Source organism: Falco biarmicus, chromosome W (assembly GCF_023638135.1).
Source record: "Falco biarmicus isolate bFalBia1 chromosome W, bFalBia1.pri, whole genome shotgun sequence".
NCBI lineage: Eukaryota > Metazoa > Chordata > Aves > Falconiformes > Falconidae > Falco > Falco biarmicus.
The window spans coordinates 20,379,903-20,451,991 of record NC_079310.1 but is presented as its reverse complement, the minus strand read 5'-3'; the positions used below and the strand labels follow the sequence as shown (position 1 = coordinate 20,451,991).

The 72,089-nt window shown below is 41.5% G+C and overlaps 2 protein-coding genes across 2 annotated transcripts; one reads left to right on the top strand and one right to left on the bottom strand.

Annotated features, from left to right (window-relative positions):
* Nucleotides 1-2,259: 2,259 nt before the first annotated feature.
* Nucleotides 2,260-13,950, bottom strand: LOC130141980 (hsp90 co-chaperone Cdc37-like 1). Its single transcript, XM_056323361.1, has 7 exons — nt 11,458-13,950; nt 10,603-10,696; nt 9,174-9,289; nt 8,742-8,864; nt 7,661-7,816; nt 6,750-6,864; nt 2,260-5,235 (listed from the first exon to the last, which is right to left on the bottom strand). Exons 1-6 carry the CDS (start codon nt 11,803-11,805, stop codon nt 6,766-6,768), a joined length of 936 nt encoding a protein of 311 aa, XP_056179336.1. The 5' UTR covers nt 11,806-13,950; the 3' UTR covers nt 2,260-5,235; nt 6,750-6,765.
* A 24,725-nt stretch (nt 13,951-38,675) lies between these two features.
* LOC130141981 (hsp90 co-chaperone Cdc37-like 1) lies at nt 38,676-48,352 on the top strand. The gene is made up of 7 exons (XM_056323362.1): nt 38,676-39,154; nt 39,916-40,009; nt 41,323-41,438; nt 41,748-41,870; nt 42,796-42,951; nt 43,748-43,862; nt 45,377-48,352. Exons 1-6 carry the CDS (start codon nt 38,807-38,809, stop codon nt 43,844-43,846), a joined length of 936 nt encoding a protein of 311 aa, XP_056179337.1. The 5' UTR covers nt 38,676-38,806; the 3' UTR covers nt 43,847-43,862; nt 45,377-48,352.
* Nucleotides 48,353-72,089: the final 23,737 nt, after the last annotated feature.

Genomic DNA, 72,089 nt, shown 5'->3' with positions numbered 1-72,089 from the left:
AAGCCCGTGGGTCAAGCTAAAGACAGGAAGATCACTCACCAGTTACCATCATGGGCAAAACAGACTCAACTTGGGGAAGATTAATTTAATTTCTTGAAAATGAAAAATAGAGTAGGATGGTGAGAAACAAAGACAAAACTGAAAACACCTCCTTCCCCACCCTTCTTGCCAAGGTCAACTTCACTCCTTCATTCCCGACTCTTCTGTCTCCTCCTCCCCATTTTAAGAACTACTCCAGTGTGATTACATTCCATGGGGTGCAATCTTTCAGGAATGGATTGCTCCAGTGTGGGTCCCCCACAGGCTTCAGTTCCTGCCAGAAAAACTGCTCCTGCGTGGTCTTCTCTCCATGGGCTGCAGTTCCTGCCAGGAGCCTACTCCAGCATGGGCTCTCCACAGGCTGCAGCTTCCTTCAGGGCACACCCATAGCTCTGGTGTGGGGGTCCTCCAAGGGTTGCAGTGTGGATATCTGCTCTGAGGTGGTCCTCCATAGGCTGCAAGGGAGCAACCTACTTCACCATAGTCTTCTCCAGAGGCCGCAGGGGAATCTCTGCTCCGGCGCCTGGAGCACCTCCTCCTCTGACCTTGATGTCTTCAGGGTTGTTTCTCTCACATTTTTATCACTCCTCTCTCACAACTGCTGTGCAGCATTTTTTACCCTTTCTTAAATAAGCTTTCACAGAGGTGCCACCAGCTGCACTGATTGGCTTATCTTTGGACAACAGTGTGTCTGTTTTGGAGCTGGCTAGAATCAGCTCTGTCTGACATGAGGGCAGCCCCTGGTCTCTTCTCACAAAGGCCACTCCTGCAGCACTGTGCCCCCCCCCCCCCCAACTTTGCTATGCAAAACCCAATACACCAATACTCACCTGAACTTTAGACTTGCAAGGAACATCAAGGACAAAAAGAAGAAGCTCTGCTGCAGAAAATATCATAGCAACATTGTATCAACAACGTAGCAAAAATCAATGGGAGACCTTATAGGAGGAGAAGGTTGTAGAGCAGGGGTCCTCAAACTTTTTAAACAGGGGGCCAGCACGCAGATTAAGTGGCAGGAAGTCATCTGCGGCTACTTGGTTCCCCCACCCAGCCCCCGGTGTGTGTGTGTGTGGGTGTGTGTCTGTAAATACCGGGGGCCAGATTGAGGACCCTGGGGGGCCGTATCCAGACCACGGGCTGTAGTTTGAGGACCTCTGTTGTAGAGGATTGAAGATGGGTTAATTAGCATTGATAATATACAGCTGTGGGCTGGCTTCAGGGGCTGCAGGTTGGCTGATGTAGATAAGGTGCAGCTGTGGCTGGATCTGTTAAGTGGTTGGGCAGCCAAGGAAGAGAGAGGAGGAAGAAGGAGAAAGAAGGGAGAGTACCCTGGATGAGGAGAGACTAGGAGAAGGCAGCAGAGGGACTGGCATGAAGAGTATGTTGGTATGTGATGGTAAAAGACCTTGTTGCAGCTAGCTAGTTTGGAGAGTGCTGTGACAGAAGGTGATTTTATTTAAAATAGAAACTGAAACAAAATAAGTGTCAGTCATAGTTTCACACTCAAAAGCAGCACAGTAAGCATCTAAGAAGTCTGTCCAGCAGTCAGGCACATGTCAAGGTCCTGAGTGCAGTAGTAGGCCTTAATGGCCCTGACTAGCCTCAACTGAGGTTTTCACCCATGGGCCCAGGAGATCCATTTAAACTCAGCCATGAGCTATGTTGTAGAAGTGCCTGTCTCCAGCTCAGCCACAGCCATGACTGTGCCAGGAAATGGCTGCCTGTTGAACTGGATCCTGAGCTGCAGACTCACTTCCTGGCTTGACCTCGGACCTGCCCTATCATCATGAAATTGCCTGATGATGTAGACTTTTGGTTGATCCTGGCTACCCTTCTCGAGTCTGCTTTGGTTGGGTATTGTGGGACTGGGCCCTGGCTGGCAAGGCCTCTACCCTGCTGGTCTTGTTGTCATGTCTAGCTCCTTGCTTCCCATCCCTTAGGGAGAAGCAAGTCCTCCTTGCTCCTGACAGCACCAGGTCTATGCATGTTCAAGCCATCCATCCAGCAGTCAGGCAGCAAGATGCCAGATGTTAGGTGATGACATGGAGGACAAGGGATGCCAGCTGTCAAGTCTTTCTAATGTATCCTGGGTTATTCTTAGGTTAGTGATCACGTGCAAGTTTTGGATATGCTTTTTTGTACCCTTTTGGAGCTGACAGTGATCAGTGTCTCCACCCTATCCCACCCCTGTGACTGTTACAGGTGAGCAAACAACCCATACTGGATCTGGATACCGGGGTTTATTTGAGAAACAATGAAATTAGAGCTTTTTACCCTACTTGGTGATCTTACAAACACATTCACTTCCCCCCCCCCCAGCAGTACATTCACTATGTCTGTACTTCCTATCAGGAAGATCACTAGATCACTGCTGGTCCAGGAGGGTTGAGCAGATGAAAGTCATGTTGGTTTTGTGCTGTGCAGCTTGCTCCCAGTTACCAGTCTCAGGCATTATTGGCCAAGATTCCTGCATGTCCCCCTGCATTTGTCTCCACACATCTCCCTGATCTTCCCCCACTTCCAGGATCTTTCCTCCAGCCAAGATCTTCACTTTCTTTTTGCCAGGCCTCCTTCTTCTTTTTGGTAACCCAAGCCCCCAGTTTTCCCAATTTAAATAGTCCATGTGCAGAAGCACAACACGTGATCAGGCTCCTAATTGGTGGTTCTGTTTCTGAGTTGGAGGAATCAAGATGTGACACACTTCTTTAGTCCAAGTATTAGTTATCAAAATTTACAAACAGTCTGTACTGGTTGCAGCTAGCAAGTCACAGGCTTGTGCTTGAGAGTACTAAAGTTCAATTTTGGATGTTTACCCACACATAATTATCTGCAGCCTGTCAGCATTCACAATTTAAGCTCACAATTCTTTCTGCCTACCACAGCGAGTCATCAGGAATTGTTCACTGTTCTTTGTTTCCAGACCTGGATGTCTTCTGTAATGGCTGGTGGATGTGCTGAGGTCTTGATGACCTGCTAATCTGGGTGCCATTAACGTATACAATTGAGAGCCTTTGTTCTGCTGTGTGTTCCTTCTGGTGTCTCCACACACAAAGGTTCCCATTCCTTCTCTATTCACACTAATCTTAGCCTTTCTATAAAAACTCTCTATGCTGCTGCTACAACAGCAGCAAAAGGCTGACCAAGGAAAAACTGGGACCGTTGCTGAATAGGGCAGACGATTTAGTGACAGTGGACACAGATAAGGTTGAGGCACTCAGTACCTTCTTTGTGTCCATCTTCACTAGCAAGGTCTCCCATGCCTCTGTGCTTAGTGAAAGGGTTCAAGAGGGAGAATTACCAGAAGCGGATGAGGATCAAGTCAGGGATTACGTGCGTGAACTCTACCCATACAAGTCCATGAGACCTGACAGGTTGCCTCCAAGGGTGCTGAGAGAGCTGGCTGATGTCCTTGTAAGGCCATTCCATACCATCTTTGAAAAGTCATAGTTGTCTCATTGGAAAGGAGGAAGTTCCTGATGACTAGATGAAGGCAAATATTGCATCCATCTTCAAAAATGGCCAAAAGGCCAATCTAGGGAACAACAGACTGGTCAGCCTCACTTCAGTCCCTGAGAAAATAATGAAACAAGTCCTCTTGGACAACAGTTCTGGGCATATGGAGGAGAGGGCTACTAGAAACCGTCATTAAGGATTTACCAAAGATAAATCGTGCTTGACTGACTTGGTTGCCTACTTTGATTAAAATAGTTATGGTTGTGGACATTTACCTCAACTTTATCAAGGTTTTTGACACTGTCTCCCATCCTATGCTTGTATCCAACTGTTATGGTCTGGATGGGGGCGAAGGGGGGTGCAACTAGATTGGTGAAAAAGTAGCTGGATGATCAAGCTCAAAGGATAGCGGTTGCTGTGTCATATTCTACCCGGAGGCCAGTGACAAGTGTGGAGTACTACAGGGGTCTATCCTGGAACCTGTCCTGTTGAACACCATTTTCAATGACCTGGAGGTGGCAACAGAGTGCACTCTTCTCAAGTTTGCAAATTATGCTCTTAAGGACAGGGCTGCCATTCAGAGAAACCTAGACAGGCTGGAGAAATGGGCCCATCAGAACCTCATATAACTCAACAAGAACAAGCACCTAGTCTTGTACCTGGGAAGGAAGAACCCCTTGCAAAGATACTGGCTGAGGACTGCCTGGCTGGGGAGCAGTTCTGCTGAAAAGGACCTGGGTGCTCTTGATAGGCAGCAAGCTGAACATGAGCCAGCAGTGTGTCCTGGCAGCAAAGGCGGCCAACATAATTCTGGGCTGTATTAACAGTAGTGTAGCCATTAGATCAAGGAAAGTGATTATCCCCCTTTACTTAGCATTCATTAGACATGGAATACTGTGACCAGTTTTGGGTCACGTACAATACAGGAAAGACATTGATCAACTGAAGCACATCTAATGGAGGGCCACTGAGATCATCAGGGGCCTGGACCACATGCTCTATTAGGAGAGACTGAGAAAACTGGCCTTTTTCAGCCTGAAGGCTTTGGAGGGGACCTGACAGCAGCCTTCCAGTACCTACAAGGAGGTTATTAAGAAGGCAGAGCCAGGCTCTTCACACTAGTGCATGGTGGGAGGACAGGAGACAATGGGCATAAGTGGAAATAAGAGAGGCCCTGACTGGATAGGAGAAACTTTTTCTCTATGAGGATGGTCAAGCATGGGATCAACGCGCCCAGAAAGGTTGTGCAGTCCCCATCTTTGGAGGTTTTCAAAACCAGACTGGATAAATATATTTAGTTATCTGCAGTTTGCAGCTGAGACAGCTACTATCTTTGCAGGTGTAGGGAAAAGACTCAAGATATTTGTTATCACAAGGAGCTAGTGGCCTTGGACAAAAGTCTGGCAACATGTTTAGTGCTAGTTTGCTCTGTATAAGAAAGGGACATAAAACCAGCGTGTGATGGAAAAAAAGTGAGGAAGCCCCTGTCAGTTTGAGCCTTGATACAGACAGGACTATGCAGCATGCTGTACACCAGATGAGAGATCCATCTGATGCCATCACCTTGGGCTCCTGGTATCAGAAGGGACGTAAGACATTCTAATTCAATTACTATCATCGGTTCCATATAGCTTCTGGTTTTTGAGTCAATAAACAACCTCTTTTTCTCACATCCTGGATGTGGTATGTTGTTTCCTTGAATCCTCATTGTCTGCCCAATAGCTAGACAGAACAGCAGATAACCTGAGGATAAAACACAAGTGTTCCAGACATTAGTACTAGGGCCAAGAAAGGAGCTTCCATCAGCTGATCTATTGCTTATTTTTTACTAATACTTATCCCACTGTATACTACAACAGACTTAGACTTTACTATATCATAATTAGAGCCTACAAGAAAAAAATAGCTAGTGTTGCATAACAGCTAGTTTATCTGTGTCAGCAACTGCTGGTAAGATCTATGAGAACTATTTATACCAACTCATTTACTTGGGTTAGTCAAACTATTATTCTAAAATGCATTCCAAACCCTGTGTGCGATCAGAGCAATGCAGCAGAGGGCCAAGTAAACAATAGATCTGGCTCAAGGAGCATACAAATAATAGACTCCTGTAAAAACATGTGACAAATATTTATACTGATATTTGAGGTACAGACTCTCCCTTGAAATAGCTCAGCTACAGAGTACATGTTTATGGACAGAGCTGCTATAGAAAGAGCAAGTTTGAAAAGTTTCATAGAAATTTTGGATTGCAGAGGCTCTGACACCAGGCTTGTTCTGGGAATAGCATTTGAACCCAAGATCCTAAACCACAAGGCTTTTAAAGATCGTCCTATTTCTCAGTACTTAAGTTGATAATTTCAGAAATCATTCACTTAATAAAAAGTTTTAGTTTAGCAGTGTATGAAATACCTGCCAAAACCAGACTTACAAGTGCTTGGCTCTTGACTGTGATCAAGCTTTGTTGAAAGCAGAATCTCATCCCACCCACTGTACCTGAAAGTCTCCTTTTGTTCTCTTCAACTAATAATTTTCACTCCATTATAGAACTAGCTTTAAAAAATTAGTTTTAAAAATTTAGTTAATTTAAACTAAAGTCTTAAAACCAAAAGTTTCTCAGTGACCATACAACCCAAAGATCATATGTAAGCAATTGTTAGTTATATGGGGGGGAGGGGAACAACACACAAGACTTTTTTTATGAAAGCAAAATGTAACATTTAAATCCTCTTAGAAGAGGTAGAGAGCCAGTGTTTTAATTGATGCCATTCAGATCTGCAGTACTGATGTCATACCAATTTATTGCTAATGATAAAACCAGATTTAAGAGCTATGCCAGCAATATAGCAGTATAACTGTGATCTTCAATATTCATAGAATAAGACATACCCATATCTAATAACAATAGCAGATTCCACCAGAAATCCATCACTTATTGTAAACATTGTATTTGTGCAAGTTCTTTTTCAAACTTTAATTCCCAAAATCATGAAAGGCAAATTTAGTAGCATAAAACACATTCAGTTTCATGTTTGGCAATGAGAACCCCATTCTTCATAGACAACCAAAAACCTAGCAGCACATTTTCAAACATTATTACAACTGTTTCTGGATTACCCTCCGTCCAAATCCCTCCCCACTCAAAGCACCAAAAATAAAGTGCGATGCCCATAAAAATGTCTTAAGAAAATAGCCACGTTCTTTTATTTGCAATAATGATAATAAAAATAATAATAATAATAAAAAGAGCACTTTGCCTCAGTCTTAACAGTGCTATACTGTGTCCATCATTTTGGGTTCTTCATCTTTCAGTAGCATTGAGTTTAAATTGGAAACACTTCTGTTTATGCAACCTTGTCGATCATTTGCATTCTGCAACAAATGAAGAATTCAAAGCTTAATCTCAATGCATACATACACTTACAGATAACTAAATCAAGCTCTTTATTTTGCTTGTCTTAAGATAAGTTTGTAATAAAATAAAATTTCTTAAAAAACAACAACCCAGACAGTATTGTCATAATGTGAGTGTCAAGAAGCTTCTTTAAATTTAGCTAGCATACTATCACCTTATTTACTTAGGGTTCAGTTACCAGATCTTATCAAACAGGTACCTTGACCAAAATTATTTCAAAGTACTTTAAATTGTGTCTCCTTCCCCAACATCCAGCTTTTAAACCCTTTTAAATTTTAATCTTCAGCCCAAGATGTGATCATCACCAGCACTGAAACCAAAGGCCCCGGTGTTCCAAAATAAAGATAAAACCAAGGGCAGAATATCGTAACACAGTGTAAATTTTCCTTAGACTTGACTACCTGTAGGTTTCCATTAATAGGATTAGTCATTTTCAGTTGAAAGCTCATTTCGCCTCCTGTGATGCAAAGTATATTTAATTCTAGCGCCTGAACAGGTTAATGATGCAGTTTTCCATTTAGCACAATTATTCAAGGGCACTGAACTAACATATGCCTTTTAATGCTATAAATTGTGAGAGCTTTGAGAAACAATCTCTCTTGCATATTGCTAATAGTGCATGTTAGAAATGACAGTGCTTCACGTATGGAGAGGCCTATTCCTAGATCTCAAAAAGTACATCTTCTCAAGAGTGTAGCAAAAATCTATTCCTAAAAGAGTTGTTATATTCATTTTTGGAAATAAAAAGCCTACCTGTGACAAAGACTCCAGTCCTACAATACCAGTATAGACACTGGGATTCTGTACTGACGTAGGTATAAAGGCTTGAGACTGTGAACAGATTCTCACTCTTGATTTGAATGCTTCAAGCTCAGTTTTAAAAGCTTCCAAATAGCCTTCTTCCCCTGCCTGTAAAAAGAAGAGTGAAATATTTTTCATCTCAGCCAGATTTACTTCTAGTTGTAAGCATACATACTGCTAAAGAGAAGTCTTGCAGTAATGCATATTATACTCATTAAAGGATAATGGTTTGTACAAGTCAATAACAATATTACCACCAGTCAGCTTAAAAAGAAGATTCAGGTATGCTGTTTTTTGTTTGTTTGCTTTGTTTCAAAGAGAGACTTTAGCATTTGATGGGTATAGCAACTGAGTTATTCATCTGAGAACATGTAAGAACAAAACAAATATAATTTTAATCCTTCCTTTATGCCACCTCAGAAGCCAATACCCTTAAGAGAAAAGGTACTAATGGCAGCACTCAATTCAAAAGCAAAGCATGATTCAAAGTGGGTGTCAACTGAAGTCCTTAAAGCAGCATTAAGATCAGCATGATTTGATTCTTCAGTCTTGGATAACTTAATATAGAACCTGCATCAAACCACAGCTTCAGTCTTCTCACATCTTTCTCTCCCTCTCAGCATTCCAGAGCTAACTATGACTGACTGAAGAGAAACAGACTCCAAATTGGGCCCTGCCATAAACTGTATAGAGAGGAATTATGATAAACGAAATAGGACACTTGGTTCTTAGACACATTCATGTTTGCGCTGTAATTTAGGTGGCACTTCACTTTTCCACACTCCTGTAGTTCCCATGCTATGTTCTGCTTTCCCTCTGGCCTAACAAAAATCCATGGAACTTCCATTCTCAAGATCAGAATTATGCAAAATGTTCATCCTAGAATGAACTGCCAACAAAACACCACTTCCCCATAAGCTTGATTCAGTTGGTAACATATTTAACCTCCAACTGTCAGGAAGAAAGCTCCTTCAGAACACTGATCCCTTGCAAGGGTATCAAGAGTTTCAGTGTTATACAAGTTCTGACTTACTTTGGCTTTTTGGAAAAATAGACGAAAACAGCCTCTTGGATCCACATTGCAACTTCTGGCCATTTCTATAATAAACTGCATCACAACTGCTTGGTGTGCTATTTGTTCCATCAGAGCTCTTTTCTGAAAAGAGAAATTACATAATTACAGAAAGTATCTTTAAAAGTATAACTCTATCTAGAAATCAGCAACATCTTTGCATTTGATTCCTAAAGAGGAAAGAACTGATACTGACAGAAGCAAAGGGACTGTTAATTAGCTGAGACTAGATCTAATGTAGTAATGTGTTTTGGAGGCTTCCTTCAATAAGATAACATAGACATGAGAAGACAGGGAGAAGATTAATTAAATGGCTCATCAATTTGGACAGCTTTTCTGTAGTGTAAGTGGGAAATTGCATACTTTTAAGCGGTTTAAAGGTCTTCCTAGTACCTGTTCAGCTTCTAGATGAAAACACCATAAGATGAGATATTTAGCTGTTTCTTCACATACAAGATATGGATGGTCAGACAAAAATCTTTGACTGTCATCCCATCTGCCCAGCATACCTGATTAAAAAAAAACCCAACAACATGAATTAACACATTCAATACGGAGAAGTGATTTAATGCAGTGAAGATGTTATTCAAATTTACATACCACTACAATCTCCTTCACACTTCATTGTTACCTTAGAAGAACACCATGCAAATAAAACTGAACTCTATATTTTTTGGTTATTAAAACACCTCCCAGTGCTAAAAGAACATTACCAATAAGGTATGCTCAGACTAAAGATACTGAAATATAGTTAGCTGCTACTGTTAAGATCTTATTTTTATTGTATCTCTGGCAGCGTTAAAAACAGGTTAACTGTAAATGGTTTTCACACACTGTAACCAAGTAGTATCTATACCTATTTATTAAGAATTTGATAGTATAACAAAATTGATGGATGGAGATTTATAGTCAGTGATTTTGACAGAAGTGCTTGCAAGTTAAGACAAATAGAAATGAAAGCATAATCATAGTCTAAAATTAATATGCTTTGACATGGTTTGCCAGGGTTTAGGAAATAAAAAGCTATTTTTATAACCAAGTTCAAGCATTAAGGTCAAAAACAGGAGAGCCAACTCAGTGGTTGAAAGTTAACTAGAAGACTTAATTGTAGTAAGTAGCATGAAACTACCTTCATGGAAAGACCTGCAGGTTAAAAGTCAGAACTCAAAATTCAAACAGTGAGATGATCACCTCCCCCTCATTTCCTTCATATGATTTAATTGCCCTAATACACATATTAGTAATATTTTACTGCTTGCCAGTATTAGATACAAAGTTTTACCCTTCTATCACTCATATATTTATATATTTAAAAATAAAAGATCGGTTCCATCTCTACATAGTCTTAACAGCTGTTTTGCAGATATTTACCTTTTATCATTCACCTCCCCTCATGGATTAACAGACAGAAAACCCCCAGCTATTTATTGGAGGCAGGTCCCAGGCACTTTTACATGCAGGAATTGCATCTCCATTAATGCCCCTGTCATTTCCCATGGAACAGCAGAAAAAGTTGCTAGAATTTTAATTTTTATGACTTGAAAAACTTTTTCAGTTCTATGTTGACTCAAGAAGTTCTCATTGATCATAGTAACCAACGGGCTTCTGTGCTTTACAGCTTCCATTACTTTGAAATGGTTATTTGTTATGATGCCACATCGCCTGTCCTGAGAAACAAGAATCTAGATACTCTCCTCGCCAGATGTTTCATTTGTTAGCATCCATTTTCTACAACAGTAATAACAATAACGAAAAAAAGAAATAGACCTACACAAATTCTACAGGAGATTAAACTGCAAAATGTTGGAAGCAACATACTTACCAAAGTATCTAATCTTTTGTTCATGTTTCTGTATAAATGATTTAGATATATCTTCATCTTCTACTTCTTTTCTTTTATATTGACTAATAAAACTCTAAAGATGAGAAAAAACTATTATAGAATCTCCACATATACCTTTTTTGACCTATAGGATTATTTTAATTCATTACTACTTAAAGGGCAATGTTCTAGTTTTAAACACAGCCCAGCAAACACACATGTACCCAACACTTCATGTACCCAGGAAGGTTATTTACTAAAACACAGCTCATCTAATTAATAATAGGGTGAAAAATGCCTTATCATATTATTCTTCTGAGCAATAATATATCTCAAAGTTCTATGCACGAGTAGGAACTTACTGATCTATAAACAATGAGAAATATCTATACCATCTAGCCCTGATGAAGCTAACTCAGTGGAATTATGAAAAATGATGGTTCATATTCAAGTTAAGTGCTGAAAACAAAACTGACATTTACTATGAAGACAGCTTGTGCTAACATAATCTGTATTAAGAAATTAACGTTATTAGAGGCAAACTGTGCATGTTTCAAATGTGAGAATTTAGCATAACAAAGAAACAAACTTAATGTGAAGAACTTTTTCTCATCCTTGGTTTTGGCAACAGTTGCTATAAGGGACAAATATAAGTTCTGACTCCCAGTTAAAGGAGGTGTCATACACATTCATGATATCAGTGCAACATGTCCTCTTCAATAGGACAAATTAAGAAAGAAAAACATTCAAGACATTACAATAAGCACTATACTAAATATAGAAAACACTCAAGAAGAGAAATAAATGGAATAAAAAAGGCTTATAATTGTTTTCATACACATTTATAGGCCATACCTTATTAAATACCTCCTTACTAAATGAATCTGTATTCCATATTTTCTGTCTTTCCCTCTGTATTAGTGCTGCTTCTTTTCTTCTCCATTCTTCCTCTCTCTGTCTCAGTTCTGAAGCTTCAGTCTGTGCTTTGGCATATTCCTGATCAATGGATTCCGAATTATGCAGTGCTAAACTACCAAGTTTCTGCTGGGCTTCTGCTAGATTCCATTTGGATTCTACAGAGTTCTTCACAAACTCTTTTTGGTTTTGACAGATTAATTCAATACCTTGAATATACGTCTGTGTCTGTGTGGAAAACAAAACATGCTGTTTATGGAAGGAAAATTGATAGAATTTATGAAGCATATAATTCCCAAATAGAACACTGACATGGAAGGCATCGTAAAAACAATATTATATTCACAACAGTGACTAAACACAATATTGTTCAGCTAAATTACTTTTAACGGAAACTTCTACTTCAAGCTTTCTAAACCTAATTGAAAGATACTTACAGAATCATGGATCAAGTATTACCACCAATAATACAGTCTCCAGACTGTATATCATAAAAATATTTTCTAGATAAAAGGATTTTCCACACTCTCCTCTGGCTATCTTTATTCTGCAAAATTAGCAATAGCCAAAATAGCAGAATACTTGCAAGACATACTTCTGAGAAGAAAGCATCTGCTTTATGATGTTGTGGTTTAACCCCGGCCAGCAACCAAGCACCATGCAAAAACTTTGACTGGGCAGGACCAGCTCAGCTAGCAGATCCTCTGGTATTAACCAACCAGGTAGCCTTTGCTAAATGTTTATCCCAATGTTTGAAGGTCCCACAACCCATTGCTTTCAGCGTAGTCTTTAACAATCCATTACATTGTTCAATTTTCCCAGAGGCTGGTGCATGATAGGGAATGTGATATACCCACTCAACGCCATGTTCTTTGGCCCAAGTGTCTATGAGATTGTTTTGGAAATGAGTTCCATTGTCTGATTCAATTCTTTCTGGGGTGCCATATCGCCACAGGACCTGTCTTTCAAGGCCCAGAATAGTGCTTTGGGCAGTGGCATGGGGCACAGGGTATGTTTCCAGCCATCCGGTGGTTGCTTCCACCATTGTAAGCACACGGTGCTTGCCTTGGTGGGTCTGTGGGAGTGTGCTATAGTCAATCTGCCAAGCCTCCCCATATTTATATTTCTGTCATCATCCTCCATACCACAGAGGCTCAAACCGCTTGGCTATATTGCAATGCATGTTTCACATTCATGGATTACCTGTGCGACAGTGTCCGTGGTTAAGTCCACCCCTCAATCTCAGGCCCATCTATATGTTGCATCTTTTCCTTGATGGCCTGAAGTGTCACAGGCCCACTCAGCGATAAATAATTCACCTTCATGTTGCCAATCCAAATCTACTTGAGCCACTTCAATCTTGGTTGCTTGATCCACCTGCTGGTTGTTTCAATGTTTCTCAGTGGCCTGACTTTTGGGTACATGAGCATCTACATGACGTACCTTTACAGCCAGATTCTCCAACCGAGTGGTGACATCTTGCCATAATGCAGCAGCCCAGATGAGTTTACCTCTACATTACCAATTGCTCTCGCTTCCATTGCTGCAGCTACCCCCACAGGGCATTTGCCACCATCCATGAGTCAGTATAAAGGTAAAGTATCAGCCACCTTTCTTGTTCAGCAATGTCTAAATCCAGCTGGATAGCTTTCAATTCTGCAAACTGACTCAATTCACCTTCTCCTTCAGCAGTTTCTGCAACTTGTCATCGGAGACTCCGTACAGCCACCTTCCACCTTCAATGCTTTCCTACAATATGGCAGGACCCATCAGTCAACAAGGCATATTGCTTCTTATGTTCTGGCAGTTCATTATACAATGGGGCTTCTTCAGCACGTCACCTCTTCCTCTGGTGACATCCCAAAATCTTTACCTAGTGGCCAATCCATAATAATTTCCAAGTTACCTGGATGATAGGGATTTCCTGTTTGAGCTCGTTGTATAATCAGCATGACCCACTTACTCCATGTAGCATCAGTTGCATGATGTGTAGAAGAAATCCTCCCCTTAAACATCCATCCCAGCAATGGCCACCAGGGTGCCAAGAGGAGCTGCGCTTAAGTACCAATCACTTCCGAAGTGGCTGCATGGTGCTTGGTTGCCGACTGGGGTTAAACCACGACAGATGTCAAATAACAATAGAGTAACTATTACTACCTACCTTCCAGCATGCATTAATATTACTGTGGTGGGTTGACCTTGGCTGGCTGCCAGGTGCCCACCAAGCCACTCTCTCACTACTCCTCCTCAGCAGGACAGAGGAAGAAAATAAGATGAAAAAAAGCTCGTGGGTCAAGATAAAGACAGGAAGATTGGTCACCAATTACCATCACAGGCAAAACAGACTCGACTTGGAGAAGTGAATTTAATTTATTTATAATTAAAAATAGAGTAGGATGGTGAGAAACAAAGACAAAACTGAAAACATGTTGTTGTTCGTTTCCCCCCCCCCCCCTTCTGAAGATCAACTTCACTCCATTGTTCCCGACTCCTCTGTCTCTTCCTCCCTGTTCTGAGCAGTGTTGGGGGGATGGGGAATGGGGGTTGCACTCACTTTGTATCAGTTCCTCTCTGGCGCTCCTTCCTCCTCACACTTTTCCCTTGCTCCAGTGTGGGGTCCTTCCCATGGGCTGCATTTCTTCAAGAACTGCTGCAGTATGGATCTGTTTCATGTTATACAGTCCTTCAGGAAAAGACTGCTCAAACATGGGTCCCCCACGAGCTGCAGCTCCTGCCAGTACCCTGATCCAGTGTGGGCTCTCCACCAGCTGCAACTTCCTTCAGGGCACATCCACCTGTTCCTGTGTGGTGTCCTCCATGGGCTGTAGTGTGGATATCTGCTCCAGCACGGTCCTCTCCATGAGCTGCAGGGAACAACTGCTGTGGCACGTGGTACTCTCCATGGGTTCCAGAGAATCTCTGCTCCGATGCCTGGAGCACCTCCTCCTCCTCTTTCTTCTCTAACCTTGATATCTTCAGGGTTGTTTCTCTCAAATTTTTTCCTCACTCCTCTCACAACTGCTATGCAGTATTCTTTTGACCTTTCTTAAATATGCTTTCGCAGAGGTGCCACCAGCTTTGCTGATTGGCTCAGTTTTGGCCTGCAGTGGGTCCATTTTGGAGCTGGCCTCTGGCCAGCTCTGCCTGACGTGAGGGCAGCCCCTGGTCTCTTCTCACAGAGGCCACCCATGCAGCCCCCCCCAACATTGCCATGTAAACTCAAAACAAATGCTCACTGCATGTCCTCTGATCTTATCCTGGACTATTAGTGAAAGTGGAATTTAAGCTACGAATTAGTTGGGGCACAAGATAAGCATCCCTTTCCTTCTTCCAAACATACTGAGAGTCACTAACAAGTAGGAGATAGAAATGATTTCTTACACCACAGTATTTATATTGCCTACAGATGTACACTAGAAACTCAGCAGTTCCAGATTTTTTTTCTTTCTCTAAACCATCTGCAGGCTACAAACAGGATGCAGGCTCTCTCTTCAAAAGGAGCCCCATGGACAAGACAAGGGCTAATGAATCATAAAATCATTTAGGTTGGAAAAGACCTCTGAGATCAAGTCCAACTGTTAACCCAGGACTGCCAAGTCACCACTAAAATATGTGCCTAAGCGCCACATCTATGCATTTTTTAAACACTTAGAAGGATGGTGATTCCATTACTTCCCTGGGCAGCCTGTTCCAGTATTTGACCACCCTTCCAGTGAAGAAATTTTGTTGAAGCAGGAGGCTCGGACACAACTTATACGACCAATATGATCAAGTTAGTGCCACTTTATTAAAAGACTTACAGCAATTTATACTCTCAGCAAGAGATACACACGCTACATAGGCTTTGTTATGTAAAAAGTGATAGGTTAAAACCACTCGTCCACACGCTTCCACCTCCCTTATGATTGGTCCCAGTGTGGTGCCCACACGCTGCTCCCCCCTCGTGCAGGCATCCTGTTTTTTCTCATCCCTCTGTCCAACTCCCCCATCTCTCAGTGAACACACAGCCTCCCTATCTCCCCTGGCCTTGCACACGTCCTTCACAACACCTGCAGCTTGTTAGGGCTGCGGCCTGTTATTACAACCAAGTTATGCGGTCTGGATTGCTCATAATATGCCCGTTTTCTTCCAGCCACTCCACAAATCCCCCTTTTTTGTTTTTGAGCAATCCAGACCCCTTTTATCATTCGGTTCATCATTCTCATAAAGCAATTCCACACACAGCCCAATATCCTTAAAAAGATTACTATGGCAATTAATATCGTTATCCCGTGCAGAAACAAATCTTTTAACCCTCCAGTAATTCCTAAACTCTGTAGCCAGTCCATTAACCCATACTCAAGCTTTATGGCCTGTACATTTTTTCTTAACTCAGCAAGCCGCTTATGAATAGAGTTCGAGTGATCAGTCAAATTCATACAACACTTTCCTTGGCGCTGTTCACTATAGGCTACTCTTTACTGTTCATGCTGTTTCCTTATCTTCTAGAGGTGAGATCACATTCCTCCTTTGTTTCTGTCTCATCCTAGTTTCTTCTCATACTCCCTCAAAGTTATTTAATGTCGCGACGGAGGGAAGACACAGTCACTCAATATGAGTGATCAGCAGACTTCATTTATTGTCTCTTACAGTCACCTTTTATGCCTTCTTATAATTAGCTCATACATATTACAAAAGTTAAGCTCATTATTGGTTAGTTGCCTAAATACCAAGCCCGCCCCTAGTTTCTCTTCTGTAGTTTTCTGTTCCCACCTGCAACATTCTTTTCCCACCGAAATCTTCCTGTTATTGTGTAACAAGAACAGCCAAAGACAGTGTATTTTTGCTTTACTTCAGATAAGCTGAGAGCGATGTGCATTTTTGTCCAGCCAGCTGGACTATGTCTATGTGACCCTTTTCAGCTAGCCAGTTATCCACAATTCCCCCGTTTTTATTTTGGGCGACATAGGCTTGGTTGACCATTTTCAATAACAGCGTTTTAACACAGGAAAATACACAGCCAACTTATAAAATCTCAGTTCAGAAGTATAATTCCTGAAATACTTGAAAAATAAAGTTAGCTTGAAGCTTTAATTTAGATGCTCTTTCTGTTCCAGTGATATAAAAAGTTTAAAAAATTCAAAGGTAATTTTAAAGTTCTGAACATGGACTAATGCAAGCTCAAAACCCAAAAAGAAACCAAACGGATGTTTGACTAGGAATATTTGCAAATATTTTAGTGGAAAATCCCTGACCATTAACAATTTTCTGTCCAAATAACAACTGCCCTTATGCAACCAACCAGTCCATACATTTTCTGAAGAATACCTCATTGATATCAAAGAATTAACAAAGGGGAAAAATTAGTTCTAAGCTATATACATTCATAAGTGGATTTTTCAATAGTTACATACAGATTTACACACTAAGCCATAATGGCTTGTAGGCGATACACACAAGAAGAGTACGTTGCTTATCTGTCTGAATGTCTATGCTAAATTTGACAACTATGCCACAAGCCAAGCCTACATGGGTGCTGTATGCTATGCACGTTCCTTAACAAACAGAAGTATAATAGACAAATTCCCAAGATCTAGTCCCCAACCTAATTATATTATTTTGTAGCCAATTAAGGAAAATAACACAAATGTGCATATCTACATGTGCACACACGTTTTAGTTCAGAACCAATCTGTGATAAAAGGCCTTAGCCTTATGGCATCATCGAATCTTAACGAGTACAGTAATTAAAAATGCAGTCTTACTGTAAGTGCGATTTATGCTGACATTCCCTCAAATGCTACACGTGAGTATTTCTCACTCAACTGCCTCAAGTTAAAATAGTAGTATTTGTTAATATGTATTAAAAAATCATTAATTCTCTAGAATAGCAGTTGACTTTCATAACACTATGTAAGCAAAAGAGGCTTAAGATGGGTTTTCTGAATACTAACAATTTATTTTAGACTGTCTAAACTCAGGTCTTGAAAGATTTCACTCTGCCAGACATAGAAACACTGTTGCACTCCAGTTGTGATATCCCTTTTCCCAAGTTGTCACATGCACATCTCGCTCAAGCAACATTATTGTTAAAGTTTCTCTCTGCTACATAAAAGCATATTGCACTTGTAGATACAAAAGACAGCACCCTTACTTAGATTATTACCTTATTACCTCATAACTCTTAGAATACCATGTATCTCTGATTTCATCACTTCAAACATTCACCAGAAGCAGATAAAACCACAGCCTCAGACTAAACTACACCTTAACTGCTGATTCAAATAAAGGCATTCTCTTCAGATATGCCTAATGCTTACAAATAATGTTGGCTGGTTTTGATCAAGAAACTATTATTACAATAATGATCAAAAATAATAATCCCGTTTGCAAAATGCCTTTAAGCCAGCCTCCTAGTCCCAACAATTTCCACATTCAGAATACAGCATAAATACAGAATACAGAATAAATTATCTCCATCAAGGCAAAAAGGCTTCTCGTTAAACACAGAGATGTTTGCTAGTTCAAGGCAGAAACCCATTTCTTGTAGGGGACATCTGAAGCACTTTTTTTTTTTTTTTTTTTGTGGGTTTGTAATCAAGTCCGTATTTTTCCTTGAGGAGCTTAAGCTGTTCCTCTTGTTTCAGGAGTGTTTCCAACTCTGATTTGTCGAATAGGTCCGTATTTCCCAAAAATATCATACATTTCCTCCGCTGTGATTTTATACGGCAGGTTCCGAATATAGAGGGTCTGATTGACCTCTGGGGGCAGCCGGATGTTAGCTCGCTTGGCCGCTTGCATCGCCATGGCGCCGATCGGAGGGGGTGGGTGTGGGGGGGGGTGGGGTGCCGCCTTGGAGAGAAACCGCGGCCGGGAAGGGGCCTGCCGGGCCGCACGCCGCCGCTCGCCGCTGCCGCGGGGGTCCCGGATGCTATCCCATATGCTAATAACCCGAGGAATTCCTTTTTACAATCTATGTCCTGAACGCTCCGCTTTTCTAAAAAGCATATGAGCGAAGCATACGTCGCTTGTCTCTCCATACCTTCGTCAGCGCTGTTGCAGCCTTTGCGAGACTTCGGCGACGCGTGGCCGGCGGGACCCTCTGTAGGTGCTCCCGGGCACGGGGACTGTGCCCTTCCGCCTCCTGCGCTGCTTTCAGGACCGGTACCCGAATCTCCGTCGAACCGTGGCTCGCAGGTTCAGCCCTCTCTAGGGTCCCTGTTCGGGCGCCATTTGTCGCGACGGAGGGAAGACACAGTCACTCAATATGAGTGATCAGCCGACTTCCTTTATTGTACCTTACAGTCACCTTTTATGCCTTCTTATAATTAGCTCATACATATTACAAAAGTTAAGCTCATTATTGGTTAGTTGCCTAAATACCAAGCCCGCCCCTAGTTTCTCTTCTGTAGTTTTCTGTTCCCACCTGCAACATTCTTTTCCCACCGAAATCTTCCTGTTACTGTGTAACAAGGACAGCCAAAGACAGTGTATTTTTGCTTTACTTCAGATAAGCTGAGAGCGATGTGCATTTTTGTCCAGCCAGCTGGACTATGTCTATGTGACCCTTTTCAGCTCGCCAGTTATCCACAATTTAACTCTTTGCTGCAGGATCTCAGCTGCACATCGTCAAAGCAAGGCCAAAACTGCACATCATCAATGTCAAAACAACGCACTGTCTCTGTTCTGTACAATTCTACAATTCTCCCCTCTTTTTGCTTTTGAAGAGCTAGTACCAGGTTTGTCATGTTCTGCAGGGCCCTTGCAAACATGACGGCAACCAAGGCAATAGCAAACAAACAATACTGCCAATTGAGTGAATTGATGCCAAAAAGGCTGACATTTTCTCAGATTTTGATAACATGCTGCTGCAATGGGGGGCCTAAAATCCATGCAGCACATACCATCAAAATCCTTCACAACCATGTCCTTGAGCCAACAACAAAAAGCCAATAGTTGCTCTCTTTTGTATGTAATGGTGGCAAATTTGACTCACATTCTTAACTGCCTAACAAACAAGGTGATTTAATTCTTTAATGCTTTCCCTGCTGTTACTCCGGATAAGAGAAGAACCGCTGCAATACGTTCCCATCAGTTCCATAAATCAACTACATCATTACATGCTTCATCCAAAGTTATATTGCGTTTAAACACATTATGCTTATCAGCATGTTCATGTGTTGACTTATGTGGGTGTCATGGTCTCATCATAGCCTTTCACTGCATTAGCATCTACATAAAGACAACTATCAACATTCAAAGTGCAAACAATATCAACTTCTTTTGGGTTAACATTATACAGAGGTAATCAATTATCCCAAATATCAAGGCTTTCAGTAAGATTCTTCATTCCCCACATACATTCACTTTTTTGCAACAACATCTGTTAGTCAGGAAGGGCACACCAAACAAGGCCTGGTTCAGTAAGGAGACCACACATTAGTTGTTGGGTTGACTGGCGGCAGCAGAGCTCCCACAGTCTGGTACGCTAAGCTTAGGCCGCACAGAGCAAGCTGGTATCAATCGCGGACCTTCATCTGTAGAAACACAAGCATAACCTCTCCCCCAAGTTAACAATTCATGTGGTCCTGACCAATGCCTGGTACGAGCATTTCATGCATACTAAGACACCTTCATGCTTTTGCTGCTTGTCACCAATTGACACAAAGTGCCACACAATGGTAGGCACAACATGATCAACAAAGATTTTCAAAAAGTTCAAAACATAACATGCTTTCTCTGAACATGCCTCTGAGGTCATTCCCTTCATTTCTCCCTTTGTTTTTTCTTTTTTTTTTTTTTTTTGAATATGCAACCAGAGACACTTTACCATAACAGAGATGCCCATATTTACATCTCGACCCGGACAAAAAACGCAGCTGCATGTACCACCAGGCTCAGGGCAGAAATCATTCATGCAGTTACATAGCTATATATCACTAGAAGCATGCAGACACCTATTTATCACTAAGCAAGTTAAGAGTGTGTACTACTCTACAGAAGAGATTAGAGAAGCAAAAAAAAAAAAATAAAAATGTGTTATGCTGCATTCCAGAACTCAGCCTGAGAGTTACAGTCTGCTGTGAGTTCTGCGTTATAATCATTTGACACGTTAGGGTTGCAATTGTGAAAGTTGCCTGTTTACAATTTTCATTGGCATTATTATCATAGCTAGTTGTTTTAAAAGCAACCCTTGAGCTTCCTCACGCTCGACTTGTTGCAAAAATATTCTGAAGACAATCAATAAAGGTAGTATTAAAGTTAGTGACTCTCTAAAACCCTGCAAGACTGTGGCAAGACTCCCGCATCCGGACTGCCTTAATAGCCATCTCCTTCATTTGCAAATACTTGTCCCTGGGATACCTTGCCTGGGTCACAGAATCGGCACAATTATTTTCTCCAGCCAACTGCTCCTAGTTAACAGCAATTCCCCGAATAAGGTTTTCAATCAAGGCCACTACACATAGCTCACAAAAATCAGATAACCACATCATATACTGTGTCAGAATTCGTACCATACAAAGCAATGACTTCCAATCATGTGGTGTGTGTATAAGGCTCTGCCATCACTTCAAGAAGGGACATAGCAAATGTACTATGAATCCTCCCTTCCCGCACTGCTTTGCTTAACTCCTTAACAGCCTCGTATTGCAAAGGCTGCCACTCTCGAGGTTGATTTGTCTGACAAAATACTGAACATGCCATAGTGACTCCCAAATCCCCTCGCTTAAGCGCTTCCCACTTACATTCCTGCCACCAATCCCTCAGACCTCACCCTCCCTGAAAATACAGTCAATGCATCGGGGGAGATGCAGGGTGGTGGGTGTCTAGCTCCTTTTCCAGATCTACAGGACCTGGATCAAAAGGTTTATCAGTGTCAATGGAATCATTGTCCGAGTTGTCCTGTTCCTGCGCTTGCTCCTGTGTTGTGAGGGTTGCTGCAATCAGTGACAGAAGCTTTGGGGGTAGAGGAGGTGTGGACGGAATCGCCATCATTGACAGTGTGTTGAGAAGAGTCGCACTGTTCATGGAATTTACAGCTTCCTCTGGTTTAGCACCATTATTAGAATTAGTCCACACTTGGCAAAGAATAGTCAGAATTTGCCACCAAGGTGCTAAATGCATTCCCGACATGGAGTTCCCCTCTGTGGCAGCATCATACAATCATCTGCTGACCGCTTTCATTTCTTTCAAAGTTTCTAAAATCAACCTCCACATTGTGGAGAATTTGGCACTTTCTTTAGAACCTGAACTAATGTCCTCCCACAGTGCTGCACCGATCTTATCCCAAGTCGTTAACTCAAAAGCCACGCTCACTGAGGGGATCAGTCCTCGCTGCCGAGCCCATGACAGCAGCTTTCTCAGGCTTCCCTCATCATAAGATAGCCCTCTCTTAAAGAGGATATGTTGGAGGAGCTTAACCACTGCTGCTTCTTCTTTGCTTAGCGTGGACCCCATCTCGTCCCTGACCGCTCACCTGATCAGGGCGAGATTCCGACGGTTGCGCATGTGCGCCTGTCACAGTCCACTCAGTGGACTTGTGATGGTTCGTTAACTATGATCTCGAAGTGCAAAAAATCAAGGCAACCACGCCAAGGGGTTATGCTTCAATCAAACAGCACAATTTTATTTTTTGCCCGTAAAGCGGCGTGTGATAGGTAGAAAGACAGAAAGTGAATAAAAGGTAAAGTAAAAAGAAAAGGAAAGAGGGTTATAGCTACCACCATGGGTCCAAGGCGTCCCTGTGGTCCCAGGTCCAGGCAGCGTCCCGCCGGTCCTTCCGATCGTCGCGATCCTTGGTGGGGAAGATCTCCAAAGTTCATTTGCTAAGAAGGCATCTTTTTATGCCAAGCAACACACCTTGCTCCTCCTCTGGTCCATGGACTTCCGCCAGTCTCTGCCCTCTCGAGCCAGGTTATCTTGCTCCAGTGGTGGGTAGCTTCAGACCAGGAGGCGTGTTCTTGTATTGTTTTCTGGTTCGTTGTTGTGACCATGGTTGTGATCCATCTTCTGGACAGCTGTTATGCGGCCTTATTCAATCCCAGGTGGCAGGGAGCAGCATAGTACTCCTCGTACCGTGCAGTTCTCCTTCCCAGGGTGTAGTTGTCTTGGTGTCCATGAGGACCACATTCAATCACCAGGTCTCTGTTGACAATGTTGAGACAATATTGTTCTCTTTAGGCCAACTCTTACAGTGCCTTCCCAGGCACCGGGGCAGTGCCTGCTACGGCCGGCTTCTTCCGCCCCCTCTGAGCTGTCTCTTCGCTCCTGGAAGCATGGACGAGAGGGTCCCTGTTCGGGGTGCCACTTGTTGGCACAGAAGGTTCGAACACAACTTATACGACCAATGTGATCAAGTTAGTGCCCCTTTATTAAGGGATACACAGCAATTTATACACTAGCACAAAGCACACACATTGATTCTAGATTGCTAATAGGCTAAAGCTGCTTGTCTATTCACTCTCCTGCACTCTGTGATTGTCATGGTGTGGTATCCATGCTCCTCATCTACATTCTGTTTCAACATTCTATTTTCTTATTTTTCAGTCCAACTCCTCTATCTCTTTCCCACATACAGTTCCTTAATAGTCCAACTTTCTTATCTCTCTGCCAGTACACATTTTCTTTGTCTCTCTTGGCCTTGCATATGACCTTCACAACAGCTGCAGCTTGTTACAGCTTTGGCCTGATCGGCCTGCTATTACAACAAAGTTACTTGGTCTGGATTGCTCATAATATGTCCATTGTCTTCCAGCCATTCCACATGGAAGAGGTTGCTCAGAGAGGCTGTGGAGCCTCTATCCTTGGAGGTATTCAAATCTCAACTGGGCAAGGCCCTGAGCAGCAACCTGATCTAGTTGATCCTGCATTGTGAAGGGGGCTAGAGATTGCCAGAGGTCCCTTTTCACCTGTATAATTCTATGATTCTATAATAACTGCATTTGTTGACCTCCAGGCTATGCTCTTGCTAATACAGTCTAGTGTGTGTTCAACTGCCTCTACTGCAAGGATGCATTGCTGGCTCATGTTTGACTTATTGCCCACTAGGACTCCAAGGCCCTTTTCTACAAAGCTGCTTTCTTGCCATTTGGTCCCCCAGTCTGGGGGGAGACTGTTCTATCCCAGGTGCAGTTTGTTCCCCAACCTGATGGGGGAAGATGGAGTTGTTCCATCCAGGTGCAGGCTTTGTACTTGCATTTGTTGAACTTCATGAGGTTTTTGTTAGTTAATTTCTCCAGGATGTCAGTCCCTCTAAACAGCAGCCATGCCCTCTGGCATGTTGACCACTCCCCCCAATTTGGTATTGTCCACAAACTTGTATACTCTGTTCCATCATGCAGGTTGTTAATGAAGTCATTAAACAGTATTGACCCTAGTATTAGGGTCAACAATAGTGGTGTGACACTTAGGCATGCCACTAGTAATTGATTGCCTGTTAGACTTTGTATTGCTGACTACAGCCGAAAGCCCAGTAGTCCAGTCAATTTTCCAGCCACTTTATTATGTACTTAACCAAACTGATGAGACATGGACCTGGCTATAAGAATATTATGGGAGACTATCAAATGCCTCACTGCAGTCAAGGTAAGCAATATCCACTGCCCTCCACTTGTCCACAGTCTCAGTCATCTCATTGTAGAGAGCTATTGGGTTGGTCAGGCATGATTTTCCCTTGGTAAAGCCATGTTGGCTGCTTCCAGTCACCTTCTTGTCCTTCATGTGTCCAGACATAGCTTCCTGGAGGATTTGCTCTATCACCTTTCCAGTGATTGAGCTGAGGCTAACTGTTCCCTGGATCTTCCCTCTTGAAGATGGGAGTGGCACTTGCTTCCAGTCCTCAGGAACCTCCCCTGATCACCATGACTTTCCAAGATGATAAAGACCAGCCTTACAATGACGTCGGGCACTTCCTTCAGCATCCTCAGATACATCCCATCAGGTCTCATGGACTTATGTATATCTAACTGGCTTAACTGGTCCCTAACTTGATCTTTCTACTGTGGGTACTGCTTCACTCTCAGACTCTGCTAGTAGCATCAGGGACCGTGGAGGCCTGAGGGAAAAACTTACCAGTGAAAACTGAGGCAAAAAGGGAAATGCCAATTTTTCCACCTAAGGAGGAATAGCCCCATGCAGCAGTATAGGCTGAGGGCTTGTCAAGTTATGTGAGGTAACTTGTCTCTTCTAGGGAGAAGTCTATGACCAAAATTTCATTTCCAGTGATTTAATAATCCAACTCTTAACTAATTTCTCTGGTTAGTTTTATTCTTTTTTACAACAATGAAAATACACAAACAAATGCAAACAATCATTCTTCAAATGCAAACAATCATTCCTAAAGTGCTTAAATTCTTATAAGTAATACTTATTTCTCTCAATCCTATACGAAGTAACTATGCTAAGTGTCCTTAGACATAGGGGAGGAAAAGCCAGTTCATATCTTATACTCACAAGGGCCAGTTGGAGAGAGATGTGAGCTGAAGTTATCCCATAATTGTCAAGATGTTTCTTCCTGAGTTCTTTTCTTCTCCAATTTGGTATCTCTCCAAGCCCCTATTTATATGCCAATTAGGGACTTTCCAGAGTTTTATTTATTTGGGGACTGATGTATTAACACACGAGAATTTAAAAATATTTTCAATTATATTTGGAGAATTTTTCATGGTCCTAGTCACATGAAATATTATTCAGATATTTTGCTGACCTTGTTATATTTTCTGTGAAATGTTTTCACTGACACTGTATTATTGGCACAACACAATGTGGTTGTCAGTATTTGTGGTTTTGGAAAGTAGGACCAAGCACCCTTCAGTACTTTTCATACTTCTGTATTCCCAGAACTAAACCAGTCTTCAGTTGTCTCAGTCCTTGCTGGTTAAAGTTAATTTCCTTATTCATAATGGTCAGTTTCAGTCAGTAATTTTCCACAAGGCTAACAGCTGGAAAGCAGTTTTGCAGAAAAGGACCTGGGGGTCCTGGTGGACACCAAGTTGAATGTAAGCCAGCAAAGAAGGTCAACAAGGCCTGCATTGCCAGCAGGTCAAGGGAGGTGATCCTTTCCCTCTATTCAGAACTGTGAGGCCATATCTGGATTACTGTGTTCAGTTCTGGGCTCCCCAGTACAAGCAAGGCATGGACATACTAGAGTGAGTCCAGCAAGGGGGCATCAAGATGATGGAGCATCTGACATAGGAGGAGAGGCTGAGAAAGCTGGGACTGTTTAGCCTGAAGAAGCAAAGGCGGGGGGGGGGGGGGGGGGGGGGGGAATATCTTAGAATATCTTATCAATGTATCTAATTACCTGATAGGAGACTGTAGAGACGATGCAGCCAGATTCTTCTCACTGGTGCCCAGTGACAGGATGAGAGGTGGTGAACACAAACTGAAACAGGAAATTCCACTGAAAGCATAAGAAAACATTTTTACTGTGAGGGTGATCAAACACTGGAATGAGTTGCCTAGAGAGGTTGCGGAGTCAACATCCTTGTAGGTATTCAGAATCTGACTTGTCATAGCCCTGAGCAACTTGCTCTAGTTGACCCCTCTTTGAGCAGGGATGTTGGACTTAATGATCTTCAGAGGTGCCTTCCTCAATGATTCTGTGATTCTATGAAAAAAGGCATATTATCAGCCTTTTCTGTGTCCTTTGTTCCTAGGTCCCCTGCCCCACTGAGCAGCAAGTTCATGTTTTCCTTGGCCTTCCTTTTTCTGCTAATATGCTTGTAGAAGACTTTCTTGTTGTCTTGCACACCCTTTGTTTGACTGGAGACTCGTTTCTGTCAGTGAACAGTGCCTAATTAATCTCCTTTTCTGGATAAATACATAAGAGGCCAGATTTGTAGAATACTTCTCAAGATACATCCTATTTTATAAAATGCAGTTTTCTATATGGTTAATCCTTGTGGAATAGATTCACTAATTTATAATTTTGGACTTGTTTCAAAACATTAACTGCATAATTGGTCAGAGATGGAACACTAGTAGAGTTCATAGTTGATGCAGGAAGTTGAGCAGACTTGTTGTTAATTTAAAACTTTTCTGTATGACACTTGAATTTCATTGTTTAATAGGTGTATTTGAGGAAAAGACTGACTGATAGCTTAAGACTGACCTTAAGCTAAAAGATATATTACAGGGTGTCATCATGTCCCACCTGATATTCAACCTTTAGCAAAACCATAGTATCCAGTTTCTGTTAACTTTGGAGTGATAGTTTTCCTTTTTAAGGAAATCATGTTATATTTATTCATACAGGAGGAAAAAAAGCAGACATGCACTTTTTATCCACTTTTGAAAGTAGTACTTAAATCATATGTTGGAATTTTTTGGAGGAACTAGATTTCTGACATTTGGTAAGATTTTTTCATTTGTCAAAAGTATCTTCCTTGGAACAAAATTGGTTCAACATGACTGAAACTTTGCTTTGTTTCCTGAAGTCAGCCTCTAGGCTACTTTCTTTCCTGAGGTTTGCTTGTGTACTTGAAATAAAAAAGATTATTATGGTTTGGTTTTGGTAACTCTTGGTTTTTTTAAAGCTGTGTTTTTATGTTTGTGTGTTCAGTGATGCATCAAACTTAAGATGTTTTCATCTACACAGGTCTGTTATGCTCAGGTTGCTGCTTTCTATGGCAATTTATTTTTTCTATGGCTGTGCTTTAAGAGGAATGCCCCTTCTGATTCTTTTTTTCCAACTGGGTTTCTTCACAGATCTGTTAAAGTAATGGTGTAATCAGATGAATTGGCACAACTGGGTTGGGAGAAATGAAAACATTTTAAATTGGATCTTCCTCTAACAAGATGAGGAATTATAGCCTAACAGTAGCATGTAATGAATGGCGGTGTTTGAGTTCCTTTTGGTATTCTAAGAGAGCAACTCATATTCTAGACTCAGTGGAAAATTCTTTAATAGTGTTACATTAATTAGTTGGATAGTAGCTTTGCACTTCAAAACATTCTGGACCTTTCTGTCTTATGGAGTCCTGTAGAAAGTTTCTTGATGTTCTAAACTAACTTTGAGTTACTGCTTGTTTCACACTTTGGTGTGACTGAGATTTTCAGCCACAAAAAAGTGGATGCTGAATTTTTGTCACCAGGTTAGTCTGACAGGTTGAGAAGACTGATTATTGTTACTTGCCTCTCATTATCCTCTTTCTGGTATTGGAACTTTTGCATACTTCCTGTAAATGGTGTGAGCAAGTTAAAATAATACTGTTCAGTGTTTTTTCTTTTTGAGTCAAACATCACATAAATTTTTACTGTCTATACAGCTATCTGCTGAGAGAATCTAAAAATATAGTTTTAAAGAATCTTACCAACTTAAATTTACAATTTTAACTCAAGTGCATCATTAGGACAAAGTAGAATCAGTAGATGTTTAAGACTAATAGAAGACAAGGTCATACTTCATTTGTGCTCTGTAAACTGCTGTTCATAGTCCATGTAATATATGACTGAATAAGTATTATTGATACCATTTTTTCTTTAGTGCTTTTGATGCTTACAGTGGCTATAATTACAGAAAATACTAAGGATGCTTTCACTGTACTAATCAAGCATTCTACGTTCACCTCAGAATTGTAAGCAGAGTGACTTGCTGAATGGCACTATACCTAGGTAGGATTGAATATCATTCCCGTCATGTTTTATTTGAATCTTAGTGAAATGGACAACAACTGAATATAAAATGTGTTGTTTATATCTAAAATATATATATATAAAATTGAAATCTTGGCTCTGATATCTGTGTAGTTTGCATATCATGAATGATGTGGCACAAATAGCATCAGTGCAGACTATTATGTCTTGCTTCCTACCACTGTGTGTTCTTCTGAGTTCTATAGTCCCAGAGATGCTAATAATCAATTTTGACTCATACCCATCAGTCACTAGACTGAGAGGACCTTTTATTCCCTATATAAACTATCAGACTATGGGTTTAACCTGAATCAGTAAACTACAGATGACTATAATCTTTACTTCCTACTTGAGCTAAACCTTTGTCATTGCCTCTGCTGTTTGTGTTAAATCTTCAGGTTTTAATAAGTGGATAATGTTTCAAACAGCAATGGCTGTGCTATCGCTGCTATTGTAACTATATGTTTCTAGTTCTGTAACTAAGAAAGTAACAGAAGTATCCATTAGACTGATGGGATCAAAAAAATTAATTTTAATATTCAGTAGTCCTTAGCTGTGTCTTTCACCTTAGAATAGAATCATAGATTAGACTGGGTTTGAAAGGACCTTTAAAGGTCCTCTAGTGCAACCCCCTCTGCAATGAGCAGGGACATCTTCAACTAGATCAGGTTGCTCAGAGCCCTGTCCAACCTGACCTTGAATATTTCCAGGGATGGGGCATCTACCACCTCTCTGAGCAGTCTGTTCCAGTGTTTCACCACCCTCATTGTAAAAACTTTCTTCCTTATATTTATTCTAAATCTACCCCCCTTTAGTTTAAAACCATTACCCCTTGTCCTATCACAACAGGACCTACAAAAAAGAATAGAATAGTTCCAGTTGGAAGGGACCTACAAAGATCATCTAGTCCAACTGCCTGACCAATTCAGGGCTGACCAAAAGTTCAAGCATGATGTTAAGGGCATTGTCCAAATGCCTCTTAAGCACTGACAGGCTTGGGGCATCGACCACCTCTCTAAGAAGCCTGTTCCAGTGTTTGACCACCCTCTTGGTAAAGAAATGCTTCCTAATGTCAAGTCTGAACCTCCCCTGATGCAGCTTTAAGCCATTCCCATGCATCCTATCACTGGATACCAGGGAGAAGAGATCAGCACCTCCCTCTCCACTTCCCCTCCTCAGGAAGCAATGAGGGTCGCCTCTCAGCCTTCTTTTCTCCAAACTAGACAAACCCAGTGTTCTTAGCTACTCCTCATAGGACATGCCTTCCAGCCCTTTCACCAGCTTTGATGCCCTCCTCTGGACGCATTCAAGTACCTTAACATCCTTCTTAAAGTGTGGGGCCCAGATCTCCACACAGTATTCAAGGTGAGGCCGCACCAATGCTAAATAGGATCATCACCTCTTTTGACTGGCTGGTTATGCTGTGTTTAATGCATCCCAGGATGCAGTTTGCCCTCTTGGCTGCCAGGGCACATTGCTAACTCATATGGAGCCTGCTGTCAACCAGCACAACTGTTAACCTTCTCCAATATCAAATAAATGACCCTTTTAATACCCCACAGAATTATTTGTCTTCAGGAAAAAAGCATCTTTAATTGTGAAGCTTGACTGTCCAATCAATTGCACATGAACAAGATTCTCAGTGTGAGATGTATGCATTTGTTAAACATTCTGTGCATTTACAATTCATTAAATGGAGCTCTTTTAATTTTCAATGTCAGTATTTTTTTAATTGTATTGCTGATAATCCATGGGGCTGAGTGTCATTAAAGCTCTAAAGAAATGTTGGCATTCTTATCGGCAACATTTTTTGACAATAGATTAACTGAGACATTTCAACTGGGAGAGAAATATAGCTAATGCTTCAGGTGTACTAAATAATTTTAATATAATTTTAAAACTTCTTCACTATAGCTTATACTGAATTTGGTATATTTTCAAGCATTTTTTTTTGAGCGGCATGTGGAGTGTTTGTTAGATACTATGTTTCACCTCAATGATAATGAACTTTCTGCTGGTTAAAACTTTAAATTAAAGCTGTGATATTTTTATAAATATTTCTATTATTGAAAATTCTCTTACCACCAATGATATCTACTTTAATCACTGCAACTCATATAGTACTTAGTATTTTGAAATACTTATTTAGCATGCTTTTTTTTTTAGTATATACTCAGTAAGCTTTTACATATCACTATTTTGATATATAGGTTGTTTAATGATAACCTTAGAATTTAGGTAAGGATTTGATGTTGCTGTTCATTTTTTAGTCCAGATAGAAGAACTTTGTATTGTATAGCACCAAGAGGAAGGCTCCTGTCCCACCTAGAGTGCTTACAACTGCAAAATAGGTCCACCACCCTCAGAGCTGAAGAGGAGACAGATGTGCCTACAAGCAAGTTTTCAGCACTTAATTTGAATATGAACCATCATTTTTCATAATTCCACTGAGTTAGCTTCATCAGGGCTAGATGGTATAGATAGATAGATGGTATAGCGTACCAGACTGTGGGAGCGCTGCTGCCGCCAGTCAACCCAACAACTAATGTGTGGTCTCCTTACTGAACCAGGCCTTGTTTGGTGTGCCCTTCCTGACTAACAGATGTTGTTGCAAAAAAGTGAATGTATGTGGGGAATGAAGAATCTTACTGAAAGCCTTGATATTTGGGATAATTGATTACCTCTGTATAATGTTAACCCAAAAGAAGTTGATATTGTTTGCACTTTGAATGTTGATAGTTGTCTTTATGTAGATGCTAATGCAGTGAAAGGCTATGATGAGACCATGACACCCACATAAGTCAACACATGAACATGCTGATAAGCATAATGTGTTTAAACGCAATATAACTTTGGATGAAGCATGTAATGATGTAGTTGATTTATGGAACTGATGGGAACGTATTGCAGCGGTTCTTCTCTTATCCGGAGTAACAGCAGGGAAAGCATTAAAAAGTTAAATCACCTTGTTTGTTAGGCAGTTAAGAATGTGAGTCAAATTTGCCACCATTACATACAAAAGAGAGCAACTATTGGCTTTTTGTTGTTGGCTCAAGGACATGGTTGTGAAGGATTTTGATGGTATGTGCTGCATGGATTTTAGGCCCCCCATTGCAGCAGCATGTTATCAAAATCTGAGAAAATGTCAGCCTTTTTGGCATCAATTCACTCAATTGGCAGTATTGTTTGTTTGCTATTGCCTTGGTTGCCGTCATGTTTGCAAGGGCCCTGCAGAACATGACAAACCTGGTACTAGCTCTTCAAAAGCAAAAAGAGGGGAGAATAGTAGAATTGTACAGAACAGAGACAGTGCGTTGTTTTGACATTGATGATGTGCAGTTTTGGCCTTGCTTTGACGATGTGCAGCTGAGATCCTGCAGCAAAGAGTTAAATTGTGGATAACTGGCGAGCTGAAAAGGGTCACATAGACATAGTCCAGCTGGCTGGACAAAAATGCACATCGCTCTCAGCTTATCTGAAGTAAAGCAAAAATACACTGTCTTTGGCTGTCCTTGTTACACAATAACAGGAAGATTTCGGTGGGAAAAGAATGTTGCAGGTGGGAACAGAAAACTACAGAAGAGAAACTAGGGGCGGGCTTGGTATTTAGGCAACTAACCAATAATGAGCTTAACTTTTGTAATATGTATGAGCTAATTATAAGAAGGCATAAAAGGTGACTGTAAGAGACAATAAAGGAAGTCGGCTGATCACTCATATTGAGTGACTGTGTCTTCCCTCCGTCGCGACAAATGGCGCCCGAACAGGGACCCTAGAGAGGGCTGAACCTGCGAGCCACGGTTCGACGGAGATTCGGGTACCGGTCCTGAAAGCAGCGCAGGAGGCGGAAGGGCACAGTCCCCGTGCCCGGGAGCACCTACAGAGGGTCCCGCCGGCCACGCGTCGCCGAAGTCTCGCAAAGGCTGCAACAGCGCTGACGAAGGTATGGAGAGACAAGCGACGTATGCTTCGCTCATATGCTTTTTAGAAAAGCGGAGCGTTCAGGACATAGATTGTAAAAAGGAATTCCTCGGGTTATTAGCATATGGGATAGCATCCGGGACCCCCGCGGCAGCGGCGAGCGGTGGCGTGCGGCCCGGCAGGCCCCTTCCCGGCCGCGGTTTCTCTCCAAGGCGGCACCCCACCCCCCCCACACCCACCCCCTCCGATCGGCGCCATGGCGATGCAAGCGGCCAAGCGAGCTAACATCCGGCTGCCCCCAGAGGTCAATCGGACCCTCTATATTCGGAACCTGCCGTATAAAATCACAGCGGAGGAAATGTATGATATTTTTGGGAAATACGGACCTATTCGACAAATCAGAGTTGGAAACACTCCTGAAACAAGAGGAACAGCTTAAGCTCCTCAAGGAAAAATACGGACTTGATTACAAACCCACAAAAAAAAAAAAAAAAAAAGTGCTTCAGATGTCCCCTACAAGAAATGGGTTTCTGCCTTGAACTAGCAAACATCTCTGTGTTTAACGAGAAGCCTTTTTGCCTTGATGGAGATAATTTATTCTGTATTCTGTAATTATGCTCTATTCTGAATGTGGAAATTGTTGGGACTAGGAGGCTGGCTTAAAGGCATTTTGCAAACGGGATTATTATTTTTGATCATTATTGTAATAATAGTTTCTTGATCAAAACCAGCCAACATTATTTGTAAGCATTAGGCATATCTGAAGAGAATGCCTTTATTTGAATCAGCAGTTAAGGTGTAGTTTAGTCTGAGGCTGTGGTTTTATCTGCTTCTGGTGAATGTTTGAAGTGATGAAATCAGAGATACATGGTATTCTAAGAGTTATGAGGTAATAAGGTAATAATCTAAGTAAGGGTGCTGTCTTTTATATCTACAAGTGCAATATGCTTTTATGTAGCAGAGAGAAACTTTAACAATAATGTTGCTTGAGCGAGATGTGCATGTGACAACTTGGGAAAAGGGATATCACAACTGGAGTGCAACAGTGTTTCTATGTCTGGCAGAGTGAAATCTTTCAAGACCTGAGTTTAGACAGTCTAAAATAAATTGTTAGTATTCAGAAAACCCATCTTAAGCCTCTTTTGCTTACATAGTGTTATGAAAGTCAACTGCTATTCTAGAGAATTAATGATTTTTTAATACATATTAACAAATACTACTATTTTAACTTGAGGCAGTTGAGTGAGAAATACTCACGTGTAGCATTTGAGGGAATGTCAGCATAAATCGCACTTACAGTAAGACTGCATTTTTAATTACTGTACTCGTTAAGATTCGATGATGCCATAAGGCTAAGGCCTTTTATCACAGATTGGTTCTGAACTAAAACGTGTGTGCACATGTAGATATGCACATTTGTGTTATTTTCCTTAATTGGCTACAAAATAATATAATTAGGTTGGGGACTAGATCTTGGGAATTTGTCTATTATACTTCTGTTTGTTAAGGAACGTGCATAGCATACAGCACCCATGTAGGCTTGGCTTGTGGCATAGTTGTCAAATTTAGCATAGACATTCAGACAGATAAGCAACGTACTCTTCTTGTGTGTATCGCCTACAAGCCATTATGGCTTAGTGTGTAAATCTGTATGTAACTATTGAAAAATCCACTTATGAATGTATATAGCTTAGAACTAATTTTTCCCCTTTGTTAATTCTTTGATATCAATGAGGTATTCTTCAGAAAATGTATGGACTGGTTGGTTGCATAAGGGCAGTTGTTATTTGGACAGAAAATTGTTAATGGTCAGGGATTTTCCACTAAAATATTTGCAAATATTCCTAGTCAAACATCCGTTTGGTTTCTTTTTGGGTTTTGAGCTTGCATTAGTCCATGTTCAGAACTTTAAAATTACCTTTGAATTTTTTAAACTTTTTATATCACTGGAACAGAAAGAGCATCTAAATTAAAGCTTCAAGCTAACTTTATTTTTCAAGTATTTCAGGAATTATACTTCTGAACTGAGATTTTATAAGTTGGCTGTGTATTTTCCTGTGTTAAAACGCTGTTATTGAAAATGGTCAACCAAGCCTATGTCGCCCAAAATAAAAACGGGGGAATTGTGGATAACTGGCTAGCTGAAAAGGGTCACATAGACATAGTCCAGCTGGCTGGACAAAAATGCACATCGCTCTCAGCTTATCTGAAGTAAAGCAAAAATACACTGTCTTTGGCTGTTCTTGTTACACAATAACAGGAAGATTTCGGTGGGAAAAGAATGTTGCAGGTGGGAACAGAAAACTACAGAAGAGAAACTAGGGGCGGGCTTGGTATTTAGGCAACTAACCAATAATGAGCTTAACTTTTGTAATATGTATGAGCTAATTATAAGAAGGCATAAAAGGTGACTGTAAGAGACAATAAATGAAGTCTGCTGATCACTCATATTGAGTGACTGTGTCTTCCCTCCGTCGCGACATTAAATAACTTTGAGGGAGTATGAGAAGAAACTAGGATGAGACAGAAACAAAGGAGGAATGTGATCTCACCTCTAGAAGATAAGGAAACAGCATGAACAGTAAAGAGTAGCCTATAGTGAACAGCGCCAAGGAAAGTGTTGTATGAATTTGACTGATCACTCGAACTCTATTCATAAGCGGCTTGCTGAGTTAAGAAAAAATGTACAGGCCATAAAGCTTGAGTATGGGTTAATGGACTGGCTACAGAGTTTAGGAATTACTGGAGGGTTAAAAGATTTGTTTCTGCACGGGATAACGATATTAATTGCCATAGTAATCTTTTTAAGGATATTGGGCTGTGTGTGGAATTGCTTTATGAGAATGATGAACCGAATGATAAAAGGGGTCTGGATTGCTCAAAAACAAAAAAGGGGGATTTGTGGAGTGGCTGGAAGAAAACGGGCATATTATGAGCAATCCAGACCGCATAACTTGGTTGTAATAACAGGCCGCAGCCCTAACAAGCTGCAGGTGTTGTGAAGGACGTGTGCAAGGCCAGGGGAGATAGGGAGGCTGTGTGTTCACTGAGAGATGGGGGAGTTGGACAGAGGGATGAGAAAAAACAGGATGCCTGCACGAGGGGGGAGCAGCGTGTGGGCACCACACTGGGACCAATCATAAGGGAGGTGGAAGCGTGTGGACGAGTGGTTTTAACCTATCACTTTTTACATAACAAAGCCTATGTAGCGTGTGTATCTCTTGCTGAGAGTATAAATTGCTGTAAGTCTTTTAATAAAGTGGCACTAACTTGATCATATTGGTCGTATAAGTTGTGTCCGAGCCTCCTGCTTCAACAAAATTTCTTCACTGGAAGGGTGGTCAAATACTGGAACAGGCTGCCCAGGGAAGTAATGGAATCACCATCCTTCTAAGTGTTTAAAAAATGCATAGATGTGGCGCTTAGGCACATATTTTAGTGGTGACTTGGCAGTCCTGGGTTAACAGTTGGACTTGATCTCAGAGGTCTTTTCCAACCTAAATGATTTTATGATTCATTAGCCCTTGTCTTGTCCATGGGGCTCCTTTTGAAGAGAGAGCCTGCATCCTGTTTGTAGCCTGCAGATGGTTTAGAGAAAGAAAAAAAATCTGGAACTGCTGAGTTTCTAGTGTACATCTGTAGGCAATATAAATACTGTGGTGTAAGAAATCATTTCTATCTCCTACTTGTTAGTGACTCTCAGTATGTTTGGAAGAAGGAAAGGGATGCTTATCTTGTGCCCCAACTAATTCGTAGCTTAAATTCCACTTTCACTAATAGTCCAGGATAAGATCAGAGGACATGCAGTGAGCATTTGTTTTGAGTTTACATGGCAATGTTGGGGGGGGCTGCATGGGTGGCCTCTGTGAGAAGAGACCAGGGGCTGCCCTCACGTCAGGCAGAGCTGGCCAGAGGCCAGCTCCAAAATGGACCCACTGCAGGCCAAAACTGAGCCAATCAGCAAAGCTGGTGGCACCTCTGCGAAAGCATATTTAAGAAAGGTCAAAAGAATACTGCATAGCAGTTGTGAGAGGAGTGAGGAAAAAATTTGAGAGAAACAACCCTGAAGATATCAAGGTTAGAGAAGAAAGAGGAGGAGGAGGTGCTCCAGGCATCGGAGCAGAGATTCTCTGGAACCCATGGAGAGTACCACGTGCCACAGCAGTTGTTCCCTGCAGCTCATGGAGAGGACCGTGCTGGAGCAGATATCCACACTACAGCCCATGGAGGACACCACACAGGAACAGGTGGATGTGCCCTGAAGGAAGTTGCAGCTGGTGGAGAGCCCACACTGGATCAGGGTACTGGCAGGAGCTGCAGCTCGTGGGGGACCCATGTTTGAGCAGTCTTTTCCTGAAGGACTGTATAACATGAAACAGATCCATACTGCAGCAGTTCTTGAAGAAATGCAGCCCATGGGAAGGACCCCACACTGGAGCAAGGGAAAAGTGTGAGGAGGAAGGAGCGCCAGAGAGGAACTGATACAAAGTGAGTGCAACCCCCATTCCCCATCCCCCCAACACTGCTCAGAACAGGGAGGAAGAGACAGAGGAGTCGGGAACAATGGAGTGAAGTTGATCTTCAGAAGGGGGGGGGGGGGAAACGAACAACAACATGTTTTCAGTTTTGTCTTTGTTTCTCACCATCCTACTCTATTTTTAATTATAAATAAATTAAATTCACTTCTCCAAGTCGAGTCTGTTTTGCCTGTGATGGTAATTGGTGACCAATCTTCCTGTCTTTATCTTGACCCACGAGCTTTTTTTCATCTTATTTTCTTCCTCTGTCCTGCTGAGGAGGAGTAGTGAGAGAGTGGCTTGGTGGGCACCTGGCAGCCAGCCAAGGTCAACCCACCACAGTAATATTAATGCATGCTGGAAGGTAGGTAGTAATAGTTACTCTATTGTTATTTGACATCTGTCGTGGTTTAACCCCAGTCGGCAACCAAGCACCATGCAGCCACTTCGGAAGTGATTGGTACTTAAGCGCAGCTCCTCTTGGCACCCTGGTGGCCATTGCTGGGATGGATGTTTAAGGGGAGGATTTCTTCTACACATCATGCAACTGATGCTACATGGAGTAAGTGGGTCATGCTGATTATACAACGAGCTCAAACAGGAAATCCCTATCATCCAGGTAACTTGGAAATTATTATGGATTGGCCACTAGGTAAAGATTTTGGGATGTCACCAGAGGAAGAGGTGACGTGCTGAAGAAGCCCCATTGTATAATGAACTGCCAGAACATAAGAAGCAATATGCCTTGTTGACTGATGGGTCCTGCCATATTGTAGGAAAGCATTGAAGGTGGAAGGTGGCTGTACGGAGTCTCCGATGACAAGTTGCAGAAACTGCTGAAGGAGAAGGTGAATTGAGTCAGTTTGCAGAATTGAAAGCTATCCAGCTGGATTTAGACATTGCTGAACAAGAAAGGTGGCTGATACTTTACCTTTATACTGACTCATGGATGGTGGCAAATGCCCTGTGGGGGTAGCTGCAGCAATGGAAGCGAGAGCAATTGGTAATGTAGAGGTAAACTCATCTGGGCTGCTGCATTATGGCAAGATGTCACCACTCGGTTGGAGAATCTGGCTGTAAAGGTACGTCATGTAGATGCTCATGTACCCAAAAGTCAGGCCACTGAGAAACATTGAAACAACCAGCAGGTGGATCAAGCAACCAAGATTGAAGTGGCTCAAGTAGATTTGGATTGGCAACATGAAGGTGAATTATTTATCGCTGAGTGGGCCTGTGACACTTCAGGCCATCAAGGAAAAGATGCAACATATAGATGGGCCTGAGATTGAGGGGTGGACTTAACCACGGACACTGTCGCACAGGTAATCCATGAATGTGAAACATGCATTGCAATATAGCCAAGCGGTTTGAGCCTCTGTGGTATGGAGGATGATGACAGAAATATAAATATGGGGAGGCTTGGCAGATTGACTATAGCACACTCCCACAGACCCACCAAGGCAAGCACCGTGTGCTTACAATGGTGGAAGCAACCACCGGATGGCTGGAAACATACCCTGTGCCCCATGCCACTGCCCAAAGCACTATTCTGGGCCTTGAAAGACAGGTCCTGTGGCGATATGGCACCCCAGAAAGAATTGAATCAGACAATGGAACTCATTTCCAAAACAATCTCATAGACACTTGGGCCAAAGAACATGGCGTTGAGTGGGTATATCACATTCCCTATCATGCACCAGCCTCTGGGAAAATTGAACAATGTAATGGATTGTTAAAGACTACGCTGAAAGCAATGGGTTGTGGGACCTTCAAACATTGGGATAAACATTTAGCAAAGGCTACCTGGTTGGTTAATACCAGAGGATCTGCTAGCTGAGCTGGTCCTGCCCAGTCAAAGTTTTTGCATGGTGCTTGGTTGCTGGCCGGGGTTAAACCACAACATCATAAAGCAGATGCTTTCTTCTCAGAAGTATGTCTTGCAAGTATTCTGCTATTTTGGCTATTGCTAATTTTGCAGAATAAAGATAGCCAGAGGAGAGTGTGGAAAATCCTTTTATCTAGAAAATATTTTTATGATATACAGTCTGGAGACTGTATTATTGGTGGTAATACTTGATCCATAATTCTGTAAGTATCTTTCAATTAGGTTTAGAAAGCTTGAAGTAGAAGTTTCCGTTAAAAGTAATTTAGCTGAACAATATTGTGTTTAGTCACTGTTGTGAATATAATATTGTTTTTACGATGCCTTCCATGTCAGTGTTCTATTTGGGAATTATATGCTTCATAAATTCTATCAATTTTCCTTCCATAAACAGCATGTTTTGTTTTCCACACAGACACAGACGTATATTCAAGGTATTGAATTAATCTGTCAAAACCAAAAAGAGTTTGTGAAGAACTCTGTAGAATCCAAATGGAATCTAGCAGAAGCCCAGCAGAAACTTGGTAGTTTAGCACTGCATAATTCGGAATCCATTGATCAGGAATATGCCAAAGCACAGACTGAAGCTTCAGAACTGAGACAGAGAGAGGAAGAATGGAGAAGAAAAGAAGCAGCACTAATACAGAGGGAAAGACAGAAAATATGGAATACAGATTCATTTAGTAAGGAGGTATTTAATAAGGTATGGCCTATAAATGTGTATGAAAACAATTATAAGCCTTTTTTATTCCATTTATTTCTCTTCTTGAGTGTTTTCTATATTTAGTATAGTGCTTATTGTAATGTCTTGAATGTTTTTCTTTCTTAATTTGTCCTATTGAAGAGGACATGTTGCACTGATATCATGAATGTGTATGACACCTCCTTTAACTGGGAGTCAGAACTTATATTTGTCCCTTATAGCAACTGTTGCCAAAACCAAGGATGAGAAAAAGTTCTTCACATTAAGTTTGTTTCTTTGTTATGCTAAATTCTCACATTTGAAACATGCACAGTTTGCCTCTAATAACGTTAATTTCTTAATACAGATTATGTTAGCACAAGCTGTCTTCATAGTAAATGTCAGTTTTGTTTTCAGCACTTAACTTGAATATGAACCATCATTTTTCATAATTCCACTGAGTTAGCTTCATCAGGGCTAGATGGTATAGATATTTCTCATTGTTTATAGATCAGTAAGTTCCTACTCGTGCATAGAACTTTGAGATATATTATTGCTCAGAAGAATAATATGATAAGGCATTTTTCACCCTATTATTAATTAGATGAGCTGTGTTTTAGTAAATAACCTTCCTGGGTACATGAAGTGTTGGGTACATGTGTGTTTGCTGGGCTGTGTTTAAAACTAGAACATTGCCCTTTAAGTAGTAATGAATTAAAATAATCCTATAGGTCAAAAAAGGTATATGTGGAGATTCTATAATAGTTTTTTCTCATCTTTAGAGTTTTATTAGTCAATATAAAAGAAAAGAAGTAGAAGATGAAGATATATCTAAATCATTTATACAGAAACATGAACAAAAGATTAGATACTTTGGTAAGTATGTTGCTTCCAACATTTTGCAGTTTAATCTCCTGTAGAATTTGTGTAGGTCTATTTCTTTTTTTCGTTATTGTTATTACTGTTGTAGAAAATGGATGCTAACAAATGAAACATCTGGCGAGGAGAGTATCTAGATTCTTGTTTCTCAGGACAGGCGATGTGGCATCATAACAAATAACCATTTCAAAGTAATGGAAGCTGTAAAGCACAGAAGCCCGTTGGTTACTATGATCAATGAGAACTTCTTGAGTCAACATAGAACTGAAAAAGTTTTTCAAGTCATAAAAATTAAAATTCTAGCAACTTTTTCTGCTGTTCCATGGGAAATGACAGGGGCATTAATGGAGATGCAATTCCTGCATGTAAAAGTGCCTGGGACCTGCCTCCAATAAATAGCTGGGGGTTTTCTGTCTGTTAATCCATGAGGGGAGGTGAATGATAAAAGGTAAATATCTGCAAAACAGCTGTTAAGACTATGTAGAGATGGAACCGATCTTTTATTTTTAAATATATAAATATATGAGTGATAGAAGGGTAAAACTTTGTATCTAATACTGGCAAGCAGTAAAATATTACTAATATGTGTATTAGGGCAATTAAATCATATGAAGGAAATGAGGGGGAGGTGATCATCTCACTGTTTGAATTTTGAGTTCTGACTTTTAACCTGCAGGTCTTTCCATGAAGGTAGTTTCATGCTACTTACTACAATTAAGTCTTCTAGTTAACTTTCAACCACTGAGTTGGCTCTCCTGTTTTTGACCTTAATGCTTGAACTTGGTTATAAAAATAGCTTTTTATTTCCTAAACCCTAGCAAACCATGTCAAAGCATATTAATTTTAGACTATGATTATGCTTTCATTTCTATTTGTCTTAACTTGCAAGCACTTCTGTCAAAATCACTGACTATAAATCTCCATCCATCAATTTTGTTATACTATCAAATTCTTAATAAATAGGTATAGATACTACTTGGTTACAGTGTGTGAAAACCATTTACAGTTAACCTGTTTTTAACGCTGCCAGAGATACAATAAAAATAAGATCTTAACAGTAGCAGCTAACTATATTTCAGTATCTTTAGTCTGAGCATACCTTATTGGTAATGTTCTTTTAGCACTGGGAGGTGTTTTAATAACCAAAAAATATAGAGTTCAGTTTTATTTGCATGGTGTTCTTCTAAGGTAACAATGAAGTGTGAAGGAGATTGTAGTGGTATGTAAATTTGAATAACATCTTCACTGCATTAAATCACTTCTCCGTATTGAATGTGTTAATTCATGTTGTTGGGTTTTTTTTTAATCAGGTATGCTGGGCAGATGGGATGACAGTCAAAGATTTTTGTCTGACCATCCATATCTTGTATGTGAAGAAACAGCTAAATATCTCATCTTATGGTGTTTTCATCTAGAAGCTGAACAGGTACTAGGAAGACCTTTAAACCGCTTAAAAGTATGCAATTTCCCACTTACACTACAGAAAAGCTGTCCAAATTGATGAGCCATTTAATTAATCTTCTCCCTGTCTTCTCATGTCTATGTTATCTTATTGAAGGAAGCCTCCAAAACACATTACTACATTAGATCTAGTCTCAGCTAATTAACAGTCCCTTTGCTTCTGTCAGTATCAGTTCTTTCCTCTTTAGGAATCAAATGCAAAGATGTTGCTGATTTCTAGATAGAGTTATACTTTTAAAGATACTTTCTGTAATTATGTAATTTCTCTTTTCAGAAAAGAGCTCTGATGGAACAAATAGCACACCAAGCAGTTGTGATGCAGTTTATTATAGAAATGGCCAGAAGTTGCAATGTGGATCCAAGAGGCTGTTTTCGTCTATTTTTCCAAAAAGCCAAAGTAAGTCAGAACTTGTATAACACTGAAACTCTTGATACCCTTGCAAGGGATCAGTGTTCTGAAGGAGCTTTCTTCCTGACAGTTGGAGGTTAAATATGTTACCAACTGAATCAAGCTTATGGGGAAGTGGTGTTTTGTTGGCAGTTCATTCTAGGATGAACATTTTGCATAATTCTGATCTTGAGAATGGAAGTTCCATGGATTTTTGTTAGGCCAGAGGGAAAGCAGAACATAGCATGGGAACTACAGGAGTGTGGAAAAGTGAAGTGCCACCTAAATTACAGCGCAAACATGAATGTGTCTAAGAACCAAGTGTCCTATTTCGTTTATCATAATTCCTCTCTATACAGTTTATGGCAGGGCCCAATTTGGAGTCTGTTTCTCTTCAGTCAGTCATAGTTAGCTCTGGAATGCTGAGAGGGAGAGAAAGATGTGAGAAGACTGAAGCTGTGGTTTGATGCAGGTTCTATATTAAGTTATCCAAGACTGAAGAATCAAATCATGCTGATCTTAATGCTGCTTTAAGGACTTCAGTTGACACCCACTTTGAATCATGCTTTGCTTTTGAATTGAGTGCTGCCATTAGTACCTTTTCTCTTAAGGGTATTGGCTTCTGAGGTGGCATAAAGGAAGGATTAAAATTATATTTGTTTTGTTCTTACATGTTCTCAGATGAATAACTCAGTTGCTATACCCATCAAATGCTAAAGTCTCTCTTTGAAACAAAGCAAACAAACAAAAAACAGCATACCTGAATCTTCTTTTTAAGCTGACTGGTGGTAATATTGTTATTGACTTGTACAAACCATTATCCTTTAATGAGTATAATATGCATTACTGCAAGACTTCTCTTTAGCAGTATGTATGCTTACAACTAGAAGTAAATCTGGCTGAGATGAAAAATATTTCACTCTTCTTTTTACAGGCAGGGGAAGAAGGCTATTTGGAAGCTTTTAAAACTGAGCTTGAAGCATTCAAATCAAGAGTGAGAATCTGTTCACAGTCTCAAGCCTTTATACCTACGTCAGTACAGAATCCCAGTGTCTATACTGGTATTGTAGGACTGGAGTCTTTGTCACAGGTAGGCTTTTTATTTCCAAAAATGAATATAACAACTCTTTTAGGAATAGATTTTTGCTACACTCTTGAGAAGATGTACTTTTTGAGATCTAGGAATAGGCCTCTCCATACGTGAAGCACTGTCATTTCTAACATGCACTATTAGCAATATGCAAGAGAGATTGTTTCTCAAAGCTCTCACAATTTATAGCATTAAAAGGCATATGTTAGTTCAGTGCCCTTGAATAATTGTGCTAAATGGAAAACTGCATCATTAACCTGTTCAGGCGCTAGAATTAAATATACTTTGCATCACAGGAGGCGAAATGAGCTTTCAACTGAAAATGACTAATCCTATTAATGGAAACCTACAGGTAGTCAAGTCTAAGGAAAATTTACACTGTGTTACGATATTCTGCCCTTGGTTTTATCTTTATTTTGGAACACCGGGGCCTTTGGTTTCAGTGCTGGTGATGATCACATCTTGGGCTGAAGATTAAAATTTAAAAGGGTTTAAAAGCTGGATGTTGGGGAAGGAGACACAATTTAAAGTACTTTGAAATAATTTTGGTCAAGGTACCTGTTTGATAAGATCTGGTAACTGAACCCTAAGTAAATAAGGTGATAGTATGCTAGCTAAATTTAAAGAAGCTTCTTGACACTCACATTATGACAATACTGTCTGGGTTGTTGTTTTTTAAGAAATTTTATTTTATTACAAACTTATCTTAAGACAAGCAAAATAAAGAGCTTGATTTAGTTATCTGTAAGTGTATGTATGCATTGAGATTAAGCTTTGAATTCTTCATTTGTTGCAGAATGCAAATGATCGACAAGGTTGCATAAACAGAAGTGTTTCCAATTTAAACTCAATGCTACTGAAAGATGAAGAACCCAAAATGATGGACACAGTATAGCACTGTTAAGACTGAGGCAAAGTGCTCTTTTTATTATTATTATTATTTTTATTATCATTATTGCAAATAAAAGAACGTGGCTATTTTCTTAAGACATTTTTATGGGCATCGCACTTTATTTTTGGTGCTTTGAGTGGGGAGGGATTTGGACGGAGGGTAATCCAGAAACAGTTGTAATAATGTTTGAAAATGTGCTGCTAGGTTTTTGGTTGTCTATGAAGAATGGGGTTCTCATTGCCAAACATGAAACTGAATGTGTTTTATGCTACTAAATTTGCCTTTCATGATTTTGGGAATTAAAGTTTGAAAAAGAACTTGCACAAATACAATGTTTACAATAAGTGATGGATTTCTGGTGGAATCTGCTATTGTTATTAGATATGGGTATGTCTTATTCTATGAATATTGAAGATCACAGTTATACTGCTATATTGCTGGCATAGCTCTTAAATCTGGTTTTATCATTAGCAATAAATTGGTATGACATCAGTACTGCAGATCTGAATGGCATCAATTAAAACACTGGCTCTCTACCTCTTCTAAGAGGATTTAAATGTTACATTTTGCTTTCATAAAAAAAGTCTTGTGTGTTGTTCCCCTCCCCCCCATATAACTAACAATTGCTTACATATGATCTTTGGGTTGTATGGTCACTGAGAAACTTTTGGTTTTAAGACTTTAGTTTAAATTAACTAAATTTTTAAAACTAATTTTTTAAAGCTAGTTCTATAATGGAGTGAAAATTATTAGTTGAAGAGAACAAAAGGAGACTTTCAGGTACAGTGGGTGGGATGAGATTCTGCTTTCAACAAAGCTTGATCACAGTCAAGAGCCAAGCACTTGTAAGTCTGGTTTTGGCAGGTATTTCATACACTGCTAAACTAAAACTTTTTATTAAGTGAATGATTTCTGAAATTATCAACTTAAGTACTGAGAAATAGGACGATCTTTAAAAGCCTTGTGGTTTAGGATCTTGGGTTCAAATGCTATTCCCAGAACAAGCCTGGTGTCAGAGCCTCTGCAATCCAAAATTTCTATGAAACTTTTCAAACTTGCTCTTTCTATAGCAGCTCTGTCCATAAACATGTACTCTGTAGCTGAGCTATTTCAAGGGAGAGTCTGTACCTCAAATATCAGTATAAATATTTGTCACATGTTTTTACAGGAGTCTATTATTTGTATGCTCCTTGAGCCAGATCTATTGTTTACTTGGCCCTCTGCTGCATTGCTCTGATCGCACACAGGGTTTGGAATGCATTTTAGAATAATAGTTTGACTAACCCAAGTAAATGAGTTGGTATAAATAGTTCTCATAGATCTTACCAGCAGTTGCTGACACAGATAAACTAGCTGTTATGCAACACTAGCTATTTTTTTCTTGTAGGCTCTAATTATGATATAGTAAAGTCTAAGTCTGTTGTAGTATACAGTGGGATAAGTATTAGTAAAAAATAAGCAATAGATCAGCTGATGGAAGCTCCTTTCTTGGCCCTAGTACTAATGTCTGGAACACTTGTGTTTTATCCTCAGGTTATCTGCTGTTCTGTCTAGCTATTGGGCAGACAATGAGGATTCAAGGAAACAACATACCACATCCAGGATGTGAGAAAAAGAGGTTGTTTATTGACTCAAAAACCAGAAGCTATATGGAACCGATGATAGTAATTGAATTAGAATGTCTTACGTCCCTTCTGATACCAGGAGCCCAAGGTGATGGCATCAGATGGATCTCTCATCTGGTGTACAGCATGCTGCATAGTCCTGTCTGTATCAAGGCTCAAACTGACAGGGGCTTCCTCACTTTTTTTCCATCACACGCTGGTTTTATGTCCCTTTCTTATACAGAGCAAACTAGCACTAAACATGTTGCCAGACTTTTGTCCAAGGCCACTAGCTCCTTGTGATAACAAATATCTTGAGTCTTTTCCCTACACCTGCAAAGATAGTAGCTGTCTCAGCTGCAAACTGCAGATAACTAAATATATTTATCCAGTCTGGTTTTGAAAACCTCCAAAGATGGGGACTGCACAACCTTTCTGGGCGCGTTGATCCCATGCTTGACCATCCTCATAGAGAAAAAGTTTCTCCTATCCAGTCAGGGCCTCTCTTATTTCCACTTATGCCCATTGTCTCCTGTCCTCCCACCATGCACTAGTGTGAAGAGCCTGGCTCTGCCTTCTTAATAACCTCCTTGTAGGTACTGGAAGGCTGCTGTCAGGTCCCCTCCAAAGCCTTCAGGCTGAAAAAGGCCAGTTTTCTCAGTCTCTCCTAATAGAGCATGTGGTCCAGGCCCCTGATGATCTCAGTGGCCCTCCATTAGATGTGCTTCAGTTGATCAATGTCTTTCCTGTATTGTACGTGACCCAAAACTGGTCACAGTATTCCATGTCTAATGAATGCTAAGTAAAGGGGGATAATCACTTTCCTTGATCTAATGGCTACACTACTGTTAATACAGCCCAGAATTATGTTGGCCGCCTTTGCTGCCAGGACACACTGCTGGCTCATGTTCAGCTTGCTGCCTATCAAGAGCACCCAGGTCCTTTTCAGCAGAACTGCTCCCCAGCCAGGCAGTCCTCAGCCAGTATCTTTGCAAGGGGTTCTTCCTTCCCAGGTACAAGACTAGGTGCTTGTTCTTGTTGAGTTATATGAGGTTCTGATGGGCCCATTTCTCCAGCCTGTCTAGGTTTCTCTGAATGGCAGCCCTGTCCTTAAGAGCATAATTTGCAAACTTGAGAAGAGTGCACTCTGTTGCCACCTCCAGGTCATTGAAAATGGTGTTCAACAGGACAGGTTCCAGGATAGACCCCTGTAGTACTCCACACTTGTCACTGGCCTCCGGGTAGAATATGACACAGCAACCGCTATCCTTTGAGCTTGATCATCCAGCTACTTTTTCACCAATCTAGTTGCACCCCCCTTCGCCCCCATCCAGACCATAACAGTTGGATACAAGCATAGGATGGGAGACAGTGTCAAAAACCTTGATAAAGTTGAGGTAAATGTCCACAACCATAACTATTTTAATCAAAGTAGGCAACCAAGTCAGTCAAGCACGATTTATCTTTGGTAAATCCTTAATGACGGTTTCTAGTAGCCCTCTCCTCCATATGCCCAGAACTGTTGTCCAAGAGGACTTGTTTCATTATTTTCTCAGGGACTGAAGTGAGGCTGACCAGTCTGTTGTTCCCTAGATTGGCCTTTTGGCCATTTTTGAAGATGGATGCAATATTTGCCTTCATCTAGTCATCAGGAACTTCCTCCTTTCCAATGAGACAACTATGACTTTTCAAAGATGGTATGGAATGGCCTTACAAGGACATCAGCCAGCTCTCTCAGCACCCTTGGAGGCAACCTGTCAGGTCTCATGGACTTGTATGGGTAGAGTTCACGCACGTAATCCCTGACTTGATCCTCATCCGCTTCTGGTAATTCTCCCTCTTGAACCCTTTCACTAAGCACAGAGGCATGGGAGACCTTGCTAGTGAAGATGGACACAAAGAAGGTACTGAGTGCCTCAACCTTATCTGTGTCCACTGTCACTAAATCGTCTGCCCTATTCAGCAACGGTCCCAGTTTTTCCTTGGTCAGCCTTTTGCTGCTGTTGTAGCAGCAGCATAGAGAGTTTTTATAGAAAGGCTAAGATTAGTGTGAATAGAGAAGGAATGGGAACCTTTGTGTGTGGAGACACCAGAAGGAACACACAGCAGAACAAAGGCTCTCAATTGTATACGTTAATGGCACCCAGATTAGCAGGTCATCAAGACCTCAGCACATCCACCAGCCATTACAGAAGACATCCAGGTCTGGAAACAAAGAACAGTGAACAATTCCTGATGACTCGCTGTGGTAGGCAGAAAGAATTGTGAGCTTAAATTGTGAATGCTGACAGGCTGCAGATAATTATGTGTGGGTAAACATCCAAAATTGAACTTTAGTACTCTCAAGCACAAGCCTGTGACTTGCTAGCTGCAACCAGTACAGACTGTTTGTAAATTTTGATAACTAATACTTGGACTAAAGAAGTGTGTCACATCTTGATTCCTCCAACTCAGAAACAGAACCACCAATTAGGAGCCTGATCACGTGTTGTGCTTCTGCACATGGACTATTTAAATTGGGAAAACTGGGGGCTTGGGTTACCAAAAAGAAGAAGGAGGCCTGGCAAAAAGAAAGTGAAGATCTTGGCTGGAGGAAAGATCCTGGAAGTGGGGGAAGATCAGGGAGATGTGTGGAGACAAATGCAGGGGGACATGCAGGAATCTTGGCCAATAATGCCTGAGACTGGTAACTGGGAGCAAGCTGCACAGCACAAAACCAACATGACTTTCATCTGCTCAACCCTCCTGGACCAGCAGTGATCTAGTGATCTTCCTGATAGGAAGTACAGACATAGTGAATGTACTGCTGGGGGGGGGGGAAGTGAATGTGTTTGTAAGATCACCAAGTAGGGTAAAAAGCTCTAATTTCATTGTTTCTCAAATAAACCCCGGTATCCAGATCCAGTATGGGTTGTTTGCTCACCTGTAACAGTCACAGGGGTGGGATAGGGTGGAGACACTGATCACTGTCAGCTCCAAAAGGGTACAAAAAAGCATATCCAAAACTTGCACGTGATCACTAACCTAAGAATAACCCAGGATACATTAGAAAGACTTGACAGCTGGCATCCCTTGTCCTCCATGTCATCACCTAACATCTGGCATCTTGCTGCCTGACTGCTGGATGGATGGCTTGAACATGCATAGACCTGGTGCTGTCAGGAGCAAGGAGGACTTGCTTCTCCCTAAGGGATGGGAAGCAAGGAGCTAGACATGACAACAAGACCAGCAGGGTAGAGGCCTTGCCAGCCAGGGCCCAGTCCCACAATACCCAACCAAAGCAGACTCGAGAAGGGTAGCCAGGATCAACCAAAAGTCTACATCATCAGGCAATTTCATGATGATAGGGCAGGTCCGAGGTCAAGCCAGGAAGTGAGTCTGCAGCTCAGGATCCAGTTCAACAGGCAGCCATTTCCTGGCACAGTCATGGCTGTGGCTGAGCTGGAGACAGGCACTTCTACAACATAGCTCATGGCTGAGTTTAAATGGATCTCCTGGGCCCATGGGTGAAAACCTCAGTTGAGGCTAGTCAGGGCCATTAAGGCCTACTACTGCACTCAGGACCTTGACATGTGCCTGACTGCTGGACAGACTTCTTAGATGCAGCCAAGGTCAACCCACCACAGTAATATTAATGCATGCTGGAAGGTAGGTAGTAATAGTTACTCTATTGTTATTTGACATCTGTCGTGGTTTAACATCTCTGATTATACCACAACCTAAATCTGTGCCTTCATACATCACACCCAAGCCTTCTCTTCTTAAAGGTAGACAAACACATTTTTTTCAGACTCTCCTCAAATCATGTGCTACCTTTGTCACCAAAATTGTGAATAAAGAAAACTCCTTAACACCAATGTAGCATTAAGAAGCAGGCATTCCTTTATTGCAGCGCTGGATGCACGGAGGAACGTTCTGTCTAATGTGCATGCCGTATGTTTCATTCAAGAAAGATTATATAGTCCACACATGTTTATGCATTACATTTCTTGAAAAAATCATACGTATTATTCAATAAGCAGTACTATGTGAATTAAGCATCGTGCATGCTCCTTACAGGTATTTTAGAGTCTTTTAAGGGGTATGAAACAAAAGTTGACCCTATAGTTACAGCTGACTGAACACTGAACCTCAGTTTGCTTCCCTTATATGGACTGTCCATATTTATTTCGTTAGTTTCTTATACAACAGTCTCCTCAGCTACCGTACACTTCTTGGTTCTGGAGTTTGGAAGATTGCTTCTTTCCTGTCAGTTCCCAGTTTCTGCTGTCCTTGGGAAATCTCAAATCCCAGACAGAGCACAGTTTCTTTTCCTACTTGGGCTTTGCCCTTCAATACACGATATCCTCGTCCTAAGAAATCCAACAAGCTTGTAGTCATCTGCAAACATTCTCCCCAAGTTTCTGAAGCCAATAAAATATCATCCTCATACTGTAATATTACTCATGGATTTTCCTTTTTCCGCAATTCCAATTCCTTTGCCAGCTGATTGCCAAATATTGTTGGACTATTTTTGAACCCTTGTGGCAATACTGTCCAAGTAAGTTGAGTTTTGCATCCAGTGGTGGGGCTTTCCCATTCAAAGGGAAATATCGCCTGGCTACTTTTGTCTAGAGGTACACAGACGAAAGCATCCTTAGGATCAAGCACTGTAAACCATTTATGGTTTTCCTTTAAGGATGTCAGCAAGGTATATGGGTTAGTTACCACTGGATGAATGTCTTGAACAATCTGATCAAATGTCTTAAATCCTGAATTAATCTTTACTCCCCATTCAGTTTCTTTACTGGCAATATTGGAGTGTTGTATTCTGATTTGCATTTTACTAATAATCCATAATTTTAAATTTCAGTATTAACTCTTCCAATCCCTCCCTATCCTCCCACTTAATAGGATACTGGTTTTGCCTTACCGGTTTAGTTTTGGACTTTAAAAAGAATTCTTACCAGCTTGGCTGACTTGGATCAACATGGGATTCCACTAGCCCATACCAAAGGGGTTACTGCATCTTCTACTTCTTCAGGGATTTCTTCTTTTGATCTCTGTGTATTCTGTAAAGATAAAAATCTTTGCCTCCTGTAAGAGACTGTGTTGGTGAGACCCACCATTGCCACAGCAGATGTGTTGTCTCAACATTGCTATGGCAGGAAACTCATGCCATCACCACAGTGAATGATCTATACATTGTTAAGTCAGGAAGATAACACCACTGCCACCACAGAGATTTATCTATACATTGTTAAAGAAGGAAACTGACTGACGCCATGGAGCAACGGGGGAGGCTGATCCTGCAAAACTTAACCAAACCCCTGTGCGTGCACCCAGACCTGGGGTCAGGGTGATCAAGGTGCCTGGAGGCCCCTGAGGACCACCTGATAATGTTGGGCACATACACCATTCCCGGGTGGAAGGTGTGGTTAAGCAGAACAGCTTGTAACAACTCTATAAAAAATGGAACCAGCTAACAACGGATGGAATGCTGCCCCACCGGACTTGGAAACGAATCGGACTGTTGGGACACTGCAACTCCGGGGTGGTAGCTATTGCTGTGAACTCTTTCCTTCTTTCCTTCTTTCTTTCCTTCCTTTCTCTCTTTATCTCTTGCTTATTCTCCCTTTGCATTCGCGAATTTATTGTTGGGCAAATAAAGTTCCTTGGCTCTTGACTCCATTTTGAGTCTTAATTCTGTTCCCGAGAATACAAACAGAACCATGCTCCGGTCTCAGACTGGCAATGCGAGATTTTAATTGGCATCACGGATAGGGTTCTCGGTGAAACAGAAAGTGCCAGGTTCTTTATGAGAGACTCTTGTGTGTGTGTGCTTGAGATGTACCTCAGTACGAAGTGAGTGCGGAGTCCAGATCCACGGTTCTGTTTGTCCATGAGGAAAACAGCCGGAGAAGGAAAAAGCAATAGAATTGAACAAGAGACAAGTCTCTAAAGAAGTTTAAAAGTGTGACCTCCTGAGAGTGAAGGTGGGGGTAGTATTAGAGAATTTAAAGTGAGGCCCTTTCAGGACGAAATAACTCCTCTTTGGTGAAATGAGTGCCCACACTTCTACAGATGTTCGTGATGTTTCCCCCACTGAAGTATGGGGCGGAGATTTATATAACCTGGATGACTTTTTGGGAACCTATCATGCTTGCCCAGCTCCTCAAGGGCAAGAATGGGCAAAAACCCACTGGTTCCAACCACAGACTATAGTGGATAGGATCATGATATTGCAGAAGGAGTCTAAAGTTAGGCCTGGGAAGGGAAAATACATAATTTGTGCAGTTTTAGGAGCAAGTTTGGCAGCAGCCATGGAAGATAGGAGGCAAAGATTGTTTCAAGATGATGCCGAGTTAGATTCCTTGAAAATGGCAGTTAAAACACTGGGAGAGCAGTTAGAAGAGGCCAAACAGCTATTAGAGCAGGAGAGAAACCAGAATGCTTTGTTAAAAGAAACATTAAGAGAAGAATTGTGGAAAGGAAGTGACTCATTTGGGGAGGTGGAGTCGAAGTTAACAGAGAGAGGGTTTAGGCAAATATATCCCCAGGGGGATTTACAGAGAGCAAAAGAGGCATCAGAAAACCCTCCTCACATTTATCCCCTAGTCAAGACTGAGTATTTATATGAGACAGACAACTATACTTGTCCCCAAATTATTACTAAAGAGGCTTCATTTACAGTGACTGAGTTAGCAAAATTAAGGAAGGATTTTGAAAGGACTCCAAAGGAATCCGAAACAGAGTATGTTTGGAAAGTGTCCTTGTCAGGAGGAGATGGGATTTTGTTGTCAGAGAAGGAAGCAGAAGGATACTGGGGTCCAGGTGTGTTTTTAACTACTGGCAACCATTAGGCCCCATGGTCGTTAACACAGAGGGCAGCGTATTGAGCTGGAGGACTGAACCCTTTGGAGAGGGGAGACCCCCTAGCCATTAGAGGTATGATGGATCAGCTGGTAGAAAGTGTAAAAAAAGCAGCTTGTCTGCAGATGATGTATGACAGAAGGCTTGAATCTCGCCAGGGCTCTCCCATGATGATGCCTGTGGACCCAGAACAGATGACTCCTCTAATTTGAAGACTTCCTTGTAGAGAGCTTTATAGCAAGTGCTGTAGGCCACGATGCCTGTGAAGGACCTTGAAGGCTAAAGAAGAAAGAAAGTAAGATAAGGTTGGCTGAATGCCTGGAAGAAAAACGGGTTATGAAGCGAGGCCGGAGTGGCTGGCTGAGAACATGAAACTCACAGAGATAAGAAAGAAGAGAGAAAAAAAAATGCAAGAAGTTCAGTGCATTTGTATCTTAGTAATTAACCAATTATATGTAGCCAAGAAGTGTGTGAACAGTATTGATTAACCAATGATATTTTAGTACGTTGCGCGTGAACAGTGAACAAGGATATATAAGTGTGGGTTTTAGACTAATAAAGGGTCTTCTGGTCGGATTCAGGAGTCCATGTCTTAACCTCCTCACTTCCTGATTCTCCAAAACCCGTTGGGATCCAGCTACAGGGGAAGATACAATACATCTCCATATCAGACAGAGTTATGTGGGGGGATGTTGCCCAAGAGGTAATTAACTTTGGGAGAAAATATGGTCCCATTAGCGGATCCTGGCAAAGACCGGAAACGAGAGCCATATGAACTGCGGGAAAAGCTGAGGGATGGTTAGCACAGGCTCAGAGAAGTCAGAATTCTAGATCAGTCTGATTTACTGATCCTGGGAGAGGGAGACCCCTAAGCCGATGGGAATAGTGGCAGCTGGGGCTCCAGAGAGGTATTCCTCAGGATCTAATGGATGGGTTCCCGACCCAGAAATTGGAGAAACTTGTACAGATATGGTCAGGGCACGAAGTTAGTTTTGAGCCAACCCCTAGTGCCCCACCATCAATAGGCATCAGGGAAAAAGCTGATGAAGTAAAGAGGGTGATGGGTAACTAGATCCTCTGTCCCCCAAAGGTGTGTGTGTGGGAACGGAGGGTGGATTTTTATTAGGCAACTCACCTTAAATTTGAGAGGAGATTTAATGATTACAGTTGCTCTAGGAACACGGAAAAAACCAGTAACCTTTTTAATTGACACAGGAGCACAAATCACTGCACTGATGCAGAGTGAGGCAGAGTAATATGGAATTTTGACTTCATCTAAAAACCTAATTGTCTTAAATGCTTTAGGGAAAACTCAATCAGTACCTATGGCCTTGGTAACATTATGGTTGCCCGGGGAGGAAGACCCAGTTAGCACCAAGGTTGCAATAGGCCCTTTTCTGACAAATCTTTTGGGCATAGATATATTGAAGGGCAGACAGAGGTATGATACCCATGGTAATTCATGGTCCTTTGTCATTCCTCAGATCAGAGAATTAGCTGAAACGTTCTGGACAGAAGTGCGCCTGTTACAAGCAGCACCTACCCTCCTCCCTTCCAGGATGACTAATGTGAAACCTTATCCCTTGCTATTAGGGGCCCAGGAGGGGATAGCTCCTGTGATTGAGGATCTTAACAGGGCATTTTAACATTCACCCACTCCCCATACAATTCCCCAGTGTGGCCAGTGCATAAACCAAATGGGAGGTGGAGACTGACTGTAGATTATCGTTGATTTAATGCAAACACTGGTCCCTTGACAGCAGCAGTGCCTAATATAGCTGAGCTAATCTCACTCATTCAGGAACAGGCTCATCCGGTGATGGCCACAATTGATGTGAAAGATATGTTTTTCATGGTTCCCCTGCAAGAAGAGGACCATGATTGTTTTGCTTTCACATGGGAGGGACAACAGTATACCTTTACTTGCTTCCCTCAGGGATATAAACATTCTCCCACTTTAGCACATCATGCTTTGGCACAAGAATTAGCTCAAATTCTCTCAGAACCAGGAGTTAGAGTTTATCAATACATCAATGATATTTTGATAGGAGGGGATCAAATTATTCCAGTACAGGTGACACAGGGAAAGATTATATAGCACTTAGAGTCTCTGGAACTCCAGATTCCAGAGGAAAAGATACAAACTGCTGCAAATGAAGTTAAATTTTTAGGGATATGGTGGAGAGGAGGTTCAGCCTGTATTCCTCAGGACACCCTCTCAACACTAAAGCAGGTAAAAATTCCAGAAAATAAAAAGGAGCTGCAGCATGTCTTAGACTTACTGGTCTTTTGGAGAAAACACATCCCAGACTTTGCAATAATTGCATGGCTCTTATATGACCTGCTGCGAAAAGGAGCAGCTTGGGAATGGGCTCCAGCCCATGACGAAGCATTACAGCTTTTGGTGTTTGAAGCAAACACCCACCAGGCTTTGGGTCCTATTCACCCCACTGACCCTGTCCAGATTGAGTGGGGGTTTGCACACTCAGAATTGTCAATTCATTTTTGGCAAAAGGGACCAGAAGGTCCTACCCGCCCAATCGGATTTTACTCCAGGAGCTTTAAGGATGCTGAGAAACGATACTCTAATTGGGGAAAAAGGACTGTTTGTAGTGAGTGTTGCTCTCAGAGAAGCAGAGCGAACCATACACCAACAGCCTATAGTTTTAAGGGGACCTTTTAAGGTAATTAAACCTGTGTTAGCAGGAACTCTTCCCCCTGATGGGGTGGCCTAAAGAGATACTGTGAGAAAATGGTATGCTAAGATTGAACATTATTGTAGTGTCTTTACTGTCACTGAAGGCACCCCTAAACAGTTAAATATCCAAAAGGAAGTAACAAATCCCCTGGAGGAGGATACCCCTTCCCCTTCTGTGATAAAAATCACTCCTGCTTTTTTGGAGGAGTTGCAGAATGTGTGGTTTACAGATGCCTCTGCTAAGAGAGAGGGTAAACAATGGAGATCCCGAGCTGTAGCTATTAATGTAGATGATGACAGGGAAATCATTACTGAAGGTGAGGACAGTGCCCAAGTGGGAGAGTTAGTGGCAGTGTGGAGTGTGTTTAATAGTGAGGAAGGGGCTAAGACTCCGGTGTACATTTACACTGACTCATTTGCAGTGTTCAAAGGATGCACAGAATGGCTCCCTTTTTGGGAACAGAATAACCGGGAAGTAAACCGAGTGCCAGTGTGGCAAAAGGAGAAGTGGCAAAACATTATAGATATTGCCAAACGTGGGGATTTTGCAGTAGCATGGGTGCCGTCCCACCAGGAAAGGGGTACTCTGGCAGGTGAATGGAATAATAGAGCAGATGAGCTGGCCAGAATTGCCCCTTTGCAGCAGGAAAATCAAACCAGGGAAAACTGGGACAGACTTTTGGAATGGCTACATGTTAAGTGTGGTCATTCAGGGTCTAATGTTTTATACAAAGAGGCACATGCCAGAGGTTGGGCTGTCACTTGGGAATCTTGCAAACCTGTATTTCAGCTTGTGAACAATGCAGACTTCGACTAGAGCGACACTTCATGGAAGATTCCCCCCTTCATTTGAGAGATAAAAAGTGTCTCTGGGAAACTTGGCAGATAGATTATATCAGACCTTTCTGAAGGTCAGAGGGGAAGCAGTGTGTATTAGTAGGCGTGGAAGTGATTTCTGGCCTAGTTCAAGCCGGAGCGTTTACATGAGCAACTGGGGAAAATACAGTGCGAGCCCTGAAAATTTGGTTTAGTTTCCTCCCAAAACCTGATTCCATTCAGTCAGACAATGGCAGTCATTTTACTGCTGACAAAGTGCAGGAGTGGGCGAGGCAAGAGGGAATCAAGTGGGTATTCCACACCCCATATTATCCCCAAGCTAATGGCATAGTAGAACGAACTAATGGACTCTTAAAACAATTTCTGAAACCTCACAAGCCACATTGGGTGGAACGCCTTTAGGATACAGTTACCCGAGTTAATGATTGCTGGGGAATAAATGGATGTCCCTGACTGAATGCCTTTTGTCCTAAACCCCCTACTTTGACCCCAAAGTCTCAGACTCTCAGTACTCCCGGAGAACGAGTTTTTTCTCCTGGACAGCCTGTGTTGGTAGAAATGCCAGCCATTGGAGCTGTTCCTCTCGTGCTCACTGAACCTCTTAATAAATATGCTTGGAAAGCCAAAGATGCTCATGGAAAAGAATATAAAATCAACACCAGGTGGATTACTCCATCCTTCTAATAATAATTTGCTTCCGGTTCCTTTGAATGAACCGAGTCTGTTTTTCTTTTCCAAGTGAGGACTCTGGAGCCTACCTGAAAAAAAAAGAAAAACCCATATGAAGCTGCTGATTGTCTGTGTGGCTTCATCAGTATTTTCCTTGTTAATAATTTTAGGATGTTTGGCATACCATTGCAGACATTGTTTTGGTCGACCATTGTCGCCATGTTTAATATCCAGGGAAACTCCTGTGCCCCCCTCACTCTCAGAGGGTGGCAAAAAGAATTTATAGCTTTAGGCCAGCAGGTGGCTGATGTTTTTAATCTGACTAATTATTGGATATGTGGGAGTCCTTTAGGATTTAAAGATTGGCCATGGACATCAAAACCACTATCCCCAAAATGGCTCATGAGTAATCTGAGTGACATAACCATTGGTAATAACTCATTCTATTGGAATGAAGAGATAAACCCATGGAAAATCCAAGTTCCCGAAAAAGGAGAATACTATCTTAATTGGAACAACAGCAATGGAGGTTTTGTGCATCACAGTGTGTGTATTGGACATTTAAATATGAAAATCATTGTATTATTCCAGGCTGTCAACCCATTAGTTGTTCAACTTATAACCACTCTCTTCATGTCAAGGATGACATGTTATGGTGTTTGTATAGCAACACCACCAATGAAAAACTTATCCCTCGTAGGCTAAGTTGGGCATGGGTCAATGAAGCTGGACATAAAAAACTATCTAATAACTTTTGGTCTAGTGGCAATCTCACTGGAGCTAAGGTATTGAGGGAATCTGACCCCTTGACTTGTGCCATCAGTGGCATAACTAACCAAACAGTAACCATTAAGTGTAACTATACTAATCTGGTAGGAGCATGGAAATGTGATTTTTGGATTAAAGGGAAAAAGGCAAATAATCGAATTAAGCACCCTTTGGGCTTAAAAAATACTATTTAGTTTGAAACTCCTTGTAATTCCAATTTAAGGCGCAAAGGGGATGGAGCATTTATAAATGGAACTTGGGCCTGAAAAGGTCATTATTGGATTTGTGGTCATCATGCTTATCGAAAATTACTAAATAATTGGAGTTGAACATGTTATGTGGGTTATATAAGCCCTTTTATTTCCTGCTACCAGAGGAAAATGAAGACAGTTTGGGAGTTAGGATATATAATGACCTTAATCAATATCAGCAGTCCATTGACACTTCTATAACAGATGGTAGTGATCAAACCTGGGGCCAAGAGAAGTGGACCCCTCAACATATCATACAACACTATGGACCTGTCACCTGGAACCCCAATATATGGCTCAGCAATGCTCGAGAACCTATCTATAATCTAAACCACATTATTTGATTGCAAGCTGTCCTGGAGATCATTACTAACGAGACAGCCCATGCCCTTGACCTATTGGCAGATCAGGCTACACAAATGCGAACGGCAATATTGCAGCATCGCATGGTTCTCAATTACCTGCTAGCTGAAGAAGGAGGTGTTTGTGGTAAACTAAATGATTCTAATTGCTGCTTAAAAATTGATGATAGCGGCAAAATTGTTAAACAGATTACTGCAGGAATACGAAAGCTGGCCCATGTTCCTGTCCAGACATGGAAAGGCTGGGACATTTACATGTTTTCCTGGCTCCCTGGCGGTCCATGGGTTAAGTGAATCCTATTTTATTTGTTATGTGGTCTTGCCATGCTGATGTTTTTACCATGTATCATTCCATGTTTTATACATTTGTTTCAACATGTTGTAGCTAAGATGCAATTTATAACTACTGTCTCACCTGATGGTCTTAAACAAATTCATGCTGTGCACCGAACTGCACCATCAGTAATACAGATTGTATAGTGTTATTGTTTATTTTCTTTTACCTAAATTCGTGACAGAAGTTTCTACACCCAGATGGTACATGCACATTAAGCTAAGGGGGCGTGAAAATATGTTTTCCTACTGTGTATCCTTAACCCGACTTTGGCAGAGCAGGGCAGCAGACCATGTGGACCATGAGGACTGCAATCGCTTTGCTTTGTGTTGTCTTGGCTAAGGCCTCCTTTACAAGTATTGAGTACAGAGTAAGTAGCTCCTGTGTCTACCAAAAATTCTATCTCATCATTCCCCAGCCTTAATATAACCAGGGGTTCAGCTGGGGGTGACTCCTTTGGTCCCCTTCAGGACTCATCATCTAATGTCATCAACTTAATGGCCTGCGAAGCAGAATCCAAGTTCCCAGCCTGAGGGCATTCTTCTTCCAGTGTCCCTTTTCCTTACAGATTGCACATTGGTCCTCTGCCATCTGGGGTTGTATAGGTTGTGTGAAAGGAGATAACCTGCCATTTTCCCTGCTTCTTCCCATCCCCTGGTACCCTCTTCCTCTAGCAATTCCCATTGGAGCCCTTGTCAGGGCAGCAATTAACCTTCCTTCTCTCAAATTTTCTCTTCTAATCTGTCATGTCTCCTCTTTTTCTTGATTATTAAAACCAGTCCATGCTACTTCCAGCATTTTTCCCAGATCCCTTGAATCTGTCTCTTCTAACTATTGAAGTTTCTTTCTTGTATCTGGGGATGATTGCCCTATAAAAATAGAGATCAATTGTATAGCTTCATCTGGATTATCTGGATCTAGATTAGTATATTTTTTAGCAGTTAGTTTTAACCTTTCCATAAAAGCTGATGGTGATTCATTCGGCTCCTGTTTCACTTCATACAATTTGGACCAATTGATTGCCTTTGGCATAGCATGTTGAATGCCAAATAATATCCATCTTTGATATCTTGTTAATAACTCTTGCAGTCCCTGTTGGTTTGGGTCCAACCTTGAATCTATAGAGGGGCAATTCTGATCCACTGTCCCCTGTAAGTTACCAGTAGCATGTATTCCTTCTACTTGCTTCCTTGTGGTATTTGATACCATTTTCTTCTCAGTCCCATCTATGTGTCTAATATCACCTGTAAATCATTCCAGTCTGGATCCTGAGTTCTAATTATAGTTTCAATTACTTTCACCACTCTTTCTGGACCCTCCCTATATATGCCTGCAGTCTCCTCCCATGATCTTAAATCTATAATTGAGAATGGTACTTTAACCATCACTGGCCCGTTATTCCCAACTGCTTGATAAAGGGGAGACTGAAAAACTTCTCCCTCTTGTCGTCCTCTAGTTCTACCTGCTATTGGACTAAATCCTTCCGATCCATATCTTCCCTCTCTCTCGCTCCTGCCCTCTCCTCCTTCATCCAAGTTCCTACCCAGATTCTCATCAAGATCTCTTGATCTTTGACTAGGAGCCACCATAAATTCTAAATCTTCCTCTTCTTCCCTATCATATTTGAAACGCCTTTTTCCAATGCTACAAGCTGAATGACAATGTTTCAAATTTTTCCCTTTCCCTTCTTTTTTCAAGGCTAAACCCATAGGTTCTTGTGGCATTATCCCACACTCTTTATGCCATTCTGGACGATTTCTTAATGTGAAAAATAAACCTACATATGAGAATTCAAACCATTTTCCCTCTCGTCTGCAAAATAACATGAATTGCAATATGGTGTTGTATCTTAAAGTTCCATTCTTTGTCCATTTTTCTTGGTCATCAAGGGTATACATTGGCCACCAATGATTACAATATTCTATGAGTTGTTTCTGAGTGAGAAGACTTCCCCCCACCTTTCCCCAATGCTTCAATAAACATCTGTTGTGGTTTAACCCCAGCCAGCAACCAAGCACCATGCAGCCACTTGCTTATTCCCCCTCACCCAGAGGGATGGGGAGGAGAATCAGAAAGGAATGTAAAACTCAGGGGTTGAGATAAGAACAATTTAATAAGTAAAGCAAAAGTCGAGCACGCAAGCAAAACAAGTCAAGGAATTCATTCACTACTTTCCATCAGCATGCAGGTGTTCGGCCATCTCCAGGAAAGCTGGGCTCCATCACGTGTAATGGTTACTCAGGAAGACAAATACCATAATGCCAGATATCCTCTCCTTCCTTCTTCTTCCCCCAGTTTATATACTCAGCGTGATGTCATATGGTATGGAATACCTCTTTGGCTAGTTTGGGTCACCTGTCCTGGCTGTGTCCCATCCCAATTTCCTGTGCCTCTCCAGCCCTCTCACTGGCAGGGCCCAAGAAACCAGAAAGTCCTTGACTTAGTATAAACATCACCCAGCAACAACCAAAACCGTCAGTGTGCTATCAACATTGTTCTCACATCAGAGCCAAAACAGCACTGTACTAGCTACTAAGAAGAAAATGAACTCTATCCCAGCTGAAATAAGGACAACATCCCAAGGGAGATTTCTTTAAAATATCACCATCAACAAATTGAACTGTTCCCATGATAATAAACACAGATTACAATAAACAACAAAACACCTTAGACAGGACAATACAAAAAGCCAAGACAATTCACTCACACATACGTTCTTACAAAATTTTCATCTTTAAATGAAATCCAAGTCTTAATATCCAATACTGTTCTGAGATCAAAACCACAGTTTTACACAGTGGGACTCTAACCCACAATTACTAAACCAAAACCACAGTTGTGCACAAAATCATTCCACAGACTTTCATCTAGCAGAACTATAACCTTTTTTTAGGCACCTTTAAATCCCAACCCTGTGGAGCTTTTCTCCGTGCCTTACAGGTAGGCAACCACCCTTTTCCTGTTTCAAGAAAGGAATGCCTTTACCTTCCAGCGGTCTTGCTCAGAGTCTGTGGATTAGAGGTTCTCCCAGAGAATCCCTCAGTGCCAGCTGTAGGTCCTGTGATCCTGCAGATCCATCAAAATTCAGAAGCAGAGTCCCATCTGGGTTGCCAAAACTGTCACCAAGATCAGGAATAAGAAAAATTCTTAACACCAATGTAGTATATAAGAAGCAGGCATTCCTTTATTGCAGTGCTGGATGCGTGTTAGGTGGAACAATCCACCCTGACCATCTTGGCAGCACTCCACTGAATTCGCTCCAGTATGTTAGCAGCTGTCTTGTACTGGGGAGCCCAACACTGGATACTATACTCCAGACGCAGAGTATTCCTCTCTATTTGGCACTTGCGAGAACTCATTTGAATAGCAGGTTTGACCAGATGCTCTCCAGAGGTCCTTTTGAGTTTAGATTGGTCTAGGATTCTATATGTCTACATAATATATTTAAGCACACATAAACTGTGATGATTTTCATACAACATAGAACATGGAGTAATATACCATAATTAAATATTTTTATTTGGAAGGGATAGGAGACATTGCATGAGAACTCCACAGCTAATGGATAGCTGCGCAGAGCATAAGCTATAGATATAAAATTATTAAATTTCAGCATAACTTAAAACAAGAATTCAAAGCTATGACTGCCATTTGATACCTCTGAATATCATTTTTCTAAAAATGCTTTCTTTGTTTTCCTCCTGCAATTTGAGATCTACACTATAACTTAACTGGATACAGTTATTTAAAGACAGTTGTAGGGTCTAACTTAGGTAGTGTTTAGAAAAATCCAGTATCAAAAGTTCAACCCAATACCACAATTAGTGCAAGGTACTTATACAAGTTACATAAATATTCTTATGTTAGATGTTGCTAGAGCAGCAATTTCAAAAGCAAGAACCGGACAAAGTCAATTTAATTCCATGTTAACTCTTATGCCCATAGCTACAAATTAAGTTAAATAGGTTCACAACTAAAAGTCTTGGGAATTTTTGTATTATACATCTACCCTTGAATAAAGCCTGATTCTTGAAAGTAATGACAAATACACACTTGACTGAAGATTTTGTTCCTAACCAGTTCTATTTGGTAAGACCCTTAGATTCTAAATTTTAGGTGCAAAAAACACCGAGCACAAAATACACAACCATTAGTTATGTGACATGCTTACAAGAGAAGGATTATTATCAAACATCCTCTATAACATACTGATGTGCTATTTCACATCAAAGTGGAAAAGGTTTTTTAGAAGTCTCATTTTCAGTAGTAATAGGTGCTCACTACAAGGAGACTATTTTTACATACTTGCATGATAGTATGAAGCTATCAATAAAGAGCTTCACTTAATACTGTATCCAGTTCTGGACTTCCCAGTTCAAGAGAGACAGAGAAGTACTGGAGAGGGTCCAGGGGAGGGCTATGAATATGATGAGGGGACTGGAGCATCTCCTTTATGAGGAAAGGCTGAGAGAACTGGGCTTTGTTCAATCTGGAGAAGAGAAGACTGAGAGGGGATCTTATCAATGTTTACAGATATCTTAAGGGCAAGTACCAAGAGGATGGGGCCAGGCTCTTTTCAGTGGTGCCCAGTGACAGGACAAGGGGCAATGGGCACAAACTGAAATGCAGGAAGTTCCTTCTGAAATGAGGAATAACTTCTTTACCTTGAGGGTGACACAGCACTGGAACAGGCTGCCCAGAGAGGTTGTGGAGTCTCCTTCTCTGGAGACATTCAAAACCTACTTGGACGCGATCCTGTGCAACCTGCTCTAGGTGAACCTACTTTAGCAGGGGGGTGGACTAGGTGATCTCCAGAGGTGCCTTCCAACCCTGACAATTCTGTGATTCTGTGAATAGATCCAACTCACAAGAAAGATTCCCAAATAATAGATTACTTAACAAGATTTAGCCCTAGGTTTTCACAATCCTTTCTGAGACAGAAATTAATAAATATAATTTAAAGAACAAAGGTTGGTGCAAGGCTAGGTTTGGCCAGGAGGCTAGGGTTTGAAGGTTCACAGTAAGATACTCATCCTGCTGTACCAGATGCTGAGCTGAGAAGAGAGTAACACTGTGAAGAAAGTCTTTTGGGAATCTGCCTGGATGTGAAGGGATTGCTCCACAGACTCTAAATGATATAACAGCCTCTTGGTCCAACTGCTGAGAAAATACATGGCTAGAGATTTCCTGGGGAACAGGCTCTCAGTGCACTCAAACCTAGACAGGGGGCAGCAGGGACATCAACCTAGGAAGAGCAGCAGGAACACTTGATCCCATGGTTGATGATGTCTGGACATAAGACTCTGACCACAGACCAGAGGCAAAACAAGCATAACCACTAGCAGAGACACAGACTGGCCTGCCTGACCACAGGGAGGAGACAATTTGGCTCAGTATTATTGCTCCACACCAGCCCTGGCAGGAGGAACTAAGTCATCTTAATCTGGTTCCTGCAATCAGGGCTGTCACCAGAGACCTCTCCAACAGGGCAACAAAGCTGGTGAAGGGTCTAGAAAACAAGTCTTATGAGGAGCAGCTGAGGGAACTGGGGTTGTTTAGTCTGGAGAGGAGGAGACTCAGGGGGGATCTTATCACTCTCTACAACTACCTGAAAGGAGGTTGTAGGCAGGTGGGGGTAGGTCTCTTCTCCAAGATAACAAGGGACAGGACAAGAGGAAACGGCCTCAAGTTATGCCGGGGGAGGTTTAGATTGCATATTAGGAAAAAATTCTTCACTGGAAGGGTGATCAAGCATTGGAACAGGCTTCCCAGGGAGGTGGTGGAATCACCATCCCTGGAGGTGTTTAAAAAACCACATAGATGCGGTGCTTAGGGACATGGTTTAGTGGTGAGCTTGGTAGTCCTGGGTTAACAGTTGGACTTAATGATCTCAAAGGTCTTTTCTGACCTAAATGATTCTATGATTCTAACAGCCACTCAGCCTAACTGGAGCCCTCAAAGAGGTAAGCAGAGACTACAACCATCAAGAGAGAACAGTCTGGAAAATAGGAGGGGAAGCATCTGTTCGCTACTCCAAAAGAACTTAGGAGAGCTGCAATGCCTCAATGTCTCTTCTCTCAGTGCTTTGAACTCCAATCCTCATTATCACCACCAAGGCCACTGCTACTGTATCTATATCTCCCCCTTACCCCTTATCTGAACAACAAGAGACAAGAACACAAACACAAAAACAACTCTACAATAAGACAAGGGGGGGAGATGAAGATGGGGAAAGGAGAAAAGGACATGCTGATTGGTCCTCTCAGCATGATAATAGGGAAGTGAGGTTGAGAGAAGGCTATAACTTCCTCCCTCTTTTCCTGGAATCCTAAGGTTAATGGTCCAGGTGAAAATATGTGTGCCCTAGTGCTGGGGAATGGGGGGGAAGAGATATATGGGCATGCATGTCTGTGGGGAGGGAGAGAGAAGTGCCATGTGGGTGCACAAGAACTTTCTCCTTTGCTTCTGTTGCTGCTAAGGGAGAGAGGGGAAAGGGAGATGTTGTGCATAGGGCATGTTGAGGCTTTGCCCATCCTTGTGGGAGGTAAGGAGCCTTTCCTTTCTGTGGTCAGCAGCTGTTCTGTCTTGTCTGAAAATGAGTAAGGTCCTCCAAGGCAACTGTGGAGGAGATCAATTTTTCTCACTGTCTCTCTGTGACTGTAGGCAGAAAGGCTCCTTGATAAGATATTGCTGAGCAAATCAAGTTAAACCACGAAACATGTATATACTGTTTATTCTGTGCGTGTATACACACACACACTGACATGCGGAATTAGACTCTATAACTCAAAAGTTATAAAGTAGGTATGTTTATTGCGCGCAGATGCACAGGGGATCGCTCCTCCACAAGCGTGCATGCTCGAAGTGACGAACCATCTCACATTTATACAATAAAACAAATGAACATTCAACTAACGCCTATACATATTCGTTACCTAAACCCACTTACTCTCGCTTCGTATGTTAATTAGCTTACCAGTCCTTTGCCTGGAATGTGGTGGTCTTGCAGATTTGTAGGTGATTCATGTTCTTGTGACCATCTGATCTTCTTCAGCAAGAAGCCTTAGCACTCCCTCCCTCTAGATAGCATTGGAATATCTCTCATCCTTTTCTCATTCTTTTTTAAAATAGCCCCTTTGTTAGAGGAAGAAGGGCAGGCGTCTCCCCTTTGTTAGAGGAAGAAGGGCAGGCCTCTCCTCAAAACTGTAGGCGTCTCCTCAAGGCTGTGTGCCTATGTGACCAGACACCGCACCCATGACTAGTCACCATACCCACATTCCTTGAGCAGACATATACAATCACAATCGATGTCCATTGTCCCCTTTTCACACTATTTCTCCATATCAGTCCCCCCTTTTCTATCAAACTAAGTAAATTCTTTTACTTAAGCAGTCTTCCCGAATGATATAAAGCATCATACATAAGCGTTACCCTTTTAAACATTCTCCAAACCCACAAATATAACATAATGGTTAGTATTAAGGAAATTCCTAAACTGATCAATAAGATCACAATGGGGTGTACCATAGTGTTAAGAATTCCTGTTGCAGAAGGTGACCAGCCAAAGAGAGTATCCCACCAATTATGGTTTCCATCAAGAAATCATTTACATATTCATTACAATTCCAGGAATTCATTTACATATTTCGCTCCTGCGCAATGTCCGTCTGGGGGTCTTCAGGATGAAGATCAGGAGTCTTCCTCCAGTGAACCTTTTTTTACCTTCTTGTTTCTGCGCAGACTCTGTTCCTCGATAGGCTAATGAGCATGATTCAAATTCCTTGTTTAGGTAGCGTTATATACACAACAGAAACATAGGACCAGATGGCCCTTATAAAGATAACGAATCCAAGGACCTTGTGTCTAGTACATCCGTGGTGCTGACACTAAGGGTCTTGGTGTATTCATCATGTTGACAATAAGGGCCCTTGAACACCTTTCAACTTTGGATAATTATATATAAGCACATTATTTTCTAAAAAAGTAGTATACCATTCATCACTCATTGTACGTAGCTCATTATTCAATCCCCCCTGTTCTAAAAACTATCATTATGCTCTCTGATCATTGTTCGACAGCATCAAACAGAACACTGAAGTAATAAGGAGTATGTATTTGCCAATCTATTCCCAATACTGTACACACTTGTTGTACTATTTTGGCACAAAAGTGTGAGTGTCTATTGAAAGAGATTGTTGCCGGAACCCCAAAGCGGGGGATAATTTCATTAAACAATCCCTTCGTTACCTCTCTTGCTTCATTTGTTCGACAAGGAAAGGTTTTTGGCCAACCTGAAAACAAATCAGACATAACTAATAAATATTGGTACCCCCCTTTTCTTGGGAGTTCGGAAAATCAGCTTGCCACTGTTGTCCAGAATAATTCCCTCTACTAATGTTCCCTAGTTTTATTTTATTCGCTGTATTGGGATTATTGCGTAAACACCGCTCAACGCCTACTGGGTTGCATCCAACAGCGGAGCTCAAGATTCTTCTTGGTGGCAAACACAGAGGCCAACCCAGTCTTGCCCTTGACTATGGTAGGAGGCACCTGACCAACCTTATTCCTTGTACTTCGTTGTCAATGCAGAGTTTCATCTGCACATCCCATAACAAGTCACTGTCATGGCAAAACACACAGATTTACATTAGTAGAACTACTACAGAGTGTATTTTATTTCAGTTTTTCTGCCAATATCCCCACAGCCTTGCTGACCAAGGGATATTGTTTTTATCTGAACTGGGCAAGCCTCCCCCTTATCATTTTTACTGTAACAGGTAAAGCATTTTTCACCTTTTATTTTCAGATACACCTGGTTAAAAATTTCCTTTACTTCAGGGAGGTCCTCTTTTCTGTTGAATTAAAGATAAGCTCGATATTTCAATTACTTGATCATTTTTAACTTTTAGTTTCATTTCTCCTTCTTTAAACGTCTAGATGTTCTAATAAATCTCATCCCAACAAAGATTTTGATGAATTTGGCATTCTTATTTGTTTTCTTAGTTTGTACTTTAAAGGTTTCAGGATGCTTTCCTGGTGGCCAGCAGCTCCCACAACTGTAACAATTATTTTTTTTACTGAAGTTTCAATCATGCTTACCTAGTAACTGGAACCTTTATCTAGTCCTATTGATACAGAGAAATAGTGTGAAATGGGGACAATGGACACCGACTGTGATTGTATATGTCTGCTCAAGGAATGTGGGTATGGTGACTAGTCATGGGTGCAGTGTCTGGTCACATAAGCACACAGCTTTGAGGAGACGCCTACAGTTTTGAGGAGACACCTACCCTTCTTCCTCTGACAAAGGGGCTATTTATAAAAAGGATGAGAAAAGGATGAGAGACATTCCAATGTTATCTAGAGGGGGGGAGTGCTAAGGCTTCTTGCTGGAGAAGATCAGATGGTCACAAGGACATGAATCACCTACAAACCTGCAAGACCACTACATTCCAGGCAAAGGACTGGTAAGCTAATTAACATACGAAGCGAGAGTAAGCGGTTTAGGTAACAAATATGTATAGGCGTTAGTTGAATGTTCATTTGTTTTATTGTATAAATGTGAGATGGTTCGTCACTTCGGGCATGCACGCTTGTGGAGGAGCGATCCCCTGTGCATCTGCGCACAATAAACATACCTACTTTATAACTTTTGAGTTATAGAGTCTAATTCCGTACGTCAGTTTGGCGAGCCAGGCAGGAGGATTTCTGCTCGGCTGAGGGACCAGCTGCGGAGCGGACGCTCCTAGGCACACCCCGGGAGATTTCCTCGGAGGAGCCTCCTCTTCTCAGCTGTTCACCCGGGAGCAGAAGAGAAACCCCTGGATCCACGGATAAAACGGTATGTTTAGAAACGGGGCAGCTGGTGAGACGCACGGAGACGTCTGGCGCGCAGCGTAGTCCCCAGGAGGAAAGGTACCTTGGGAGGGGGTTTGCTGACCAAGGGGTGGCCGCTAGCGATCTTGAGGGCAGATCGAGCAAACCCGAGGTTACTGCCATTCCTAAAAGCCCAGAGGCCTCGTGACAGAAAGCGGGGGGTGGGATGGAATAAGGCAGAATCTCACAGGAACAAGAGGGACCTCATAGCAAAAGTAAAATGGAAACTTTTGCGTAGGAAAAAAAAAAAAGAAAAAAAAAGAAAAAAAGAAGAAAAGAAGAAAAGAAAAAAAGAAAAAAAAAAAAAAGGGGGAAGCTAAAAACTTCCTTTAGGTTGTCTTAAGAATTGGGGAATTCCTAGAATGTAACAACTGAAATAGCGCTCTGTGTCTTGTATGTTCTATGTGTTGTCTTGTTACATGTTCAAACTTGGAGTTATGAAATGTATGCTGAAAAATAATAATATTCTGGTAATTCTAGGCAAATAGCGGAAAACTTAACACTCTGCATAAGACCAGGAAAAATTTGGGTTTTTGTTTGTTGTTTGTTTTTTGGCAATTGCTCATTGAAATGCATACTTTGTGAACTGTCAGCGTTCCTAAAAGTTGTACATAAGTGCATGGTACCGTATAACATATTGCTTGTGTGACTGAGGGCTGCCCGGAGAGTGTGAATGGTGTGATTGAGATGCGCATTTTGATTTTCCGTGTATAGCTTAATTATTTTGACTGAATGTGAGTGCAAGAGTGCTTGAGACAGGCGTTTGAGTGCAATACGAGTAAGGAGCTCTATCCGCGTTTCTGACCTTGGGTGGCTAAGGCGGCCGGAGAAAAACAAAGTAATTCAAATTGCGAAATAGGAAATGGAAGGAGTAAGCCCTGTGAAAAATCACCCTTGGGTTGTATATTAAAACATTGGAAGGATATCGTAGGACAGGGTGGCACCGAAAACAGAAGGAAATTGATTAAATATTGTAATCAGTGGTGGCCTTTGTATAAATTGGGGAGTGATGCGAAATGGCCTCAGGAAGGAGGAACGTTAGATTATAACACTCTCCTGCAATTAATGTTGTTTCTGAGGAGAGAGGGAAAATGGGACGAAGTATCGTATGCAGACATGTTCTTCGTCCTCCGGGACAAACCTGAGTGGCAAAAGGACTGTGGATTAGTACCCCCTCGGGATCCTATGGTACTAGCACTAGAAAGAGTGCGGAATTAACATCACCTGATCTTTGATTATGGCTCTAGAAAAGGATAGGAAAAAAACCTGAGACCTAAACTAGAAAGATGTTCTTGTTGAAATTTTTGTGTTCAAAAGCTCGGGTTGTGGTTCCTTCTGTGGAGCAACCAGAATGAAACACGTTGTAAGATAAAAACTTGTACTAACGTATGTAAAACCTGAGGCGCGCGCGCGCGTGTGTGTGTGTGTGTCTGTGTGTGTGTGTGTCTGTGTGTCTCTGTGTGTGTGTGTGTGTGTGTGTGTGTGTGTGTGTGTTGGGGTGAGTTTGTACAAACCCCCGTACCCCCTCGAAGGTGCGACTGAATCATGCTGGGATGTATGGCAGGATGTTCTCTGTTTGCCTGCAAAGGCATGATATGTAAGAACACAGACTTAAAGCAACAAGGAGCAGATTTGCATTCAGGGTAAGAAAGAGTTAAAACAGAAGTGCTGTAGCAGAGGCAGGCTTGTGTAACCAGCAGAGCAGGAAGAGCATCTCCTGCCCCAACCCTTCTGCTGGTAAGGAGGAGGGGGTTGCTGTTGCTGACAATTGAGCAGAAGGACCTGACAATGTCACCCCAATTGCTGCAGCATTTGCAGTACAACAGGACCGGTAACGGCCCCTTTAGGGCAGGCAATGGGTATGAGGTGGAATTTTAGTGAATACAAAAACAACTTATTTGTTAAACTTCAGTAAAAAAAAAAAAAAAAAAAAAAAATTTGTTACAGTTGTGGGAGCTGCTGGCCACCAGGAAAACATCCTGCAACCTTTAAAGTACAAACTAAGAAAACAAATAAGAATGCCAAATTCACCAAAATCTTTGTTGGGATGAGATTTATTAGAACATCTAGACGTTTAAAGAAGGAGAAATGAAACTAAAAGTTAAAAATGATCAAGTAATTGAAATATCGAGCTTATCTTTAATTCAACAGAAAAGAGGAAAAGAGGACCTCCCTGAAGTAAAGGAAATTTTTAACCAGGTGTATCTGAAAATAAAAGGTGAAAAATGCTTTACCTGTTACAGTAAAAATGATAAGGGGGAGGCTTGCCCAGTTCAGATAAAAACAATATCCCTTGGTCAGCAAGGCTGTGGGGATATTGGCAGAAAAACTGAAATAAAATACACTCTGTAGTAGTTCTACTAATGTAAATCTGTGTGTTTTGCCATGACAGTGACTTGTTATGGGATGTGCAGATGAAACTCTGCATTGACAACGAAGTACAAGGAATAAGGTTGGTCAGGTGCCTCCTACCATAGTCAAGGGCAAGACTGGGTTGGCCTCTGTGTTTGCCACCAAGAAGAATCTTGAGCTCCGCTGTTGGATGCAACCCAGTAGGCGTTGAGCGGTGGGAACATATGCCATGCCAGACCCTGATTTGAGGAATGGCCCCCTCTGTTATAAGAGGGTCATCCAGGAAGGAAGAACATAAGATGGCCCATTGAGGCACTGATTTGGAAATTGGAAACTGCCTGGCCGACCATGAGGCCAGACAAGTAACAGAGGAGGTAGGAAAGGAGGAATTATCCTTAACACCAGACGATAAAATCCAAACTGTAAGTACAGATCAGGAGCCAAACTATTCTAAAGAAAACTTAAAGGTAATTCAGGACATGAATGATAAAATAAAAATAAGTAAGTGGACTTATTTAAGGGATGGTCGTATAGTGGTACCATCCAATTTAATATGGACCACAGCCCTATTATTAATAAGACGCATTGGGGAGCTGATACATTATATAAAAGTCTAAATCAGAAATTGATAGGGCGAAATTTGTATACTGTAATAAAACAGGTGACTCAGCAATGTGAAATGTGTTTACGCAATAATCCCAATACAGCAAATAAAATAAAACTAGGGAAAATTGGGAGAGGAAATGTTCCAGGGCAACATTGGCAGATCGATTTCTTGGAACTTCCTAGAAAAGGGGGGTATCGATATTTATTGGTACTAACAGATACCTTTTCAGGTTGGTCAGAAGCCTTCCCGTGCAGAACTGCTAAAGCCTGGGAAGTGACCAAAATACTACTCCAAGAGATAATACCTAGGTTTGGAGTCCCAGCGGTAATGTCCTCGGATAGAGGACCACATTTTGTGTCCAAAATAGTACAACAGATCAGCCACCATCTAGGAATAGATTGGCAATTACATACCCCATACCGACCACAATCGAGTGGCCAGGTGGAAAAGATGAATTATCTAATCAAACAACAGATTGTCATGTTAGGTCAAGAAACAAATCTAATTTGGCCCCAGTCTTTGCCATTAGCTCTTACATGAATTCGAACTAGACCAAGAGCAAAAGAGGGGCTTAGCCCATTTGAAATTTTATATGGACGACCCTATGGGGTACAAAAGGGGACGTCTTCACAGATTGGTGAAGAAACAATGGCTTCCTATATGGTGGCACTAAACAAACAATTAATAAGAATTGAGAAGCATGTGATGGGAACACGTAGTAGGGGTCTGGATGGACCTGTTCACGATATACAACCAGGGGACTATGTATACATTAAGTGTTTTACAGATAAAACCCTGGAACCACAGTGGACTGGACCTTTTCAAGTCCTACTCACCACCTACACTGCAATCAAGGTTGAGGGACAGAATTCTTGGATTCACCATACCCGGATTAAGAAAGCCCCTGCAACTTCATGGAAAGAAAGGAATCCCCAAGAACAGCTCTGACTTATAAGATTAAAATAACAATCATGCTAACCACTGTTCCTACCACCAACACAGTTACAACAACCCCATTAAAAGAACTATTAAAACA

Excerpts from the sequence above, each read along its gene's own strand:
- LOC130141980 (XM_056323361.1), bottom strand. The coding sequence starts at position 11,805 with ATGCTTCATAAATTCTATCAATTTTCCTTCCATAAACAGCATGTTTTG. Across the intron at positions 9,290-10,602 it reads ACAAAAGATTAGATACTTTG|GTATGCTGGGCAGATGGGAT; the intron begins GTAAGTATGTTG and ends TTTTTTAATCAG. Across the intron at positions 6,865-7,660 it reads GACTGGAGTCTTTGTCACAG|AATGCAAATGATCGACAAGG; the intron begins GTAGGCTTTTTA and ends CATTTGTTGCAG.
- LOC130141981 (XM_056323362.1), top strand. The coding sequence starts at position 38,807 with ATGCTTCATAAATTCTATCAATTTTCCTTCCATAAACAGCATGTTTTG. Across the intron at positions 40,010-41,322 it reads ACAAAAGATTAGATACTTTG|GTATGCTGGGCAGATGGGAT; the intron begins GTAAGTATGTTG and ends TTTTTTAATCAG. Across the intron at positions 42,952-43,747 it reads GACTGGAGTCTTTGTCACAG|AATGCAAATGATCGACAAGG; the intron begins GTAGGCTTTTTA and ends CATTTGTTGCAG.